Below are 72,089 nucleotides of genomic sequence, written 5' to 3' on the forward strand. Positions count from 1 at the left end.
GTACTCCTTTACTTTTTATCTTTATAGTTAGAAAGTTTTTCCTAAAAAACCACGGAGCTCCCAGCACAGGCCTCACTCACCTGTACGAGGCCCATCTGGTTTCCACTGCCATGCAGTCGATGGCAAAGTCCATGTTACGCATGAATGGGGACATGGGCAACACTCAGGTTTTCAGTAACCCCTCACTATATGTGAGGTTCGCCGATCATAAAGGACCAGATGCTTATCCCCAGGTCAATGTGAATCTCAGGTCTTTCCTATATATATCATGCTGTAAGCCAATCCTTAATAACTAAACCTAAGACTTATTGTTAAAACAGAATTACAAATGGTTGAAAGTCATTTGTATAGATATTGATCTTTTAATGTTCATCGTTCAGGATCACAGTAGTGATGGAATAAACTACTAGGTTCCTCCAGCCCTAGAACTAGATGAACATTCGTGTGCGCTGGCACGGTAGCAGTGCAAGTCTGAGCGGACCAGGTCAATCAGCACTCTCCAGCGGATCCCCCTCCTATGTCCCTGTACTCAAAGGGCTGGATTAAGGAGCAATTTCAAGCTAGTACTCTTATATGCCCCTGGTCTCAAGAGGCTGGGTTGAGCAGCACTTTTAGTTGCTCCCCTCTTATGTGCCCCAAGTTTAACACGTTCCTATAACACTTTCACGTTACATTTGTACTGGTAGTAACACACTTGATGAACAAACCCCACAGTATTTTTGCGCACTACAGGAATCTTTAGCTTAGATAAAAGAAGCCTTGCTGCAGAGAAATAAGGAAAGCTAAAAACAAAAAAGAATAAAATTCAGAGATAGAGAGGGACAACCAGCTAAACCATAAATGTTATTTATTGAGTAACAGTGATAACTATAGAAGGAGGAATAAACAAACAACAGTTATATTGTAAAGGTTAATACCTGGGGTAGAAAAGAAAATGGGGTTGGGGGAGCTCAACCACTCCATGAGGCTTGAACTGGTCAGGTTTCCCAGGTCATGGTGGCACAGCAGGGTCCTGAGTGCTAAGACAGATGGAGCCCACAGCACGATCAGTCATGAGATGTTTCAGAGTAGCAGCCGTGTTAGTCTGTATTCGCAAAAAGAAAAAGAGTACTTGTGGCACCATAGAGACTAACAAAATTTTAGTTAAATTTGTTAGTCTCTAAGGAGCCACAAGTACTCCTTTTCCTTTAGTCATGAGATGGTATCCCAGTGAAACTGATGCAGCGTTTGGGTCTATACATCACAACCCTTACTTCTGCATAGGTAGGGGGTTTTGTAGTGACAATACAATGGTTCAAGGGAGAACACTAGATTTGTTTATAGGTAAACTGATGATTCAGGGGTTTTCTTTAGGCTAGACAATAGGAGCTGATTGCACTTGGCTATGGGTGGTGTTTTCATAGTTACTAAGGTCAGAAGGGACCATTCTGATCATCTAGTCTGACCTCCTGCACAGCACAGGCCACAGATTCTCACCCACCCACTCCTACGAAAAACCTCACCTATGTCTGAGCTATTAACGTCCTCAAATCATGGTTTAAAGACTTCAAGCAGCAGAGAATCCTCCCTCAAGTCACCCTTGCCCCATGCTCCAGAGGAAGGCGAAAAATCTCCAGGGCCTCTCCAATCTGCCCTGGAGTAAAATTCGTTCCCGACACCAAATATGGCGATCAGCTAAACCCTGAGCATATGGGCAAGATTCACCAATCAGATACTACAGAAAATTCTTTCCTGGATAACTCAGATCCCATCCATCTAATATCCCATCTCAGGGGATTAGTCCTATTTACCCTGAATATTTAAAGATCAATTATTTCCCAAATCCCATTATCCCATCATACCATCTCCTCCATAAACTTATCGAGTAGAATCTTTTACCCCCACTGCTTCCCTTGGAAGGCTATTCCAAAACTTCACTCTTCTGATGGTTAGAATCCTTTGTCTAATTTCAAGTCTAAACTTTCTGTTTGGGAATCCCATCTCCAACTTGACTTAGACATGGAGACTCAGGTCCCGGTCCCCACGACACAGACACACCTGTGACCCTTTTGTTCTGGGGCAGCAGTTCAGCTTGTAGGAGAGAGGAAAGCTCAGGTTCTCTCACATGAGATCTGTAGAGCAGCATTCTATAGATGCACTTATAGGTCCAGGAGCCATTCCAAGGCCTCCTCTGTGATGTTGTGGAGATCCCCATTTCACCTTGGATTCCAATTCTGGTGCACTGTGTTATGGGGTGTTCAAGGGGTTTGATGGTCTCACCACAGTTGTGCGAAGGGGCGTCTTTGATTTTCTACTTGTGCATGAAGACGTCGCAACGTGGATCAGTGACAATGGGCTTCTATGAAGAGTGGCTGAGGTCCAGTGCTAGTGAATGATCTGCAGAGGAAAGGAGTCTATTATAATCCCAACTGCAGAGCTTTAGCACACTCTCTGAGCAGCTCATACTTGTAACTCTGGAAATCCTAGGTTCAATCCCCATGTGTCTGCCAAGATAGCAGCCATCACAGTTTAGGATCAGGGCCCTCTTTAATATGCAGAATAAAACACATCGTAAATTTTGCTCCTCTTCGTTTTACACAAGTGACAGAACTGTGCATATCTCAGACATTTTTGGCCCACTGAAGCAATTCTGTTGCATTTCGTTTGTCTGTCTCTCTACCAGAGCTTGTGGTACAGTAGAACCTCAGAATTGCAAACACCTCAGGAATGGAGGTTGTTTATAACTCTGAAATGTCTGTAACTCTGAAGAAAATGTTATGTTGTTCTTTCAAAAGTTTACAATTGAACATTGACTTAATGCAGCTTTGAAAGTTTACTATGCAAAAGAAAATGGTGCTTTTAACGGTCTTAATTTAAATAAACAAGCACAGAAACTGTTTACTTACTTGTCAAATCTTTTTTTAAACTTTCCCTTTTTTTAAAGCAGTTTATATTTAATACAGTACTGTACTCTGTGTGTGTGTGCTGTTGCATAATTCGGGTTCCAAATGTGGCGTGTGGTTGATTGCTTTGTCAGTTCAAAACTCTGGTGTTTGTAACTCTAAGATTCTACTGTATAAGGGAGAGGTGTTGGGGTTACAGGAAGTTTCTGAAATAGAGAGAGGGATGGCAGGTTGAGATACAGAGAGGTGGTGGTAGAGATGGAAGAATGCAAGAAGCCAGGTGTCTGCTGTGAGCTTAGCGTACAGAAGCAAGAAAGTGCACAACCCTCTAATTATACATAGGTTTAACACACGTGAAGGTTTCCACTTCCTTTATATAGGCTAGTACACTCAATTTCATCGATATGCTCATAGAACTAGCCCTTGGAAATGACTCTGAGATCCTTTTCACATAAAACTGGAACAACTGACTGATTCTGTGTGTGTATGAAAGTTTTTGTTTCTGGTCTATCCAAGTTAGCTTGTATCAGAGATTTGACACTGCAGCTGGTATAGACCACAAGTGTTTTCAGGAGACGGGAATAAATCATTGGGACAGACACCATCTGAGCTCCCCACAGACAATGTTCTTTCGTTCCAACTAGGCCAGCTTGATGCAGCTGATCCACCGCGGCAGAGCAGACCACAAACAGTCATGTTTCAAGATGTATCTACAGATGACACTAGCAAAGGGAAACAGCAGAGTGACTGATGAAATAGCTGGTAGATCAGATAATGAATTCACTTTTACATGGTTAAAAGTAGGTCATTGTGCCTAATGCAAAAACCCCATGATTGAACTCGCATATAAAATGTCATCACGAGAACTTATAAATTGCGGTTATTACATGAGCAGAGACACAAACTATTGCAGGAAATTAACTTTTAACAGAATTAAAATCCATTCTTTGGACTGCCAGGGAAACTGAAGCTTGATCCTTCTGGCCTCTCTCAGGCAAATGCCCCACCCTCTTACACACTGAGTAAGAACTGAAGGATCGGGTCCTTTCTAGGGAAAAAAAATTAACTCTGCTCCCATGCTGCTGTTAACACTAACCAGTCTGGGAAATTTCACTCTTATTGTAAACCAGTATTCTACACATTACATCAGTCCCATGGTAATATCAAAGTGTCTTGCTACACAGCACTCTGTAAGGGTACCTTAGGTTTAAAATACAGTGGGAACTAGTTCACCTCACTGATTTGCAAGCCTTATCATTCTGAGAGCTTTACTGGGAAGTAAGAATGGTGGCTTTATTATTACTAATCCTGTATGTATTTCTAAAGCAGATGATAGGACATTGACTTATATTTTATGGTGTATTGTCATATATAATCAGAACTAAACATCCTAGTCAGAGTAATAAACAGTATTTTTTGCCATGCAGGATCACTGATCTCTTCTATTGTGTTTGTTTTCTTGCTAAGTCACAAAAATCAGTAACCACCACAAGCCTCCTACTCACTTGTGCAAATTCAGCAGCTTCTATTGTGTGCATGTCTGATTTCGCTGACCTCTTTTCTCTTAACAGTTGTATGTAGCCCATGTGCTAGCCCTAGGCCGACCCTCCCGCAGAGAGGAGGCTCAGAAAACTTAAAACAAATCAAGGAAAGCTGCGACGTTAGATGAATTAAATCCGTGTGTGTGTATGTCTTCCAATTCAGAACTGGTTTTAGTTCACTGTAGCTTTATCCTCTTTAGGATTTAATTCATTCTCATTAGCTTCACACTCCTAGTTGATTTGTCTTACATTTCCGAGTACTTGGTTTCTTAACTTTGATTAAACTAGTCATTGAACAGAACTGATTAAATAAACTGAAATGAAGAAAATATTCTCTCTGTGCTTCTAGACAAGGCTATTGCTGAGAACTGGGGCCACTGAGCTGTGACACAGCCCTTGCATGGCTACCCCCTGTTTGGCAAATGTACCCCTCTGCTTATGGCATAGACTTTACCCAATTGGCTCAGTTATGCGCCTCTCTTTGTGATGTAGACGCTCTAGACCTAGGCATAGATTCTTGGGAGCAGACTGCCTCTGGCCCCTGGGAAAGGATAAGTGCTCTTAAAATACTACTGCCTCCATCTTTCCTTAAGACTCAGAGAATAATGGAAGAGCAGAAACCAGGAGAAGCCGCAGAAGTTTACCTAATTGAAAAGAAAATGCTGTCAGCTCTCTCTGATTAATTACCCCAGAAAGAAGAGAATGAGATTGTCACTTTCCAGTATCAGGGACATGAATTACAACAGAGCACTTATGCAGGATTAAATTTTTCAGACAAAATTGACCATGGGGACGGTGGATTTAGAACCTGGAGTGGTTCTAGTGGCAAAAATCAAAAACGCAGGAGATTTGCTGCGAGAAATTGATGTCTTAAAAACACAAGTAAGCAAAAAGTTTACCTTAGAACCCATGCAGGCTAATCACATTTACAAATAATGGTCCTCACTCTGCCAGGCACCCCCCCCCCCCATTGTAATGCCTCTACCTCCCACAACCCTGGGCAGCGCCGACCCAAGGAGACAATTAGGAACCCTTAGGATTTGGAAGGAGCTAGTGAATTTAGGGGAGGATATAGGGAAATATGATTGCCAGCCCAATTGCTAGTGGACAGGCTCTCCGAAAGGAGACCCACCACTAAACAGGTTCAGCTCAGTGAGTATGAGGGAGAAACTGTCTCTCATGTTTGTCTCTTGGGAGTGGTAATTTGCATATTAAAAAAGCCATCCCAATCTCCCAGTGTTTTCTCTGACTAGCCATGTGGTCTTTGACAAGGGGGAGAGAAGTTCAAAGTGTTGGTCTAGTCAGAAAAGCAGTTTAACTGCTGCGGGAGAGAGTGTACCCAGTGTTCTGTCTCTGGAGCAGGTAGAAAGTACCTCTCAGTTTATGCCGACTGAGAATTTGTCAGTTGTCTCAGAAGTTGTTCTGGACTCAACGGAAACCCAGAAATATGCTCAGGAAGATATTTCTGTAGAGCAACCCCTACCTGAAAAGTGAAAGGACAAAATTTCTGGAGAAAATGAATTGTTGCCTAGAAGTGCTCCTGAAGGAATAAATCCTCATGCTAGCTTTTGCAAGCAGTTTGCTGCAACTGAAGGATGTGGAAGTGATTTGATTGAGTTAGTTCTGAATAAAGAAAAGGAGTACTTGTGGCACCTTAGAGACTAACAAATTTCCGATGAAGTGAGCTGTAGCTCACGAAAGCTTATGCTCTAATAAATTTGTTAATCTCTAAGGTGCCACAAGTACTCCTTTTCTTTTTGCGAATACAGACTAACACGGCTGCTACTCTGAAACCTTAGTTCTGAATGAATCATTGCCTGTAGCAAGCAACAGTGTAGGTGCTGAGAAATTTGGTTCAGTTTCCAGCTGCCAAAATTTCTTAACTGTGTATAAATCCACTGACTTTGTTTTAGAGAGATCCAGGGTGGAAGCCATCCCTACTAAAACCAACACTGCCTCTGTCACTGCTAAGCAGCTCTATACACATATCTGGGAGGGCCGCTGCTCTATTGTGAATCAGGCCAGGCCCAGTGTTTGTCAGATAGAAATCCTGAATGGGGGGGGGGATGGGGGGAAGGAAAACCCAAGCGGAAATTATTTCTATTGACTTCTATTTTCTGTGCATAAACACTTACTTATTTATACACATTCACCTAAGGTGATTAGCCGTTCTTCCATTGTAACACAGATAGTTAAGATGAAGACGATGTAGCAATTATTAGTTTCCTGCAGTATCTTACTATTTTGATTTTTAAGGTTACTGAACACCTTGCATACACAATTAAGACATGAAAGGGAATTATCATCTACAAGCTAATTTGGTTACATTATGGCACTTCTAACCAGGTATAGTTGAACACAAATACACTTAGTAGCTATTGGTCATTTTTGAATGACTTGATTTCTAGTCTATTATATCTTTTTGAAATTCACATGCAAGTGAACTGTCTTAGTACAGTAGAAGTGCCTCTTAAGGTACATTTGTACTGGTAGTAACACACTTTATGAGCAAACCCCACAGTATTTTTGCGCACTACAGGAATCTTTAGCTTAGATAAAAGAAGCCTTGCTGCAGAGAAATAAGGAAAGCTAAAAACAAAAAAGAATAAAATTCAGAGATAGAGAGGGACAACCAGCTAAACCATAAATGTTATTTATTGAATAACAGTGATAACTACAGAAGGCGGCATAAACAAACAACAGTTATATTGTAAAGGTTAATACCTGGGGTAGAAAAGAAAATGGGGTTGGGGGAGCTCAACCACTCCATGAGGCTTGAACTGGTCGGGTTTCCCAGGTGATGGTGGGATGGGCCCTCTTTAATATGCAGAATAAAACGCATCGTAAATTTTGCTCCTCTTTGTTTTACGCAAGTGACAGAACTGTGCACATCTCAGACTTTTTTTACCCACTGAAGCAATTCTGTTGCATTTTGTCTGTCTGTCTCTCTACCAGAGCGTGTGGTACAGTAGAACCTCAGAGTTACAAACACCTCAGGAATGGAGATTGTTTATAATTCTGAAATATCTGTAACTCTGAAGAAAATGTTATGTTGTTCTTTCAGAAGTTTTCAATTGAACATTGACATAAGTAAGCCTTGAAAGTTTACTATGCAAAAGAAAATGGTGCTTTTAACGGTCTTAATTTAAATAAACAAGCACAGAAACTGTTTCCTTATCTGTCAAACCATTTTTTAAACTTTCCCTTTTTTAAAAGCAGTTTATATTTAATACAGTACTATACTTTGTGTATGTGTGTGTTGTTTCATACTTCGGGTTCCATATGTGGCGTGTGGTTGATTGCTTGTTCAGTTCAAAACGCTGGTGTTTGTAACTCTAAGATTCTACTGTATAAGGGAGAGGTGTTGGGGTTACAGAAAGTTTCTGAAATAGAGAGAGGTATGGCAGGTTGAGATACAGAGAGGTTGTGGTAGGGATGGAAGAATGCAAGAAGCCAGGTGTCTGCTGTGAGCTTAGCGTACAGAAGCAACAAAGTGCACAACTCTCTAATTATGCATAGGTTTAACACACGTGAAGGTTTCCACTTCCTTTATATAGGCTAGTACACTCAATTTCATCGATATGCTCATAGAACTAGCCCTTGGTAATGACTCTGAGAACCTTTTCACATAAAACTGGAATAACAGACTGATTCTGCTTTTTGTATGAAAGTTTTTGTTTCTCGTCTATCCAAGTTAGCTTGTATAAGAGATTTGACACTGCAGCTGGTATAGACCACAAGTGTTTTCAGGACACGGGAATAAATCATTGGGACAGACACCATTTTAGCTCCCCACAGACAATGTTCTTTCGTTCCGACTAGGCCAGCTTGATGCAGCTGATCCACCGCGGCAGAGCAGACCACAAACAATCATGTTTCAAGATGTATCTACAGATGACACTAGCAAAGGGAAACAGCAGAGTGACTGATGAAATAGCTGGTAGATCAGATAATGAATTCACTTTTACATGGTTAAAAGTAGGTCATTGTGCCTAATGCAAAAACCCCATGATTGAACTCGCATATAAAATGTCATCACTAGAACTTATAAATTGTGGTTATTACATGAGCAGAGACACAAACTATTGCAGGAAATTAACTTTTAACAGAATAAAAATCCATTCTTTGGACTGCCAGGGAAGCTGAAGCTTGATCCTTCTGTCATTTCTCAGGCTAAAGCCCCACCCTCTTATACACTGAGTAAGAACTGAAGGATTGGGCCCTTTGTCAGTTGTCTCAGAAGTTGTTCTGGACTCAACTGAAACCCAGAAAGATGCTCAGGAAGATGTTTCTGTAGAGCAACCCCTAGCTGAAAAGAGAAGGACAAAATTTCTGGAGAAAATGAATTGTTGCCTAGAGGTGCTCCTGAAGGAATAAATCCTCATGCTAGCTTTTGCAAGCAGTTTGCTGCAACTGAAGGGTGTAGAAGTGATTTGATTGAGTTAGTTCTGAAAGAATCATTGCCTGTAGCAAGCAACAGTGTAGGTGCTGAGAAATTTGGTTCAGTTTCCAGCTGCCAAAGTTTCTTAACTGTGTATAAATCCACTGACTTTGTTTTAGAGAGATCCAGGGTGGAAGCCATCCCTACTAAAATCAACACTGCCTCTGTCACTGCTAAGCAGCTCTTTACACATACCTGGGAGGGCCACTGCTCTATTGTGAATCAGGCCAGCCCCAGTGTTTGTCAGATAGAAATCCTGAATGGGGGGAAAAATAAAAAAAAGGAAAACCAAGCGGAAATGATTTCATTCTTCACAACTCAAAGAATGGAAGGATAAACCACCTGACCCTAAAAACTGTCTTTCCCATTCTGTCGGCCACCCTTCTTGGCCAGCAAAAACGAAAAGCTTTGAGCTGTTGGAAAATATGCATCGAATGGGCATACCCCAGTGCCTTCCCCGATGCTAGGGTAGGAAAAGGCTAGAAAAGTCCTTGACTTATTATGGCCACCCTCACGTAGGTCACCGCTTCATGTTCACCCTGTAATATTGATCCCAGATTCTCCCAATATATATGGGGGGAGTGTGGGAAGTTTTTCTCTCTTCTCTGCCCCCTCACAAGTCCCCTACACGAGCCATGACATCCCACTGGTGCACCAGCACCCTGCTCTTCATAAGTGTCCGGAGTCTGATGCTGTCCAGGCTCTAAGCTGTACCTGTGATCCCTCTGAGCCTCTGGAGGGGCTTGCCAGCTGGAGCCCAGGAAGTAGAATTGCTGTGCCACATGCATGGAGTCTATGGGAATGGGAAAAAAGAAAAGGAGTACTTGTGGCACAAGTACTCCTTTTCTTTTTGCGAATACAGACTAACACGGCTGCTACTCTGAAATATGGGAATGGGAGCAACCTCCTGGCCCTGCAGAATCACTACCAGTTCGAATGGGACAAACACACCCAGTGACAGCCTCCTGGCTGGTGAAAGGTGCAGGGTACCTCTGATTTCCTCTGCTGTTTGGGGAACACTATGCCCCTATGTGTCATCATTGTCATTGGAACTCAGACACCTCCATTAGCCAGAGAGGAACTGCAGCTGTCTCTGATCACGCCAGCAGGCAAGAATATCACACGATTCCTTGTAAACTGGGAACCGCTGAACTAGACTTTAGCTGGACATTACTTGATCCAGCAAGGTCCCCCAGACTGGGTAGTTTCTTTAAAGGACACACATGGTCACAAGCTCATGCCAGCAATTTGATTTAAATTCTACAGGCATATTGCCATTTCGGAGGGATTTCATGTGCCCGGTTTGTACAGAGGGGAATTAGGCCAACAACAAAAAACAGTTTTAAATTTCAACCCTCTGATCACACACCTTGCTCCCCTCTGACATTTGAGAGCCTCAATATCAGGTCTCCATGTGCTGAAATTAGATCAACAAGAACATTTGGGTCTTTAACCTCAGAATTCTGAGAAGGAGGTTCAAACCCACTTAGAGGACATGAATTTCTCTCACATTGCACTTGCATCTGCTCCCTTGCTTGGAAATAGCCATAAGGATTGGGATGACTGAGTAACCTGGGAATAAGTCTCACTGTTCCTTCGATGTAATGAAGGAAGAGGGGGGGTCTGTTATTGTCTATGATGGTATAGCTGTGTATGTGTGTGGACGGACAAGATTTTATTGATTAATGGACACTGAGTCCAAACCATGGTGCCTTCTGTTAATTGCTGTTTCGATAATGTCATCACAATTGTTACTTAAGATATTAAGTTTACTGTTCCTATATGGACTGTACAATATTTAAATGTCTCTCCTGAGCTCTACAAGGAGGTTTCTCCCATTTCAGTGGGAATGAGTCTCATTGCCATTAAGGTAAAAACACAAGCCATCACGCTCGGTGGGAGACTTTGGTTAGGCGGAGCCCCAGTGCAACAAGTCTTTTAAATATCATGCTTCACCCCATTGTGGTGATCATTTCTTTCCAAATTATACTAATAATTGGTCTGATTCTGCAGGTTTGTTGGAAACCATGACTAATGCGGCTGCTGTAATGGAATGGAATGAAGATCAGACCAAGTACCACAGAGCAAGGATGTGATCGGGATACTCACTCAGTAGAAGCACCCCATTACCAGGGGAACTTGACACCACTCATGTCTGGGTTTTTGGGAAACCAGGGTGCAGTATCTAGCCTGTCTGACTCATGAAGGACTCACCCCGTTCTGTCTGTTGGAGTCAAACCCGATCAAAGAAAAGGCTTGCAGTGAACAGTGAAGGGCATTGGGAGACACACCTAGACCCCCCCCCCCCTCCTGACAAGTGTGACAAGATATCTCCATGTGCATACAGAATGAAGAACAGAGACCACTCCCCTAGCCTCATCTGCATGAAAGATGGGATAGGATTGGCATAAAAAAATGAGGAACAGAGAACCGCACTAAACTCTGGGACCAGAAAAGTAGGGGCACACTGCATCATGGCAATCCCTGCCCAGATGCTAATGAACCTGCGCCTCCGCACACCCAGCTCAGCAATTATCAGACCAATTCTAGTAAGACATTGATATATTGATTGATATCCCCAAATACTGACGCAGCCTAGTTGCTGAGTGAGCTCCCTGGAAGAAAAGAAGTAGGAAAGGCTACAGCCGTGGGTTGGCGAATGTATATAAGGAGTGAGGGCGGTGTGGATACTAGTCTAATAGGTTATACTGGCTGTAGAATGACTGTGCCTAATAGGGTACAAAATGTGAGCGAGGCCAAACAGCAAAAATTAAGATGTTTGTACACCAATGCGAGGAGCCTACGTAATAAAATGGAGGAACTAGAGCTACTGGTGCAGGAAGTGAAACCAGATATTATAGGGATAACAGAAACATGGTGGAATAGTAGTCATGACTGGACTACAAGTATTGAAGGGTGTGTGCTGTTTAGGAAAGACAGAAACAAAGGTAAAGGTGGTGGAGTAGCACTGTATATCAATGATGAGGTAGAATGTAAAGAAATAAGAAGCGATGCAATTGATAATACAGAGTCCGTCGGGGCAAAAATTACATTGGGGAAGATAAGTAGTAAAGCCTCTCCGACGATACTTCTAGGGGTGTGCTATAGACCTCCGGGATCTAACTTGAATATGGATAGAGCTCTTTTTAATGTTGTTAATAAAGTAAATACTAACGGAAACTGCGTGATCATGGGAGACTTTAACTTCCCAGGTATAGACTGGAGGACCAGTGCTAGTAATGATAATAGGGCTCAGATTTTCGTAGATGCGATTCCTGCATCAAGTAGTTGCTCAAGCGACTAGAGGGCATGCATTTTAGGTTTAATTTTGGTGAGTAGCGAGGACCTCATAGAAGAAATGGTTGTAGGGGACAGTCTGGGCGCAAATGATCATGAGCTACTTCAGTTCAAACTAAATGAAAGGATTAAAAAAATAAATCTGCAACTAGAGTTTTTGATTTCTGATGTTTAAAAATTAAGGAAAGTAGATAGGGAAGTGTATCTAAAGGTAGAAGAGGACTGGGATTACTTTAAATCAAAGCTCCAGAAGCTATCGGAAATCTATATCCTAAGAAAGGGGAAAAAATTAATAGGAAGGAATTGTAGACCAAGCTGGATGAGCAAGCATCTTAGAGAGGCGATTAAGAAGAAGCAGAAAGCATACAGGGAGTGGAAGACGGGAGGGATCAGCAAGGAAAGTATTGAGGTCAGAACATGTAGGGATAAAGTGAGACAGGCTAAAAGTCGAGTAACGTAGGACCTTGCAAAGCGAATTAAAACCAATAGTAAAAGGTTCTATAGCCATATAAATAAGAAGAAAACTAAATCTAAACACTGAGGATGGAGTGAAGGTAAAAGATAATCTAGGCATGGCCTAATATCTAAACAAATACTTTGCCTCAGCCTTTAATAAGGCTAAAGAGGATCTTGGGGATAATGGTAGCATGACAAATGGGAATGAGGATATGGAGGCAGATATTACCATATCTGAGGTAGAAGCGAAACTGAAACAGCTTAATAGGACTAAATCGAGGGGCCCAGATAATCTTCATCCAAGAATATTAAAGGAATTGGCACCTGAAATTGCAAGCCCATTAGCAAGAATTTTTTAATGAATCTGTAAACTCAGGAGTTGTACCGTATGATTGGAGAATTGCTAATATAGTTCCTATTTTCAAGAAAGTAAAAAAACTGATCCGGGTAACTACAAGCCTCTCAGTTTGAGATCTGTGCTATGCAAGGTCCCGGAAAAAATTTTGAAGGAGAAATTAGTTAAGGACATTGAAGTCAATGGTAAATGGGACAAAATACAACATGGTTTTACAAAAGGTAGATCGTGCCAAACCAATCTGATCTTTTTTGAGAAAGTAACAGATCCTTTTAGACAAAGGAAACGCAGTGGATCTAATTTACCTAGATTTCAGAAAGGCGTTTGATACGGTGCCACAAGGGGAATTATTAGTTAAACTGGAAAAGATGGGGATCAATATGAACTTCAAAAGGTGGATAAGGAATTGGTTAAAGGGGAGACTACAATGGGTCCTACTGAAAGGCGAACTGTCAGGCTGGAGGGAGGTTACTAGTGGAGTTCCTCAAGGATCAGTTTTGGGACCAATCTTATTTAATCTTTTTATTACTGATCTTGGCACAAAAAGTGCGAGTGTGCTAATAAAGTTTGCAGGTGATACAAAGCTGGGAGGTATTGCCAATTCAGAGAAGGATCGGGATATTATACAGGAGGATCTGGATGACCTTGTAAACTGGAGTAATAGTAATAGGATGAAATTTAATAGTGAGAAGTGTAAGGTTTTGCATTTAGGGATTAATAACAAGAATTTTAGTTATAAGCTGGGGACGCATCAATTAGAAGTAACGGAAGAGGAGAAGGACTTTGGCGTATTGGTTGATCATAGGATGACTATGAGCTGCCAATGTGATATGGCTGTGAAAAAAGCTAATGCGGTTTTGGGATGCATCAGGAGAGGCATTTCCAGTAGGGATAAGGAAGTTTTAGTACCATTATACAAGGCACTGGTGAGACCTCACCTGGAATACTGTGTGCAGTTCTGGTCTCCCATGCTTAAAAAGGATGAATTCAAACTGGAACAGGTACAGAGAAGGGCTACTAGGATGATCCGAGGAATGGAAAACGTGTCTTATGAAAGGAGACTCAAGGAGCTTGGCTTGTTTAAACTAACTAAAAGAAGGTTGAGGGGAGATATGATTGCTCTCTATAAATATATCAGCGGGATAAATACCGGAGTGCGAGAGGAATTATTTAAGCTCAGCACCAATGTGGACACAAGAACAAATGGGTATAAACTGGCCACCAGGAAGTTTAGACTTGAAATCAGACGAAGGTTTTTAATCTTTAGAGGAGTGAAGTTTTGGAATAGCCTTCCAAGGGAAGAAGTGGGGGCAAAAGCTCTATCTGGTTTTAAGATTCTACTCGATAAGTTTAAGGACGAGATGGTATGATGGGATTTTGGTAAGTAATTGATCTTTAAATATTCAGGGTAAATAGGACTAATCCCCTGTGATGGGATATTAGATGGATGGGATCTGAATTACCCAGGAAAGAATTTTCTGTAGTGTTTGGCTGGGGAATCTTTCCCATATGCTCAGGGTTTAGCTGATCGCCATATTTGGTTTCGGGAAGGAATTTTCCTCCAGGGCAAATTGGAAAGGCCCTGGAGGTTTTTCGCCTTCCTCTGCCAAGAGCAATCAGCTCCTATTGTCTAGCCTAAAGAAACCCCTGTATCATCAGTTTATCTATAAACAAATCTAGTGTTCTCCCTGGAACCATTGTATTGTCACTACAAAACCCCTTTCCTATGCGCAAGTAAGGATTGTGATGTATAGCCCCAAACGCTGCATCAGTTCAACTGAGATTTCATCTCATGACTGATCGTGCTGTGAGCTCTATCTGTCTCAGCACTCAGGACCCTGATGTGCCACCATCACCTGGGAAACCCCAGCAGTTCAATCTTCATGGAGTGGTTGAGCTCCCCCAACCCCATTTTCTTTTCTACCCCAGATATTAACGTTTACAATGTAACTTTTGTTTGTTTTGCCCTTCTTCTGTAGTTATCACTGTTATTCAATAAATAACATTTATGGTTCAGCTGGTTGTCCATCTCTCCCTCTCTCTCTCTCTCTGAATTTTATTCTTTTGTGTTTTTAGCTTCCCTGCAGCAAGGCTTCTTTTACCTAAGCTAAAGATCCCTGTAGTGCGCAAAAATACTGTGAGGTTTGATCATCAAGTGTGTTACCACCAGTACAAATGTAACGTGAATGTGTTATAGGAATGTGTTAAACTTGGGGCACATAAGAGGGGAGCAGCTGAAAGTGATGCTCAACCCAGCCTCTTGAGACCAGGGGCATATAAGAGTACTAGCTTGAAAGTGCTCCTTAATCCAGCCCATTGAGTACAGGGACATAAGAGGGGGATCCGCTGGAGAGTGCTGATTGACCTGGTCCGCTCAGACTTGCTCTGTTAGCTTGCCAGCGAATACACATGTTCGTCTAGTTCTAAGGCTGGAGGAACCTAACCCTGAGGAATCTAGGTCCTGCAGGGAAGCTTCATGGGGAGGGCACTTGCAGAAGGATAAGTAGAGCGCCATGTAAACACACAAGTGACATAAGCAGCACATTAATAGAATTACAGAATGCGCCCGTCCCCCAAAAGAGTAACCCTAAACAATGAACCTACCCCAAAGTAATGGGCACATCAGATAACATTTTGCCTCCGATTCCTCTACTGTACTGGGTAATGAACATCAGAAAACAATCCCAATTGTAAATTCAAACTGATGGGGTCTAAATAAGCTGTTATCACTCAAGAAAAAGTCCTCAGAGTCATTGTGTAGAGTTCTCTGAAAGCATCTGCTCAACAAGCAGTCAAAAAAAACACCAACCCCTACATAAATCTACAGTACCCCCACCGTGAATACTGCGTGCAGTGTTCGTCATCTCATCTCAAAAAAGATGTGTTATAACTGGAAGAAATACAGAGAAGAGCTACAAATTATTAAGCATATGGAACAACTTCTCATAGAAGGAGAGATTAAAAAGAGGGACGTTTCAGCTCTGGAAAGAGACCACTAAGAGGGAATATAATAGAGGTCTTTAAAATCATGACTGGTGTAGAGAAAGTCAATAAGGAAGTGTTGTTCTTGTGTTAAGAAAAAGGGCTAAAGAAGGGGTCACCCAATGAAATTAATAGGCAGCAGGTTTAAAAAAAACAAAAGCAAGCATTTCTTCACACAGTGCAGTCAATCTGTGGAATTCATTGCCAGGGAGATGTTGTGAAGGCCAAAAGTATCACTGGGTTCAGAAAAGAATTAGATGAGTTCACAGAGACTACGTCTATCAATGGCTATTAGCTCACATGGTCTGGGATGCAACCTCATGATCTGGGCATCTCAAAACTTCTGTCTGCCAGAAGGTGAGACTGGGACTGTCCAGAAGGGAATGGTTCACTCCACAATTGCCTTGTTCTGTTCATTCCCTCTGAAGCATCTGGCACACACCATTCTCAGAAAACAGGATACTGGGCTAGATAAAGCATTCTTTTGGGGGATGCAGGTTAGCCATTCTTATTGTTTTATGTTCTTAGCCAAGTAAATAGAAATTCACATTTCGCACTCTAGGAGCATAAGAACCAAGAATGCATTTGTGACACTGGCAGACCAGGCAACTTGTGTATGACCCATAATAACTTAACAAGAGGCACTTCTATTCTACCAAGACAGTTCGCTTGCATGTGAATTTCAAAAAGAGGTAATAGACGAGAAATCAAGTCATTGAAAAAGGAGCAATAGTTACTAAGTGCATTTGTGTTCAACTATATCTGGTTAGAAGTGTCATAATGTAACCAAATTAGCTTGTAGATGCTAATTCCCTTTCATGTCTTAGTTGTGTATGCAAGGTGTTCAGTAACCTTAAAAATCAAAATAGTAAGATATTGCAGGAAACTAATATTTTCTACATCGTCTTCATCTTAACTGTGTTACAATGGAAGAACGGCTAATCACCTTATGTGAAAGAGTATAAGTAAGTTACTGTTTATGCACACGAAATAGAAGATTAGCTTCAAAGCAAGTACATGAGTGCATTGCCTAGTCTCTCTTGGCAGAAGGTCCTCCTGTAACCATTTCTGGGAAGTAGGCTTGTCAGTCTGCTAGAATAACTGTAAAAGAGAAGTCTTGGGCCTGATCCTGTCATCTCTTGTCTGCTTAAACCTCGGACAGGGAAAATGTAAGCCATAGGACAGAGACCTTCCAAATCATCATTTGGAAGAACGTGGAAAATGCATGGAAAAATCTAAGAGACTTTACATCTAAGCTGCCTTTGGATTCTGATCTGTCGGGATGATTCCAGATAGACTTGTACAAGCTAGTAGTTTATTCCATCACTACTGTGATCCTGAACGATGAACATTAAAAGATCAATATCCATACAAGTGACTTTCAACCATTTGTAATTCTGTTTTAAAAATAAGTCTTAGGTTTAGTTATTGAAGATTGGCGTACAGCATGATATTTAGGAAAGACCTGAGATTCACATTGACCTGGGGATAAGCATCTGGTCCTTTATGATCGTTGAACTTCACATATAGGGAGGGGTTACTGAAAACCTGAGTATTGCCCATGTCCCCATTCATGCGCAAGATGGACTTTGCCATCGACTGGATGGGAGTGGAGGCCAGATGGGCCTCGTACACATGAGTGAGGCCTGTGCTGGGAGCTCCGTGTTTTTTTAGGAAAAGCTTTCTAACTATAAAGAAGCCCAACCGCTCATGTCACACTCCGATGAGCATGGTGGCCTCTCGTCGTCCGCCACCCTGGAGGAGGAAGGCGATCATGGCTTGGGGGAGGCACTGGCAGAGAAGGTGAATGGAAAAGATGTCGCTCAGGTAAATGAATGATTAAGAAGCGACGGTCGATGATTGGGTGTAATGGGGTTAGGAACTACGGGTTGTGTAAATCTGAAAACAAGCAGTGGGAACTTACACTTGTTTTTTGTCTGAAAATCTCTTGACAGCTCGACGATGCCTTGCTAGAGGACCGGAGGCCCTGGACAGCGTTGCATCAAGCAGCGAAGCTGAACCGGGACCACCTTGTTTTTGCTCAACGCTGTTAGAAATTATTGATAATGACTACAAGGATGACAGCTATGAGTTTAGGAGGAGGTTTGGCATGGAACTCGCTGAGCCAGTGCCATGTCACGAGCGTAAAAACGTTATACGGACTATTGTATGCATTGCTGTTTATGCTGTTCTTAATCACTGTCTTAGGGAAAAGCTTTCTGAAAATTGTGAGGGCTGTGTCATAGATGCCCCAGCCCAATGGCACCATGACTGTGTGACTTGGACTTCAATGGATAGAAACTGCTAGCTCTGAAGCCTGTGTGCTGAGCTGTGTTTGGAAAGCTTATTGAACACTATTATTAGCATAGGTTATGCTATGCAACGTCTGTGCCTAACCCAAGAACATTTTGCGCAAGGGGTGACCTTCAGAAATGCTGTGCAATTCAGTGGAGACCCTGACCGTGTTTTAAAGAAAATGCCCAAACCGGAAGATGCCTGCTTACAGCGTTACATTGACCGTCTGGTCTGCACAAAAAGGAGACAGAACCCTGCTTAAGAAAAAGACTAATTGTAAGACATCTAAAAGGATTAAGTTAGAGAATGATGAGGGGACAACCATGCAATATAACACTTGGTCGCTGTAAATTTTAAGAAATCTATTGAAAAGGGCTTTGTGACTATCTGTGTTTCTGTTAGAAGGTCTCTGGCCCTTAAGTAAGCTAAAAGTTTTAATGGAGCATCTGGGTTTGTTTTCAAGGAGCGGTATGTCTTTTAAATTAAAAAAAAATGGGTTGAGAACCTAGCTCTTGTGTCTTTGTGAAAAAGAGACCCATTTACAGCAAAAAGCTGAAATGAATGTTGTGGAAGGGGAACAAATCCTAAAAATGTGTTTACAATGTAACCCTTCTGCCCCTCAGAGTTAGCAGCAATAAGGGCTGGGTTGAGTATCAAGGGGTTCCATTCTAATGACACAATGCAAACTGGGTCAAGTCCCCACCAGTGGGGCACTGGGGCTCCCCTACTACAAGCTGAAATCACTAAATACTGTGTTAAGTAGTGGGGGGGCCTCAGGGCTGGGGCACCATTAACCCAAAGTGAATTCAGCTCTGCAGTCTGTAACCAAACTCCTAATAGAATCAAAATTACCTCTGATATTACACAATGGAGGGAAAAAAGAAAGTGCACTGGGTATCTAAGGCCCTAGAGGGGAAGGGGTTCACACCACTAGGTGCAAATCTCTAACCTCAACCTCTCTCAATTCACTGAGTTTTGGAATCCTTGTCCCTTGCCTAGCAAGTGCTACTTTGTTGAGGGCGAGTCCCACCGTCATAAAAGGCCAAGTTCAGTTCCACTGTCCTTAGGAGTCATAGAATATCAGAATTGGAAGGGACCTCAGGAGATCATCTAGTCCAACTCCCTACTCAAAGCAGGCACAATCCTCAATTTTTTTTTTTTGCCCCAGTTCTCTAAATGGCCCCCTCAAGGATTGAACTCACAACCCTGGGTTTAGCAGGCCAATGCTCAAACCACTAAGCTATCCCTCCCCCCAGTTGATTCACATAATCAGGATAACAACACTTTTTATTTTTCCTGCCCCAATAACAGAGAAACTGGGGATCCCACAGCAGCCAAAGTGACCATTTGGGCTACTGGGGGCTCATGCTAGGTGGGGTGGGTGTGCCTGTGCAAACGAGATCACCTCCTGAAGTTCTTTTCCACAACTCTCCACCAGATGTCAGGGTAGAGCTCATCCTGACTGCTTACAACACTAATCTGTGATTAGTCATGGAAAGGGGCCTGGGTAAAAGGGGCACCCTCAAGGCTACCCATCAGCTCAGGTGTAAACAAAAAGGTCGGTGTATTGTGAGGAATTTTGTTTTGTCAATCAATTCAGCTCAGCAGGTTGTTGAAGCCATACGCAGGGTGATACAGTTAGTTCTCGATGATGTTAATGGTAGGGTAGGCCCTGATGATTATGTTCAGTTACATTTAGAGAGCCGTAATTTAACTAACCTGTTTTCTGTCTGAAGCAATAGGGATGAGGTGTCTGCTGAGGATTTCTTCAATCAGACCTCAAAGCTGCTACAGAGCAATAGAGAGTTGCATGTCGATGGGACATTGTGCCTCGTTGTGACAGTTGTAAAAAACAGGGGTGGGGGTGCTCGTAGAGTTTTAAATACTATCCTCGGTAGTCAAATCATCCATAAAATAAGAGACAATGTTTAGTAGCCCTGACTTACATGGGTACCAATCTGTGTTTTGCGGGTGGGCTCTTGGCCGTCATGTCTGACCATAAACCTACGGATGCGGAATCGTTAGTGGGGGCGAGAAAGTTGCATGAGAAACTGGGCTGGTCAGATCAAAAAAAGATTATGTTCAGTGACGTAGCAATGTTTGAACAGCATTTAGGAGTCAACATACTGGGGTGCTGCATGCGGCGAAAGGGGCTTTTTTAAAACGGGGAGGGCCCAGTGTACCCCACGACTTATTTCATCCTGTTGCACGATGAGCATTACTATGGGGTTCTGGTTTTGAAAAAGTTGTTCGGAGCAAAAAAATTATGGTGAGTTTTGCCACACGGTGCACAGTCACGACCACTCTTGCAGGTATAGTTGCCGCCTCTGCTTGAGCGTAACATGCTCAGACAGCGTGGATGTGCAGCTGAGGTGTCCTAGCTGTAGACTATATTGTCAGTCCAAAGAGTGTTTAGACAGACACATCGACGGTGCATCGACAAAACAAGTTGAATGCTGTCTAAAACATTGTGCGATAAGGGTCAGTCTGACGTGGACAAGCGGCAGAGGTGTAAAGGGAGGCGCTGTAAGCAGTCAGGGTTTGATCGCTGGTGATGTAGACTGTCACCTCTGTTTTATGGACAGCATTAGAAAGCCTGAATCCTCAGAAAGGTATATGTGTTATGATTCTGAATACACATAGAATCAGTTTCTCGACTGGTATCAGGCCCACAGGTAGGAGATGTTTGACTTGCGTATTACTGTCAGCAGGATGTCAAAATTTTGAGACAGGCTTGTATCCTATACAGAAAAGAGATTATGAAAATGATGGAGAGGGGAGATACAGTAGAAAGAGAACCTGGTTAATTCACTGTGTACAGATCCATTCTGGTACATAACACTGGCATCTGTCTGCATGGCTATGTACAGGTTTATGTTTTTGAAGCCTAACATGTTAGCTCTTCTCCCTCCAGACAATTATCACAGGAAGAAAAAGATATTTTAACCTATCTAGTCAGTGGCTGTTGTATACCTCTCACAAAGCAACTATACAAATATGTTTCAGAGTAGCAGCCGTGTTAGTCTGTATTCACAAAAAAGAAAAGAAGTACTTGTGGCACCTTAGAGACTAACAAATTTATTTGAGCATAAGCTTTCGTGAGCTACAGCTTGCATCCGATGAAGTGAGCTGTAGCTCACGAAAGCTTATGCTCAAATAAATTTGTTAGTCTCTAAGGTGCCACAAGTACTCCTATACAAATATGGCCTGCTTTACAGGGTGGGGAACTACAGGTAGGCCCCTACTTTTTAGACAGTTATGCCAATGATGACAGGGTACACACAGCCTTAGAGTTTAATGGGTGTTCTTTTCCACGGTTGTGCCACCTGTCATTGTGAAAAAGCACAAAACCCTATGACGGGGACAACTTTTGGGTTTCTTTATTACAAGACACAGCTCAAGACCGACTATCTGAAACAACCAAAGAATACCCTCTCTGACATCCCGATATAGTTTATCACAAATTTGGACCCCTTGCAATTTATTTTGGAATTGCAAAAGTTAAAGTGTACCCCCAACAAGACTTCTTTTTCCCATTGTTACCTGTCAAAGTGGGTGGCAAGCTTATGTTCCCGCTATGCCAAACCTCTGCGGAAACCGAGCAGCGGGAGACGTGCATCCATACTGACGAGGAAAGGGCCATCCTGGGGACTTGGTGCACGGTGGAATTGAATGCGGCCATAGTGAAGTGGCTAAAAATATATGAAATCTGGCATTTTAATAAAAAATCTGATGAACTTTTTTAGAGTACATCAAATGACACCTCTGCCAGAAACAAGAGACTTGAGGGTATCCCAGACGGTGCACAGACGAAGAAAAACAAAAAAAAAAGTACATGAAAGATTTCTACCGGAAAGAAGGCGTGCGTTTGTGCCAACACGAGATCAGGTTTAACCCCGCTAAATGCTAAACCGCTAAACTGTTTTTAAATTCCCTCACGAGCGAGATCCCGCCAGATCAACACATAGGTTCATAGATACTAAGGTCAGAAGGGACCATTCTGATCATCTAGTCCGACCTCCTGCACAGCGCAGGCCACAGAATCTCACCCACCCACTCCTATGAAAAACCTCACCCATGTCTGAGCTATTGAAGTCCTTAAATCATGGTTCAAAGACTTCAAGGAGCAGAGAAGCCTCCCTCAAGTCAACCATGCCCCATGCTACAGAGGAAGGCGAAAAACCTAGATCTTGAAAGATCTAGTCCTGGACTATTGCACGGACCTGCGAGAAAACATCTCAAAAAAGAAAGAGAGAGGTGCAGCAGCCCTCTATCATAAGGAACAAAAATCAGTGGTAAACAGAGACAAAAACCCTTAAGAAAACCACAGAAAGTCATTTACAACAAGAGGGTCCTTGGAGAAGGGTTTAAAACCTTGCCCTACGGCTTTTAAAATGGATACGAGATGAAAATGCCCCTTTTCTGCAGTTCTCATGAGGCCTAGCAACTGTGGGAAAAAGTTACTTTATAAAAAAATGTGTTGGATAATGCCAAACAAAGCATTGTCTGTTATGCCTGAGAATATTGGATAACATGGCTATAAAAAAGCATTGAAAGATACCACGTCTTGGCTTGTTGAAACACATTTTGAGCAAGGCTAGGCCTGCCCAAGAATTTAAAATTTCTTTTTTAGAAAATTCATCACCATCCCGTCGTTTTGCACTGTCGTTAGAATACAATTTTAAAATCCGGTCAAAAGATAAACCCTTGCTCCGATGATGTAAGAAAAACACTCACTCAGTGATAGCCACAGGTGACAGAGCGGGGATCTTGTAATTGTCTATTGTGAAACACAATGCCTATGGCATTTTTGTTTAAAAATTTCATAATGCTTTTAGGAAACAAAATGCTCTTTGGGGGGGTGCCCGTATGAGTCTAAAAACTGTCCACAGTTATGCTCCGCCAGACACAAGGCAAGCCAGTGTTCACCAGGTTAGTTGTGTGGATGCGTGTTGACCACCAAACCTAGGGGTCTCGGAGACAGCTTGTCGCCAGGGAGCCAATCGCAAGGGAACGCATCTAAGAAATTCTTTTTTTCGTGTAAGGCATATTGGTAAGACACACGAGAGCTGCCCGGTGTCCATGTTTACATATAGTCAAACAGAACGTCTCTCCTCTGATTTCTCTGTGATGTTGTCAAAAACCCCATGCATGATCAGGTTGACGGTGATGGTTAAAGCCTTCCCAAAACGTATTTCTGCTCTCAGGTTCCCGGTTTTAATCGGGGAATAGTCATTGGCGCATTTCTGGTCGGGAAACGAGTCAAAGGCAAACAACGTGTAACCCTGTGGAAACTCCTCACGGTCGATTAACAGAGAATGATCTTTCATGTGTTTACCAACGTCAGTACCAGATTCAAGTATTCTCTCATGCAGCATCCTGCCTCGAAGTCTGGTTGCAGAGGCTTGGTTGGTATCTGTTCACCATTCACATACAAAGCCACAAAAATAATATCATAATGCTTAAAATGAAAGGGATTTTTAGTGTAACTTCCACTAAAGGCATAGGATAAACCCTAGGACAAGCATTCTGGGTAACTGTCCCAAAAAACAGGTTGTCCTGGTTATTGATCCTGCTGCCCACGGGGATGCTAAACACTTGCATTCCCACATGGTCCATGGGATATTTAGCAGGATATTTAGCGGTAAGCAGGGCCTCTGCGTGCCCCAGACGAATGATCAGCGCAACCCGTACTTTCTTCACAAAAAGGGATGTGGATACAATGCACAATTTAAAGCCTTCGGCTGCACTGCCCATTAAACAGAAAGCGTCTTTACTGCATGTCAGTTTAATTTTCACATCCACTCCGTTCAACAAAAGTTTTTCCTGAAAAAAACAGGTCGCTGTGTAGACAACCGAGCAGCTCTGCCGTCCTGCTCTGGGCGCATCAGCTTTGCACATCAGCCCCGATCCTTCCTGTGAAGCTGTATTCCCTACCTTCTCCAGAACAGCGTGGGAGACATGGCCTACCATGTCTTTAGCTATGTTTTGAGCGGCAGCTTTTATGTGGGGTTTAATAATCTCTAGCCCCCTCCTCAAAAGTGGTACGACTTTTCAAAAGAGACTACGGAATATTCCACCCACACCAGCCCCGTACAGCATGGGGGCCCTGTGATATCCAGGTAGGGCATATCCCACCTGGGCTTTGTAATAATCCCTGTAGATGGTGGGGTCGTTGTAATTTTTTAGGATTGCCATAAGGTTTTGCTTTTTAGAAAGCTCGCTTTCTCTGGGGACACAGGTGCACCTTGATGATCACCTTGCTGAAGCGAAATGAGACGCATGTGTTCTGATCTGTCTTTATTTCAATGGTAATGGTATCGATGTGGTGTTTTCTGATAGGAACGTAATGAGGTTTATCATAGGTGATTTTGACAAACTCGTTGTTCCTTCCTCAGACAGGGACACAGCGTAACAGGGGAACAGAAAAGTCCCTCACAAACTGGTGTTCTACAGTATCTGTGTGCAGATGCAAGGAATTAAACCCCCCTGTGATGTCTGCCCAGAAGGGGAATTTTTGGACGCTGCGTTTGGGGCCCAAACCTAGAATGTTAGCTAGCTCCCTGCTGGTAGAAAACATAAAAGTAAAATCAGGGGATTTAAGGCTAACTTTTCTACCCACAGGGTCGTAGTTCATGACCACCTCAGGCGGTGCAGGATGACGAGCCACGGTACTGTTCATATGATCCAATCATTCGGGTATGGACGAGTAATAACCTCATCATTGGATAAAACTCCATGCCATATCTCCAAAGGTGATTTCAAAAGGGGTGTCTTCGTTGATAGTGTTCCAGCTGTGCGCGTATAGTATTTCCACTAACCCCACCTCCCAGGCACCTGGGAGATCCAAGGGCTTAATTAGCTGTATTGTAAAGTTCGAGCTGGTTTTTTGAGGAAAAACTGCAGAGCTGGCATTGCTGGGCAAAGTCATGTAAAACCCACCGTCGCTCATTTTTCTCTCTCTCAGTCTTTGCAGGAGGAATCTTTTTGTTTGTTTGTTTGTTTGTGTCTAAATGTCAGAATTGAGAAGCTTCCATCCAGCTGGTAAACTTATCACCTGCCCCCTCCAAACTATTTCACCAGCAGCTGCTTTTTTCTCCCTTTTCCTTTCTCCGCTCAAACTTTTTTGATCCTGTAAATCCTGTCTTGTTTGTAAATCTTCAGGGTAAAAAGATCCAGTAACTGTCTCACCCTCGTAATCTTTTAATCGGTAAACAGGTCTCTGGCTCCTGGTTAAGGCTTCATCCACTATAAATCTCTCATTGGAAAATGTCTGTTCACAACCTTTTTCAAAAGCTCCTTTGGTTTTAGATAGTCTCACGTGGTCGCCTTTTCTAAAAGGGGCAACAACCGGTTTTATTTTAAAACCGTCTTTATCAACTGTTTTCCATATCTTCAGAGAATTTGAAGGGTTCACATCAGCGGGTCTGGTTTGTAGAGTTCTGTAAAAGCTCTGGTTGTAACTCTTTACAAAGTCAGGTAACAGGTCAATGTGGTGAAAGATGTTATGGGCTGTAAAATATCTCCACATCCTCCACATCTTTTTAAAGTTCTGTTAAAATCACTCCACAACCCCTGCTTTGACTTCATTATTAGTAACAAAATGGTGAATGCTGTGCAGTTTTAACAATCTGCTAAAAGGTTTGTTTCAAAATTCTTTCCACCGATTAGTTTGTAATTTTTGAGGCACGCGACCTTCGCTAAAAATAGCTTTAAAGGCCTTGGATACCTCACCATTCATCTTGTCTTTTAGGCCTAAGGCCCAGGCATATTTGGATAGAATGTCTATCGCTGTTAAGATGTACTTAAAACCGCTGTTGTGTTTGGAGAACCGGTGCATATCTATCAAATCTGCCTGCCATTGTGCGTCCACATCTGAAACAACCGTCTTGTTTCTTTTAAAACGTATTCGAGCTGGTTTGTGTAAAGCATAAGCATCCTGGTGTGAAAGCCAAGCTGTTACCTGTCTTCTATTTAAAGTTTTATGATGCTTTTTGATCCACTTGAAAAAGAGGATTGATCCTGCCAAAGCCTCCAACTTCCCTGGGAATGTAATAGATTTTCTTTAACAGAGCCGTCTGTGGAGACATGACTGTTCCTGGGACCGTCTTTTATGAACACAAGTATGGAGGGGGACACATTTATTCTGACACATTTAAATAAGCTTTATTAATTGCCTGGTTTAACACAACCTTTTACAGCCACCTGTAAAAAAGGACGCCATGACCCCTACCATGAGGAAATCTGAGCTGGTTCATTCTTCCATTTTTGTCCTTTTCTGGATTTTCCTCTTGAAATCTGCGTCTCAGACAGGAGCAAAAACAGCTGATGGGCAATAGATTTACTCCCACACGGCTACCGATGTGTAACTTCTCAAAGGCCTCTAGAAAGGCATCGTCGAGCTGTTGAGAGATTTTCAGACAAAAAACAGTGTAAGCACCCCACTGCCCCTGTTTTTAGATTTATGCAATGCCAGGTCGATTCCTAACCCCATTACACCCCCATGATCGACCATCGCTTCTTAATCACTCATTTACCTGAGCGATGTCTTTCCCATTCACCTTGTGACTCCCCCAAGCCACGATCACATTCCAACTTTAGGGGGTGGACAATGAGAGGCTGTCACACTCATCGGGGTACCTCACAAAGCTTTGGATTTTGGGGTCGGGTTTCGTCATATCCATCAACGGTTGAGTCAAAGGGCCCTCCTCGGAACTGTCACTGCCGTAGCTCTTTCTCCACACAACTCCAAAGGTCCTCGGGGCTAAAACAAAATCTGAAGTTCTCACGGGGGTGGTAAAGGAGTCCATGTTTCTTTTCAGCTTTTCCACAATTTCTAAAACATGTCTTCTTGGTAAGAGATGGCTTCCTCTGCCCAGTGCTGGGACTTATGGGGTGATGGTGCTGCACTCTGATTGGAAGAGGGTGTTGGGAGGAGTTCTTAGAGGGGCCACATGACCCTCTTCTGGGCAGTTCACCCAGTCCGAGAACCTGCCCCATTTTGGTCAAATCTCCTCTTGGGGTGGTCCCCAGTGGCTGAAAACCCTAGTGATTGGTAGAGGGTGGTGGGAGGAATTCTTAGAGGGGTCACACGAACCACTTCCAGACAGGTCACCCTGCCCCGGAACTCCCCCGATTGGTCAAATCTTCTCTTGGGGCGTTCCTATCAGAGCAAAACCCATCCTGATTGGTAGAGAACAGTGGGAGGAGTTCTTAGAGGGGTCACATGACACACCTTGCTTCCAGTCATGTGTCCGCCTTGACCGTGGAAGTAATACCCCATGGCTTGGAACTTCCAGTGACCGGTGGGCAGGGTTACGGGGCCAAGGGTGGGGTTAACGTTTGATTGGCACTAAGGCCCTTATACTAATGGAGCGCCTTCTTCTGTTTGTCTCCGTTCCACTTCATTCCCCAAGCATTCGGCCAGGACAGATGTCACTTATGATCTCAGTTGCCACCAGCTGGACAGAGGGACTTGGGTCTTTCTCGAGGACCTGGAGAACTGAAATTACAGAGGACAACATGTTAGTGAACAGACAAATCACAGCTAAGTGGGATCACAGAATCTTGAAGTACTGGAGCAGAATGATCACATGGTAAAATGTGAAACTGGGCTCAATCCTTCTATTGGGATAGAAAATAGATGAGAGATGAATATGCCTCACATTTCAGATCGTCACCTGTGCCTGAAATAGCTGGAGACTTATTACCTCTGAATACCATGCTACAGAAGCTCTCCAATACAAAAAGCTTTAGGTTCCTCCATTGGCCCCCTTCCATGCTCCCAACAAGCGGGGAGATCCTGATTCGACCAGAAAGTCATCCACTCTGCTGTAAATGGAAGAAGGTCCATTGTTTCAATAGCTTCCACTTTTAAGTTTATTTTCCATCTCTATTCAGGAGCCACTGTCTGAGCTCCAATAACCCTGGAATTTAACAGAGGCCAAGCTGGTTCATGCAGGATGCAGGGCACCTACTGGAAGAAAAATTGCTGGTGGGAAATTTGGGGTAGCAGAAAGTGGCTACAACTTCTCCTCACCTGGGGAGTCCACAGAGAGCCAATTAAGCCCAAAGAGTGGATAGCACTGGCTGCAGAGGGGGCCTTGCCAGGACAACCAGAAGATGCACGGACTCGCATCACACCTTCTGCAGCTTCCTCCTTCAGGGGAAATTAAAGCTGACTTTCCACTGGGCAAGAGTGAATTTGTCCTTTGATATGTGGCTGATGCACTTTGCACCAATGGTATAGGTTACTGCTGCTTGTCAACTAAATTCCTTTATAACTCACGGATGAGCAGAACTTCAGCTGTATTTATTACTTACACATCAGCAGATGTTCCAGGTTCAGCCATTTCATACACTGCGTGTCTGTGTGTTCCAAGATGATTCCTAAATACATAATGGAAAAAAACAACCACCACCACCACCACCACCACCACCACCACAATAAAACCTTCCCTTGTTGAGTGCAAAGTGATATTAGCAGTCCCTAGACAGGTCTTTGGCGTCTCCTACTGTGGGCCTAAGGGCGAGGTGTGGGCAAGAGGATGCTAGAGCAGTTTAGAGTCCACACTGAAGAGAATGAGAGAGACTTTAAAAAAAAAAAAAAAAGTGTTTACACAAAACCCATTTGCTTTAAAGAGTCTGTGTTCCTCTTGCCACTGCTGTCAGTTATTGGAGATATACTAAGCTAGTGTCTTGGTCTAGTGGTCTGAGTAAAGGACTGGGGCCAGGAATAAGTGAGTTCTAAGCAGGGATCCCACAAGGTGAGTGATCGGTGAGACTTAGGCCACAATGCCTGCCTGTCTCACATGGGTATGCTCGGGAGAAGAGAGCACAGGGCCAAAGAGGAGGAATCTTTTGCCTCCTTGACAAGGTGGTATGGCCAGGAACCTGAAACAGCAGGTGCTGAGGGCAGGTGGGCTGCATGCCTCCCAATCATGAAGTAGTAGTGAAGAGCACTGAGGAACACTGTGGGTGGGCCTGCACTTTGAGCTAGAGAGATCACTCCCAATTCAATGGGACAGGCCCACACTAGCTCGGGCAGCGCTCGCATGCTAAAATTAGAATGTAGCTAAAGCAGCACGAGCAGTGGGAGGAGCTAGCCACCTTGAGAATAGACTTTGGGGTTTGGATGGGTCATACTTGGGGTGGTTAAACCTCCTGTTGCTCCTGCCGCCGCAGTTACTCTCTATTTTTAGCACTCAGGGCTAGTGCAGGTATGTCTCATCAAACTGGGAGTTACACCCCCGGCTCCAAGTGTAAACATGCCCTACATGACAGTGTCCCAGCCTCTACTACTAAATGACTGCACCATGCTTTCCCTGCAACAATCCCGAAGCACTTTATAGCAAGTCATGATTTCCTCCGACAACCACGCTGGAGAGGTAGGGATATTAACATCCCCATTTATGTATGGGAAGCTGAGGCACAGAGAGATTAATAGCAGCTCAGTGCTGCACAGTGGGATTTTTTTCCTGTCTCCCTCAATGGGAATACCAAAAGGCACACTGGGTATCATCTCTCACCAGCTAACTTGGCTGCAACTGCCCGGATCTCTTCCCAGCTGCTACAGAAGTATGTGATGGTGATTTTGTACAAGTTCTCCAGGAGCTCTGCATTCTCTTTGGCCTAGAGGAAATCAGGGACACATGAGCTCTCTCTGGCTAGAAGTGCCCTTTGACTGCCAGCACATGCTTTTACGCACCACAGGTAAATCAGAGAAAGAACAGGTGGCTGGGTAGAAGTGGGAAAAATGGGGATCTGTGGCAGATTTACATTTCCCGTCACCCTCAGTCATATATCCCACTCCGACCGTTATTTCCATTACCCATCACACATCCCCCCCACACCTCTACACCACCACATGCCACTCCAGTCAAGAATCTCAGATACTTCAACAGCTCACTCACAAGGTGTCTGCAAATGTCCACCTGGAGCTCTTCAGGCTTCAGCTCGGCTGTGCCATCAAGGTGTTCATTAATTGCTGTTTGGAGCCTCTTCAGTCCCAAAAACGGGGCACCGAAGTGAAACGTAGCTCTGCATTCCTGAAAAAAAGAAAGCGTGTCACACCATTTAATTGTTCCCTACTGAGTGCTATGGTCATTCAAAGGGAACTCATCTGCTCGACTGCTCATCTATTCCAGGATAAAAAGGGATTCATCTAGATGTAATTGGCAGAAAACATGCAGGAATGACTAATAGAGGGGAGAGCTTTCATTGAAACCTGGAGGTAGCATCAATGTCTTTTTGGAACAGATCTATCGATGAAAGCTGCTTCACCAGGCCTCTCCAGCGTGGTTGTCGGAGGAAATCATGACTTGCTATAAAGTGCTTCGGGATTGTTGCAGGGAAAGCATGGTGCAGTCATTTAGTAGTAGAGGCTGGGACACTGTCATGTAGGAGGGCAATGAACTGAGGGGAGAATTTTGGCCTCCACAGCAGGCAGGAATAGCCGAGCTCCCCTGGAATTGGGAGGAAGATTCCTTTGGCTTAGTAAATAAGTCACTCTCAGTCTTACCATTGAAACCTTGGGGTTCGGGTCTTGCAGGTGCAGCAGAAGTGTGACCCAGCTCTGTCTAACCTGCTCGGCGAAATAGGCCTTCCATTTTCTTTTTGTCAGGTGGGCCAGGATGCCAAAATAGGACAAAGGCCAATAAATGAAGAGCATCATCCTCCTACAGCCAAGAAAGCCCCACAAGTTAGTAACTAAGGGACAATTACATCACGTACCTTGCACAACCATCTCTTCTACGCTAAAGTCGAGGGATTCCAACTACAGCTAGTCGGAAACACTTTCATGAACCAATTTTTGATTTGAATTTGCTGATTCATCCAACTATTTTAGCGAGAGTTCCATTTTGATGAAATTCCTCCAGAAGCCAGGCAGGGGTCCTTAGAAACCCGCCTGCTGTCTTGCCAGTGCACCCATCCAGCTCCTTGGCAGCCGATCTAGCAGGCTGACTGGGATCGTGGGCTTCCAGGCCCCCACCTTCTGGGACCCTGGCTCTCAAATTTGCAACTCCCTGGCCCCTCTAGCTCCCACAGTTTCCCGGGTTCCCAGCCCCGGGATAGTCCGAGAGCAGACTGCCCTGGCCCAAGGCTTTCAATAGAGCTAGGTTGAGAATAGTAATTCTGGTTCATAAAGAGTTTTGAAGTTTGGGGAGAGGGATTCCCACAAATAGGAACAAAACCAAAATTTGAAATCTCAAAATTCTCTGCAAAACAGAATCCTCATTCCAACCCTCTCACATGGTATAGAGAAGGCCCAACACTCTCTGTTGTACCTTAGAACCCTCTTTTCATGCTTATCTAGCTACCTAATCTAGTATTCAGACTTTCTTTGAGGTTCTCAGTGGCAAGAAAAAAAGAACAGAAGGGGGAGACTGTGGAGCAGGGATGTCATCCCCATCCTCCTAATGTTCTCCTCCTCTGTAAAACACCTCTCTTCCCTGGGGCCTAAACATCTCTTCACTCTGACATGAGCAATGCCCAGGGAGTAAATGGAGTCTAATCAAGATCGATTGAACTGGGGCTGGAGAGTTCTGGTCATATACATTGTCAAAGTAGGTCCGGATCTGTTGGGTGAGATCTCTGAAGGAAGAACCTATGTTAACCTCTTTCAGCTCCTTCAGGACTTTGGCCACTGCTTTCATGCTCTCGCCAATGACTTCAGAACTGAAAGGGTCATTTAAGGCCCTGATCAGTATGACCATAAGAAACTTTTTGTGCTTTTTCACCTGTATACAAACATATGACATTAAAGAACACTTATCACTGATCACACTTCTAATAAATTTTCTTTAGCAGTTATGAAGCTGTGGGAATTTAATCTCTCCCTCCCACCCCCCGGAGACCTATAGCTATATTTCAGACCAGGTTTGAGCTACAATGAGCCAAACTTGGTGCCATAATACACCTGTGTCATCCTATTATTAGATTCCTAGTTACTTAGATTCCAAGGCCAAAAGGAACCATTATGATTATCCAGTCTGACCTCCTGCATAACATAGAACTTCCCTGAAATAGTCTCTGATGGAACTAGAGTGTATCTTGATTTTAAAATTGCTAGTGACAGAGAATCCACTACAACCCTTGGTAAATTGTTCCAATGGTTAATTAAAATTACCATTAAAAACCAATGCCTTATTACCAGTCTGAATTAGTCTAGCTTCATTTTCCCCCATTGAATCTTCTTATACCTTTGTTTGCTAATGTGAAGAACCCATTCTCAAATGTGTTCCACATGTGAGTAGTTATAGACTGTCCTCAAGTCACTCCTTAACCTTCTTTGTAAAGCTAAATAGATTGAGCTCCTTGAGTCTATCACTAGAGGTATCTTTTCCAATCCTTTGAGAATTCTTGTGACTCTTCTCTGAATCCTCTCTAATTTATCAGCATCCTTCTTGAATTGTGGACACCTGATCTGGACACAGCATTCCAGCAGTGCTCACATGAGTGTCATATTCAGAGGGAAAAGAACTTCTTTACTCTTATTCAAGATTCCTCTCTTTATGCCTCCAAGGATCATTTCAGCCCTTTTGACCATAACTTCGCATTGGGAGCTTATGTTCAACTGATTATCTGCCATGACTCAAGTTGTTTTCAGCATCATTGCTTCTTGGGATAGAGTCTCTCACCTGTAAGTATGGCCTGCATTTTTTGTTCCTAGATGTATACATTTACACATGGTCATATTAAAGTGCACAGATTGTTTTCTTATGCCCAGCTTAGCAAAGGATTCGACTTGCTCGTGTTGACTGCAAAGAGGTTACTTGGGTAAGTGAGAGAGCAGAATTTGGCCTAGTGCATTGTGTGCAGCCTCTGTAAACTCCCAACAACTATTTCCCTTGGTTTCTCTAGTTATGCTGCATTCTAGTCAGTATTCTCTCTTACCTTCTCAGGCGCCCCATAGACTAAATTTCCCAGGCCTCTTACAGCCATCTGATGGACAATGCTGTTCCTATCATGTGACCTTTCTTCCAAGATGTGTAACACAGACTTAAGGAACTTCTTCTCCCTGAACATGGGATCACTCATTAGTTAAAATAAAAATCAACCTGTCCATTAGCCCCAATACAATCATTAAGATTGGGAATAGAATTTGAGCAGACATGTAATACACTAAAAACAACAAGGAGTCCTCCTACAGCCCCAGTCTTGTGGATACAGACAAATATGGCTACCCCTCTGATACTTGGCACATAATACACTAACTTTAGTATTCCACACAAATGAGAGAGGTCTACAAAACATGGAGCTTTCCTTTTGGGCACTATAATAGGGATGCACTCACCTCTTGAGAGCCTCTTAGTGGCTGGGTATGGTATCACAGTCCTTTTCTCACCCCTGGTGCACCCTGCCAGCTGTCCTCAGTGAGTCTTCTGTGGCTCAGGCCTCTGGCTGAGTCCCAAAGTCCAAGTGAACCCCTTCTGGGGTAGTCAAGAACAGTCCCATTGCCCTCACTAGGGTCTCCAGCCCCAACTCTGGGTCCTTTACATTCTGCCCTTTGTTCGAGCTCTCCATTAGCATTGTCCCCTCGTGGGGCTTATGCCACTGTCGGTGGTAGGGGAACCTGGGCCTGCCCCTAACTCTGGGTTCCAAACCATGGACCCTATACACAGGAGCTAGGCACTGCTTGATTTCAGTTCATTGTTGCTTCTTCCTACCGGCCACTTTTAGCTTCACCCTCACCTCAAGGTTAAAGTTTTTTGGGACTCTCTCCCTGCAAACCCAGCTTAAGTAAAGGCTGCCAGAATCAAACTCTGGCTGTCCCCTGAATTTCTCTGGCCAGAGAGCAGCACCCTTTCTTGCCCCTCCAGTTCCTGCCAGGAACTGATCTGCTAAGGCCCTTCAGCTCCTTTTAGCTGAGCCTGATGGGCTCAGATTGGCTGCTTTCATGAGGCCTCTCTAGACACACCCAGATTTGGGTCTCTTTTTCCTGGGGCGGGCTGTAGTAGGACCATGGGGCCTCTTGTAAGGCGCCTCAAAGCTCAGGTACAGCCCATCACAGGCACAGATTGTTTTTCTTAGAACCAGATGAGCCCCGAAGATAGTTGCTTAGCATAAGTGGGAAATATGATGCAGATGTTAGAGGAAGGCTGTGGAAAGGGAGGATGCTCCAGCAGTTATCACACTAGCCTAGGACTTAGGAGACCCACGTTCAATTTCCTGCTCCCTCAAAGACTTCCTGGGTGACCTGGAGCAAGTCACTTAGCCCTTCTGTGCATCAGTTCCCTACCTGTAAAATAGGAAGAATAGCGCTTCCCTACCTCACAGGAGTGTTGTGGGGATACATACATTAAAGAGTTTTGAGGTATTCAGATACTATAGTAATGAGAACCTAAGATAGAAGTTAATGTATTTGTAGGTTGCTTGGTTGGTAGTATTAGGACACTAGGTTCATTCAAAAGATCTGCTGAGCTAAACCAAATCAGAAGCTGTTGGTTAGGATCAGCACTAGGACTTGACAGAAGAGGTCCAGTCATCCAAACTCTGTCTGTATCTCTCTCTGCCAGCACCTGTGATTGTGTAGCTAGTATAGGCAATGACGGCAATAAAAACAACAGAGAGAGAAGGACTCAGAAAGGTTTCATGAAGTTCTTGGTGAGGTTTCCATATAAAGGAGGACTTATTCTACTGTCTAAAATGACAAATTGATCTAAAATGATATTATACAGGAGGATCTGGATGACCTTGTAAACTGGAGTAATAGTAATAGGATGAAATTTAATAGTGAGAAGTGTAAGGTTATGCATTTAGGGATTAATAACAAGAATTTTAGTTATAAGCTGGGGACGCATCAATTAGAAGTAACGGAAGAGGAGAAGGACCTTGGAGTATTGGTTGATCATAGGATGACTATGAGCTGCCAATGTGATATGGCTGTGAAAAAAGCTAATGCGGTTTTGGGATGCCTCAGGAGAGGCATTTCCAGTAGGGATAAGGAGGTTTTAGTACCGTTATACAAGGCACTGGTGAGACCTCACCTGGAATACTGTGTGCAGTTCTGGTCTCCCATGTTTAAAAAGGATGAATTCAAACTGGAGCAGGTACAGAGAAGGGCTACTAGGATGATCCAAGGAATGGAAAACTTGTCTTATGAAAGGAGACTTAAGGAGCTTGGCTTGTTTAGCCTAACTAAAAGAAGGTTGAGGGGAGATATGATTGCTCTCTATAAATATATCAGAGGGATAAATATAGGAGAGGGAGAGGAATTATTTAAGCTCAGCACCAATGTGGACACAAGAACAAATGGGTATAAACTGGCCACCAGGAAGTTTAGACTTGAAATCAGACGAAGGTTTTTAACCATCAGAGGAGTGAAGTTTTGGAATAACCTTCCAAGGGAAGCAGTGGGGGCAAAAGATCTATCTGGTTTTAAGATTCTACTCGATAAGTTTATGGAGGAGATGGTATGATGGGATAATGGGATTTTGGTAAGTAACTGATCTTTAAATATTCAGGGTAAATAGGCCAAATCCCCTGAGATGGGATATTAGATGGATGGGATCTGAGTTACTATAGAAAATTCTTTCCTGGGTATCTGGCTGGTGAATCTTGCCCATATGCTCAGGGTTTAGCTGATTGCCATATTTGGGGTCGGGAAGGAATTTTCCTCCAGGGCAGATTGGAGAGGCCCTGGAGGTTTTTCGCCTTCCTCTGTAGCATGGGGCATGGTTGACTGGAGGGAGGCTTCTCTGCTCCTTGAAGTTTTGAACCATGATTTGAGGACTTCAATAGCTCAGACATGGGTGAGGTTTTTCATAGGAGTGGTGGGTGACATTCTGTGGCCTGCGCTGTGCAGGAGGTCGGACTAGATGATCAGAGTGGTCCCTTCTGACCTTAGTATCTATGAATCTATGACAATTACTCCTATGAACTGAACTGTACAACTCCCGAAAGAAAGGCACACTACAGTCTAATGACAGGTTTCAGAGTAGCAGCCGTGTTACTCTGTATTCGCAAAAAGAAAAGGAGTACTTGTGGCTCTAAGGTGCAGCTTGAACAGAGTGTCAGGAAGCCCCGGTTACTTCTCAAGTCTGCTGTTCAGTTGACAGTTCATCCATTGGCAATATCCTGGACACCAGTGTCCCTGGAAGGACTTGATGCCGGGAGGTAAGTTTCAGTCTCATACATCTCATAGGACTAGTTTTGCTAGGGACAAAATTTTGCAGTCATTTTTCCTCTTTCTGCAAGGAGTATGGGCACTAGCAGAATACAGTGATATGGAAAAGATACATGATCAGGACCCAAAAACAGGGGGCATAGAGTGTGGTGATCACTAATGGACATTTTGGGGTCATATCTCCAGATATGATGTGACAGAGTGCTGAGGGTTTGCTCTTGAGTCAGCACTCTGGTCACTAGTTATACTAATTTGGTTCCTCAACCAAAAAGCCTAATTTGATAGAGGTGTAGCTGATTACGAGGTCAGATTGGGGCTAGTGAGTCAAGGAACCAATCATTCCATTAACAGGGAAACTGTATAAAAGGACATGGGCAGGAGCCCTTTGAGGGGAACAGAGAGAAAGAAACTTGGGTGACCAGATGTCCCAATATTTGGGGCTTTATCTTATACAGGTGCCTATTCCCCGCCCCCACCCTGATTTTTCACACTTGCTGTCTGGTCACCCTAAGAGAAACAGAAAAACAAAAAGCTAGGAGAGCCTGACAAAGTGAGGTCTCTGAGTGGAAACATCTTACCCCCCCCCACCTGACTTTTGGAGAAGAATTTAGAAAGTTGAGATACAATATAAAGGTGCTATGAATTGGTAGGGGGATTAAAGAAACTATATGTTGGTGCTTAGAAGGAAAAAAGTCTCAACGCAGTCTGTGTTTGTGGAAGATGTAGGGGTGCAACACTCCTCTCTGTCACAGCTGGGGGCTCAGAGATTTCCCTGTTATCTATGCAAATGGAGAGCCTGTTGGAGAAGCCAGTGTAGAGGTTTGGCAGTCCGGGTGATGGAGGGTACACTGAAATGGGTGATGAAGCAGCAAAGAGAAGTGTAGAACAGGGGTTCTCAACCTTTCTGTTTCTGAGCCTCCCCCCACCCTCAACATGCTAGAAATACTCCATGGCTCAGTTCCAGGCCTCTGCCCTGCCAGGCATCAGAGTTTGCGGCTCCTGGCTCTGGATTTTAACCCCACAGGGTGCAGTGGCTCGGGGCTTTAGTGCAGGTGCTGGGCCTCAGGGCTCCAGCCCGGCTGGGCTCAGAGCTTCAGCTTTCTGCCCTGAGCCCCAGCTAGTCTAATGCCAATCCTGCTTGGCAGAGCCCCTAAAACCGGCCCGGTTGAGAACTGCTGGTGTAGAACAGTGGTCTCCAAACTTTTTGCCTCATGCACTCCCAGAGTGACCTGCCACAAATGTGCCACCAATGGAAGACCTGCCGCAGGCAGGCCGATGAAGGGGAACACCAGCTGTGGATGTGCAGAGCTGCCAAGAAAAAAAAAAAAAAAAAAAAGGCGGAGTGCCCTCCGGCAGCGCTACTGCTGCCATGCACCCCCTGGGATCATCTCGCACACCCCAGTTTGGAGACCACTGGTGTAGAAGACCCTACAGACCTTCCAACAATCCCACCATGCAGAAAAATAGCCTTTCCTTGCCTGGTAGGTTTAACAGCAAAAGAGCCGTCAGGAATTTATACGGGAGCAAGCCCAGGTCTGGCAACAATTCCTCCAAAATTTGGCATGTCCTATGACAGGAAATGAAAACCAGGCACAGGAGATCAGACTGTAAAATGGGACCTGCGAACAACCCTGATGTGTTTTTGGTTACTCCTTAAAGGAGCAGCAGTGAGACCTCCTAGGGACAGAACAATGTGCGCCCTTCGACTGACACCTTATTTAACCGGGGTAGCATATATATGGCTCTTGGTGATTAGCGGGCAAGAGATTATGCCATGATTAAGGCAGCCATGCTGGACTAGGTGGGGCCTGTCCAGCAAAAAGTACTGCCAGAAATGTAGAGTTGAAAGATGCATTGAGGGATCATGCCTCTGCGCATTTGGACAGAAATTAAAAGATTGGGCCATTCATTGGTAAAGCCAGATACTCAAACTAGGGGGAGATCATGGACCGCATGATTCTGGAAGTTTCTTCAGAGTCTCCCTGAGCATACCCGAGTATGGGTTCTGTGGCGCCAGCCAATTCATCTGGATCACACAGTTACAGTTAGAGGAATTTGCAGAGGCGGACATTCCCAGAGTGAATCAGTGGTTTAAGGGACTAGATTTGAGAAGGACCACAGTGCCTACAGCTGGGAAGGGCAGCAAGAAGAGGGAGGAGCCTCAAGGAACTGTAGTGGGAGCTTGACCTACAGTGTGCGTCCAACATGGACGTGAAGGACATCTAAAAAGAGACTGTCCTAAAATGGACTGTGGGTTTGCCCAGTTTTGTGGTTGGGACAAGACTCCCAGGCAGGGAAGAAAAAAGAAAGTACCTACCATATCGGTATGGGTAGGGAGGAGCCACCAAAGGGACTAATGGACATCCTGTTTGCTAATCAGGCAGGAGTTAGTGAAACCTCACTGGATACTTCCCAGAGGTAGGATCAAAACTGACTAGGCTCATGGGGACAATAAATTCTGCCCAATGGCAAAGGTGACTCTGAAAATTAAGGGGAAGTTTAGGCAGAAACAGGTAGGGGTAGTGGATGGATTGCCCCACTGCCTTCTACTGGGCATGGACTGGAATCCCTTTCTAACAGGGACACCAAGGCAGGTATGGAGGCCCAGGAGGGTGGAAATAAAACCTGCAGGTCCAGGTAAAGAGGAAATATATGTAAAGAGGCTGGAGGAACCTAGACATGAAAGTACAAGCCACAGAGAAGTCCCCTGTGAGACAAGAGGGAGGAGAAAGAAAACAAAGGTCAAGCGTAAAGGTGACTTAAGATCATCCATTGGGGTCAAACAGTCATCAGAGGCCTTACCACCAGGATCTCAGGAGCAGGCATCCCTAGAACACTTTGGAGGGACTCAGAGCAGTCTGTGTTCATGGAAGAGGCTGGGGCACAGCCTACCACCCCGTCACATACAGGTGCCTAAAATGGGCCTGCACATGGGCCAACAGCATGAGCAGAATATACACTTGTGTCTGCAGCGCCAGCAATCACATAGCTAGGTACCCATCCATGTGAACAAATTCAAGTTTTGTGGACAAAACTGAGGCACCCATCTTGAAAACCTGACCCATTGTGGCCACTATACAAGATCAGCCTTACTGGGTCAGTCCAATGGTCCATCTAGTCCAGTACACTGTCTTCCAACAGTGGTCAATGCCAGCTTCTTCAGAAGGAAAAACAGAACAGGGCAATCATGAAGTGATCCTATCCCTGTTGTCCAGTCTCAGTTTCTGGCGGTCAGAGGCCTAGGGACACCCAGAGCTTGGGGTTGCATCCCTGACCATCTTGCCTAATAGCCATTGATGGACCTGTCCTCCATGAACTTATCCAATTCTTTTTTTAAAAAAAACCCAGTTATACTTTTGGCCTTCACAACATCCCTTGGCAATGAGTTCCACAGGTGGACCGTGTGTTGGGTGAAGTAGTACTTTCTTATGTTTATTTGATACCTGCTGCCCATCCATGAACACAGAGCTGAGATCCTGGTTTCCTAGAAAAATTCAGAGACATTATAAAACCATTAAGTCTGTAATTTGAGCACCTTGTTGGCATGGAATAAAGAAACACAACAAGAAGAGAAACTAATAATGTTGTGAGATTGATGGGAAATGTACATTAATGGGCTACCAGAGCTGAGGACTCAGGAATCTCTTAGTGTTAACTGGCAAGGGGCACAGAGTGGGTGCTGAGGGGTCTGGTATGTACATTCTAGTTCACTAAAAGATTGTCCCATGAGTCTCAAATAAAAGCCCATGTCACCAATATCATTGTGAAACGCATGTACAGATGCTGTGTAAAGAGTCATGTATATGCATTGAAAATTACATTCTTAGGATCTGTGTCTCGGGACTAGTCACCAGGAAAGTTGTCAGAATGGTTTTCTTTCAGGCAAGAAATGTTTATACATCTCTTTGTTTACATGTACATTAAGTATGTAGGGTTCACATTCAGTTGAGAAGGACTGAGAACTTCAAAGAAAGAAAAGTAGCAGGAAGTAGATAGGGGGTGGGGATACCCAATTCTGGGGTACACATCAAAGGTTTGCTCTAGTATATTTGGGGGACATCTTTCACTTAGGAAGTAGATGGACAGCGAGTTTGCTTGATGAAAGAGGGGTCGCTATCAGGCTTGGTTGAGAACTTTGGGTGAGAAACATCTTTAGACAGGAGGTTAACCTGTTGGTTAAGTTTAGTTTCTAGGAGCAGGTTATGATTTCATTTTACATGCAACCATTTTTTGCTTGCATTCTTACTCACCATCACTGGAATCTCTGTTCTTTGATAATCTCTGTTCTTGTTTTCACTAGAAAGATATCTAAGTGCTGTGTGTTTTGCAGTAGAGAGTATAAGTAATAAAGTATCAAGTATAGAGTCTAAAGTAGAAGTAATAAACTGGTGTGTTCTGTTCCATTGGGAACAGCAGGCCTGATAATTCTGTGGGAGTTCAGTGGATAAAGGTCTGGACACTATACGGAATGGTCAGAAGACTCGGGGGTTTGTGTGTGCCTATCATTAACCTGTACAAAGAGACTGAGGTCTGAGGAGGCCTGGATAGCAGTGTTTGTTTTGCCAGAGCCTGGTAGTTTCAGGGAACTGACCCACAGCAGGCATAGACAAGACTTCCTCACTCGAAGGGCATGTGATGGTAAGGTGCCGCGTAACCCTGGGAACTCCTGGGGAGCGTCACACAACTCTATTGGAATTCTCTTTGTTTCTCTCCCTTCTTTCTAATTATCGGCAAGGGTTGCCCTCAGTAAGTTGTAGTCCTTTTCGGAATCGCCTGGGGCTGCTTATCGTTGGCAAAGGCAGCTTTTGTCCTAGGGTTTGGCTGACCTGCTGCAGGAGAACAGGAAACAACTCTGGGAGCAGCTCCTGCACAGCTTTGTTCAACTGCAGTGCTGAGACCACCTCAAAGATGGCACATGTTGCCTGAAAGGAGAGCATGGTAAAAAAGGAGTTCTCTTCCCAACACCTTCACGCCCTCTCTTCCCTTCTGATATCTGCTGTACTAAATTCTCCCTTCTGACAGTAACAGGAATGACAGCAAGCAACTCGCTGAACTCGTGGCTCAGTTTCCCACATCTGTAAAAATGTATATGACCTACCAAGGCATGTTGTGAGTCCTAAGGAAGATTTGCAAAGCACCGTGAGAAACCTGGTCCAAAGACTTTCTAATGGCCAGATAGTATTAAGTAAAATCAGTCACGTACTCTAAAACTGCCATATTTATTCCACAGACAGCAGAGCCGGACTCAGGGAAACAGTACATCAGAGGAGAAGTGCCCACACAGCAATATTATACCACACTTCCAGCTTTCCACAGGGCACAGGAAAGCCTGAAAGCTGCATCTTTCATCTAACTTACTGAGAGAGGTTCAGCAGCTGCCAAATGCCTGCCAATTTCAGTCTGAGCTGATGCTGCCTTCTTTTCTTGTTGGAGTCTTTATCTTATCGATTAGGACTTGTAGGACTTGAGTGGCAAGCAAGGGGTCTCCCCCCAGAGATCTCCACAGCTCAGTGGTGTCACTGCAGTTTAACAGAAGTTACAGGTGAGCCCTGGACACTTTTGAGCCTCAGACTGAATGTGTCATATTTTAGTAAAGACCAAATGTTCTCCTTGCCTATGATGATAGAGTTAGGAGTCCTGTCCTCCTTTAACGTTCCTTGTGTTTAAATATTGAGTTTCCAGTTACAGAACTAAGTTAAGAGACCTAGTCTTTCTGCAGCCTAACCATTAATACTAGACGTCAGAAGGACAGGACACAGAGCGCCAACCTCAGTTCCTGTTTTTTCCCCCATTTCCCAGTCAATATGGAATCATGAGCATGTAACTCCCAAAGACCTAGGGTTTGGAAGGCAAGTGGATGAAAGAAAAGCCAGATTCCTACTAACTGGACATTCAACTATGAGAACCAATATTCATGGCCCTCCTATGTCCCCTTCACAAATGGTGTCCCTACCCTCTGTTTGCCAGAAGCTGGGACTGGGCAACAGGAGATGGATCACTTGACAATGACCTGTTGTGTTCATTTCCTCTGGGGCATGTGGCACTGGTCACGGTCGCAAGACAGACTACTGGGCTAGATGGCCTTTTGTCTGACCCAGCATGGCCGTTCTTATGGTCTTAGATTCCAGCACTGATAACTCAGTTAGGGATCTTTAAATGAAATGATGGATCTGCTTCCAGTCCACTTTTAAGTACCAAGGATGGCAACTCTACTCTAGCAGCCACACTCTCACTGATACCAAGCAGAGGTCTGATGATAATATTGGCCCTAGTCTTTGTAATCAGCCAGGGATTTGCATTTGAAGCTGTCATGCTACCAGGAAACCAACAGCCACTGCTCATTTCCAGAGTGAGGTCAATTCAGGTGTCTAGAGAGGTAAATGTTTCCAACACTACACTCCAGTTATACCCCTAAAGATAGGTCTTTAGGATATATCAAAGCAGCTATTAATGAATGGAAACAGAATGACACTTAATTTCTCTCCGCACCCCACCTTAACATGTTCTTGGACCTTCCTGCAGAAAGACCCCGGTTATTAACCGTTAGGAATTATCCCAAACGGTCTGCTGCTTAAAGAAGCCCTACATCTCCTAGTAAAGCTGTGGGATCCGTGTTTTACCAAGATGAATGCAATAGGTAGCGGTATATACCTGTCCATCGGCAGACGCTTGCTGAGGAGGCTGGAGATCACTGCCTCTCAGTGATGGTGAGCTAGAATGGACACTGCCTCTACCGGGAACTGCCTCAAGCTGCCTCCTGGATAATAAGCATGTGGCGATAGAGTATAGCCAGGATATCTGGCACCTGGAAGGAACAAAACCAGAAAGAAATATCCCTTTTTTCCTTTCTCTCCATTCAGTCTACAGAATCAAAACCTTTATTTAGCCATTTGCTGCTTTTTTAGAAATGCCTCACTTCAAGAAACAAATGTTCAAATACGTCTGCGTAACTTGAACCGACACAAATTGCCCACACACGGCTGTAAAAATTAACACTGCCACACACATAGACATACCAGTTAATTTAATGTGCCCAGCTATGCATTACGTAAACCAGTTCACATGCACAAAAGGCGGCTTTGCTGGCCCAGATTTGGCAGGTGTGATTTAAGCAGCCAAATCTGACCATTTGCCTCGAAGAATGCAGAGCTCAAACAACCACAAGCACAAAATATGCAAGTGCTTTAAAGACAGTGTACAAATGTCTGGGACTATGAACAGGTGACTACCTCTCATATTCATCCCTAACCCTTCACAGCTTCAAAACACTGTGCACACATGGCAGTTCTGCTGCAAGGGTTCCCTGCCCGGAGGCCTTTCACCAGCCTTGTTAGAAGATTTGTGGAGTGCTCCTTTCATCTAGCCCTAATGCACTGGGCTTCAGAATAAGGCATAGTGGATCCCAAAGTCACTAGAGTTTTCTCCCTCCCTCCTTCTCTTCTTAAAGGATACGTCTACACAGCAAAAAAATCCCACAGCAGTGAATTTTAGAGCTCAGGTCAATCTGGGCCCTTGGGCTTGCACGATGGGGCTAAAAGTGGAGCTGTTCCTGCTCGGGCTGAAGCCCAGACTCAGAAACCTGGCAAGAGGGTGGCAATAGACCAGTGCTCTTTTTAATCCATGTAGCCCTTAGCCATAGGCCTCCTAATAACTGGAGGCCTCCAAGTGCCGATCATTCTGTCTTCTTGTATTTTCCCCAGAGTCTGTTTTCTCAAGCCTTTCTTGGCTGAATACTGTGGCAACAAGCTAGACCAATAAATAACCAACCAGCCATCTTCCTTTTCCCTTGGATTATCTAGGTCTACTGCTATTGATTTTGACATTGCCTATCTTAGGATAGGCACAGAGATGGAATCGACTCTATGTCCGAGGGGGAGAAACAGCAAGATTTTTGTTCCTTACACATGAGGGGCAAAGATCGAAAAGCCTACAGTTTAGGCAGAAAACTCTCCAGTTCCCAGTTTTACCTTATCCAGCATGGCATCTCCACACTCCTTCAGGATGGTCTTCATCCATAGTCCAGCTGCCGTGGGGCTATCAGACAGCAGGTGGGGCTATCAGACAGCAGACCATCCAATGTAGGCTCAATAAAGTCTGTGGCCTGTTCCGTGGGAAAGTACTTACTAACAACGTGGGAACAAATCAAAAACAGGGGAGACCGCAATGATGTTTGGCTCCAGCACTTTTAAAAATGGAAACAAAGATACATGCATCAGCTATTGTGAATTAGCCTCCTGTCTAGCTAGCCATTTGTGATTCAAATTCTCTCTCTAGTCTATAGACTAGATTTTTATATTCGACACTAATGATATCAGGTTAGAGGCAAAGACTCTGTTGCACAGTTAGCACAACATTGTACTGGATATGCAGGAGGTAAGTTTCCAGTCTGTATTCTCTTATATACACTGCATATTTTTACAACATATAAAAGTAAGTAAAGAGAGGCGTGCACACAAATATAGGCTAAGGCAAACCCACAAGGTGACAGAATGGATCCTGGGTGGTTTCTCAGCTTGATGTTCCACTAACAGTTTTTTTCTCCTGGATGGCTGGATGGCAGGGCCAGCTCCAGGCACCAGCTGAGGAAGCTCATGCTTGGGGTGGCAGATTGCAAGGGGCGGTGTTCCAGCCAATCTTAGGGCGGCATGGCGGCTCTTTTATTTCATTTTTTTTTTTTTTTGCTTCGCCGCTCCAGATCAGTGAAAAAGCAAGAGCCGGCCCTGCTGGATAGGTACAGGTGTGCACATTTTCATGGGCGTGAAACATTCTATGGAATCTGGTTTTTACATGGCATTCAGAGCACACATCTATGAAAAGCATCTTGCTGGTTACTAGCAACGAGTGCCCCGCTCTCACAGCTCGCTCCGAGTATGGAAAGGCATCATGAAAGATTAAATGTCAGATGAATGGTGCCCTGTCACTAGCACATCCGCACAAGCTTTTTGAGTCAGTTACCTTGGCCATTTTGGAAGATGCCTGAAACAGAGCCTTGGGGTCTGGAGCTGTTAGTGCTTCACGGAGACATCTCAGTTCCTCCTCTGCTGAGCTCAGGTTTATGGACTGGCCTGGAGTGGAGAAAAGGAGAAAAAGTACTGTAACGATTATGGAAACTGAACCCCTACTGCATGGATCTTCATACAGGAGGGTCCATGCGCTACGTTGTCATCAGCATAGTGTAAAATCTTGGCCCCATTGAAGTCAATGGCAAAACTCCTGTTCACTGGAATGGAGTCGGGATTACACCCTAAAATGTCTGAAAGTTAACAGTAGTGATATGTTATTGTGAATGATCCCAGGATTGAACAAGCACTGTATTCGGCTTGGAGCAGTTTTCTGTGTGTGTCTGGTTTCACTAGCCTCTCTGCTCTCACTATTTAAATCTAATCTCCTATTCAAGTATAACTCATGCAGGTAGATCAGAGGTTCCAATTTAGAGGTGAATCCCTCCACCAAACTCTCATTGTAAAAGAGACGGGGATGGACAAAAACCTTCGGCAGGAAACCCAGGCTCATTAGTCACTTCTAAACAATGCTGGGATTACTATGTTGTACATTCAAAGATTGGAGTCCCTTATTCTGTTTCTGACTCACCACTCTCACTCACTGTTTTTTAGGACTGATTAAGAATAATTGGAAATAGGGTGACCAGGTATCCCCATTTTATAGGGACAGTCCCCATTTTGGGGTCTTTTTCTTATATAGACTCCTATTACCCCCCAACCCCTGTCCCGAGGTTTCTCATTTGCTGTCTGGTCACCCTAATTGGAAATGGCCTTAAACGATAACCAAGCTCGATCCCTTAACATCATCTAACCATTAGGTGAAAAGAATATCTTACTCTTTCACAAGGGGGAAAAATGGCCTCTACTTACTCCAATAGCTTTGAATGCTCATGACCGAGGGCTGCTGGAAGAACTTTTTGTTTACAGAATGATTCCAGGAAACCCCTCCAATACAGCCAGTGGCAGGGTAAAGAGAATGAAAATGTTTAGTACCAAGGGCTTGTCTCCATGGAGATATTCAAGAAAGCTAATCCACATTCATTTTCAAAATGTATTAGTTAAACTTCATTAAACACCTATGGGGACACACTTATTTTAGAATTAAAGTGGCCTTTCATAGATTCATAGATGCTAAGGTCAGAAGGGACCATTCTGATCATCTAGTCCGACCTCCTGCACAATACAGGCCACAGAATCTCACCCACCCACTCCTACGAAAAACCTCACCCATGTCTGAGCTATTGAAGTCCTCAAATCATGGTTTAAAGACTTCAAGGAGCAGAGAATCCTCCCTCAAGTGAGCCATGCCCCATGCTATAGAGGAAGGTGAAAAAGCTCCAGGGCCTCTTCCAATCTGCCCTGGAGGAAAATTCCTTCCCGAACTCAAATATGGCAATCAGCTAAACCCTGAGCATATGGGCAAGATTCACCAGCCAGATACCCAGGAAAGAATTTTCTGTAGTAACTCAGACCCCATCCATCTAATATCCCATCTCAGGGGATTAGTCCTATTTACCCTGAATATTTAAAGATCAATTACTTACCAAAATCCCATTATCCCATCATACCATCTCCTCCATAAACTTATTGATTAGAATCTTAAAACCAGATAGATCTTTTGCCCCCACTGCTTCCCTTGGAAGGCTATTCCAAAACTTCACTCTTCTGATGGTTAGAAACCTTTCTCTAATTTCAAGTCTAAACTTCCTGGTGGCCAGTTTATACCCATTTGTTCTTGTGTCCACATTGGTGCTGAGCTTAAATAATTCCTCTCCCTCTCTGGTATTTATCCCTCCGATATATTTATAGAGAACAATCATATCTCCCCTCAACCTTCTTTTAGTTAGGCTAAAAAAGCCAAGCTCCTTGAGTCTCCTTTCATAAGACACGTTTTCCATTCCTCGGATCATCCTAGTAGCCCTTCTCTGTACCTGTTCCAGTTTGAATTCATCCTTTTTAAACATGGGGGACCAGAACTGCACACAGTATTCCAGGTGAGGTCTCACCAGTGCCTTGTATAATGGTACTAAAACCTCCTTATCCCTACTGGAAATACCTCTCCTGAGGCATCCCAAAACCGCATTAGCTTTTTTCACAGCCATATCACATTGGCAGCTCATAGTCATCCTATGGTCAACCAATACGCCAAGGTCCTTCTCCTCTTCTGTTACTTCTAATTGATGCGTCCCCAGCTTATAACTAAAATTCTTGTTATTAATCCCTAAATGCATAACCTTACATTCCTCACTATTAATTTTCATCCTATTACTATTACTCCAGTTTACAAGGTCATCCAGATCCTCCTGTATAATATCCCGATCCTTCTCTGAATTGGCAATACCTCCCAGCTTTGTATCATCTGCAAACTTTATTAGCACACTCGCACTTTTTGTGCCAAGATCAGTAATAAAAAGATTAAATAAGATTGGTCCCAAAACTGATCCTTGAGGAACTCCACTAGTAACCTCCCTCCAGCCTGACAGTTCGCCTTTCAGTAGGACCCATTGTAGTCTCCCCTTTAACCAATTCCTTATCCACCTTTTGAAGTTCATATTGATCCCCATCTTTTCCAGTTTAACTAATAATTCCCCTTGTGGCACCGTATCAAACGCCTTTCTGAAATCTAGGTAAATTAGATCCACTGCGTTTCCTTTGTCTAAAAGGATCTGTTACTTTCTCAAAAAAGGAGATCAGATTGGTTTGGCACGATCTACCTTTTGTAAAACCATGTTGTATTTTGTCCCATTTACCATTGACTTCAATGTCCTTAACTAATTTCTCCTTCAAAATTTTTTCCGGGACCTTGCATACTACAGATGTCAAACTAATAGGCCTGTAGTTACCCGGATCACATTTTTCCCCCCCTTTCTTAAAAATAGGAACTATATTAGCAATTCTCCAATCATACGGTACAACTCCTGAGTTTACAGATTCATTAAAAAATTCTTGCTAATGGGCTTGCAATTTCAGGTGCCAATTCCTTTAATATTCTTGGATGAAGATTATCTGGGCCCCCTGATTTAGTCCTATTAAGCTGTTTCAGTTTCGCTTCTACCTCAGATATGGTAATATCTGCCTCCATATCCTCATTCCCATTTGTCATGCTACCATTATCCCCAAGATCCTCTTTAGCCTTATTAAAGGCTGAGGCAAAGTATTTGTTTAGATATTGGGCCACGCCTAGATTATCCTTAACCTCCACTCCATCCTCAGTGTTTAGCGGCCCCACTTCTTTCTTAGTTTTCTTCTTATTTATATGGCTATATAACCTTTTACTATTGGTTTTAATTCCCTTTGCAAGGTCCAACTCTACTTGACTTTTAGCCTGTCTCACTTTATCCCTACATGTTCTGACCTCAATAAGGTAGCTTTCCTTGCTGATCCCCCCCCATCTTCCGCTCCCTGTATGCTTTCTGCTTCTTCTTAATCACCTCTCTAAGATGCTTGCTCATCCAGCTTGGTCTACAACTCCTGCCTATGAATTTTTTCCCCTTTCTTTGGATACAGACTTCCGATAGCTTCTGCAGCTTTGATTTAAAGTAATCCCAGGCCTCTTCTACCTTTAGATCCACAAGTTCTTCAATCCAATCCACTTCCCTAACTAATTTCCTTAATTTTAGAAAGTTCAGCCCTTTTGAAATCAAAAACCCTAGTTGCAGATTTATTTTTGTTAATCCTTCCGTTCAGTTTGAACTGAATTAGCTCATGATCACTTGAACCAAGATTATCTCCTACAACCATATCTTCTATGAGGTCCTCGCTACTCACCAAAACTAAATCTAAAATGACATCCCCTCTAGTCGGTTGAGCAACTACTTGATGAAGGAATCCATCAGCTATCGCATCTAGGAAAATCTGAGCCCTATTATTATTACTACTAGCACTGGTCCTCCAGTCTATATCTGGGAAGTTAAAGTCTCCCGTGATCACAGTTTCCATTAGTATTTACTTATCCTTCATTCAGGTTAGTTTAATTCATGGAATTCACTACAATTAATAAGGCCCATTTTAATTCAGAATCCGAGCACCAACACACGTGTTTAATGCCATTTAACTCATACCCTTTAAATGTACACCTTTAGTTAATTTGGATTAACTTTTCTTAGTGTCCCTATGGACACAAGCCCTAAGGAGTGTGCTAGGCTCTTTACACATCAGAATCTTCTCTTCTAATGAGGTATTTACAAGATGCCCACCAATCTGTTATCTAAACACTAACAGACAGGACAGAAAGAACTAGATAGGCAGAAAAATGGACATTACAACAGTGAAAGAAGGTGAAGAATTCCTTATAGCTGCTAATGGTCTCCTCACCTTGTATACAGAGAAGGCAGCTGATACAGTCAACCATCCACTGACAGGATGTGGCCAGCGAATCACAGCTGTATGGTGCTATTAGTCCAATCAGAGATCCAAACTGATCAAAAGTCTCCTGAGTCTAAAGAAAAAAGAATGAAGAATGAATGTTCTCCAGTTGGAGTAGACTTCACTTGCCATCCTTATTGTTGAGATCAGTCAGCTCTGTGTTTTTGGGGAACCAGGGTGCAGTAGCTAGCCTGTCTGACTCATGAAGGACACCCCCCGCCCCCACCAGTCTCTGTTTGAACCAAAACCCATCAGAGAAAAGGCTTGCAGAGAACAATGAAGGGTGTAGGGAGACACACCTAGACCCCTCCTGACAAGAGTGACAAGATTAAGACATCTCCATTTGCATACAGAATGAAGAACAGAGACAACTCCCCTAGCCTCATCTGCATGAAAGATGGGATAGGATTGGCATAAAAAATGAGGAACAGAGAACCGCACTAAACTCTGGGACCAGAAAAGCAGGGACACACTGCATCATGGGAATCCCTGCTCCAGATGATAATGAACCTACCCCTGCACACACTCAGCTCAGCAATCATCAGACCAATTCTAGTAATAAATCTTTAATTAATATCCCCAAATACTGAAGCAGCCTAGTTGCCTTGAGAGCTCCCTGGAAGAAACCACCACCCATAGCCAAGAGTGATCAGCTCCTATTTTCTAGCCTAAAGAAAACCCTTGAGTCAGTTTACCTATAAGTAAATCTAGTGTTCTCCCTGGAACCATTGTATTTTCTCTACAAAACCCCCTACCTATGCCCAAGTAAGGGTTCTGATGTATAGACCCAAACTCTGCATCAATTCCCCTGGGATTCCATCTCCTGACTGATCGTGCTGGGGGCTCTGCCTGTCTCCAGCACTCAGGATCCTGAGCTACCACCATCACCCGGGAACCCTGACCCGTTCAAGCCTCATGGAATGGATCAGATTTCCCCCCCCCCCCCGCCCACGATCTCTGTTTTCTTTTCTACCTCAGGTATTAACCTTTAAAATGTAACTTATGTTTGTTTAGCCCTCCTCTCTCTCTCTCTCTCTCTCTCTCTCTCTCTCTCTCTGAATTTTACTCTTGTGTTTTTAGCTTCCCCCATGTACTCTGCAGCAAGGCTGCTTTTACCTAAACTAAAGATCCCTGTCGTGCACAAAAATACTGTGGGGTTTGCTCATCATGTGGCTTACTACCAGTACAATTGAAATGTGAAAGTGTGACAGGGATGTGTTAAACTTGGGGCACATAAGAGGGGAGCAGCTGAAAGTGCTGCTTAACCCAGCCCATTGAGTACAGGGACATGAGGGGATCAGCTGGAGAGTGCTGATTGACCTGGTCCGCTCAGACTTACTCTGCTAGCGTGTGCGTGTGTGTGCGCGCGTGTGCTCATCTAGTTCTACGGCTAGAGGATCCCAGCCCTGGGGAACCTAGGTCCTGCAGGGTAGCTCCATTGGGAGGGGACTGGCAGAAGGAAGGAGTAGAGCTCCACATGAACACACAAGTGACATAAGCAGCACATTAATAGAATTACAGAACACCCCTCCACCCCCAAGAAGAGTAACCCTAATCAATGAGCCTACCCCAAAATAACAGGCACATCTGGTGACATTGTGCCTCCGATTCCTGTACTATACTGGTAATGCACATTGGAAAACATAATCCCAATTGTACATACAAATGGATGGGGTCTAAATTAGCTGTTATCACTCAAGAAAGAGACCTCAGAGTCATTGTGTACAGTTCTCCGAAAGCATCTGCTCAACATGCAGTCAAAAAAGCTAACATGTTAGGAACCCTTAGGAAAGGGATCGATAAGAAGACAGTAAATATCATTCTGCCACGATATGAATCTATAGGACCCCAACACCTTGAATACTGCATGCAGTTTTGGTCATCTCATCTGAAAAAAGATGAGTTAGAATTGGAAGAAATACAGAGGAAAGCTACAAAAATTAGGCCTATGGGACAACTTCTCATCCAAGGGGAGATGAAAAAAGAGCGACTTTTCAGCTTGGAAAAGAGATGACTAAGGGGGAATACGCTAGAGGTCTATAAATTCATGACAGGTGTAGAGAAAGTCAATAAGGAAGTGTTATTTAGCCCTTCACCTAACACAAGAACAAGGGGTCCCCCAATGCAATTAATAGGCAGCAGGTTTAAAACAAACCAAAGGAAACGTTTCTTTACACAATGCAGTCAGAAGACAGGAGACTGGGCCAGATGACCCATTCTTTTGCGGGAGGCAGGTTAGCCATTCTTATGTTTTATGTTCTTAGCTTGATTAAATAGAAATTTTTCTTTAGCACCCTGGGAGCATAAGAACCAAGAATGCATTTGTGACACTGGCAGACCAGGCAACCTGTGTATGACCCATAATAACTTAACAAGAGGCACTTCTACTGTACCAAGACAGTTCACTTGCATGTGATTCAAAAAGATGTAATAGACTAGAAATCAAGTCATTCAAAAATGACCAATAGCTACTAAGTGTATTTGTGTTCAACTATATCTGGTTAGAAGTGTCATAATGTAACCAAATTAGCTTGTAGATGCAAATTCCCTTCCAGGTCTTCATTATATATGCAAGGTGTTCAGTTAACCTTAGAATCAAAGACGTAAGATACTGCAGGAAACTACAGGTTTCAGAGTAGCAGCCGTGTTAGTCTGTATTCGCAAAAAGAAAAGGAGTACTTGTGGCACCTTAGAGACTAACAAATTTATTAGAGCATAAGCTTTCGTGAGCTACAGCTCACTTCATCGGATGAAGTGAGCTGTAGCTCACGAAAGCTTATGCTCTAATAAATTTGTTAGTCTCTAAGGTGCCACAAGTACTCCTTTTGTTTTTGCAGGAAACTAGTAATTTCTACATTGTCTTCAGCTTAACTATCTGTTATAATGGAAGAACGGTTAATCACCTTATGCGAATCAGTAACTAGTTTACTGTTTCAGAGTAGCAGCCACGTTAGTCTGTATCCCCAAAAAGAAAAGGAATACTTGTGGCACCTTAGAGACGAAGAAATTTATTTCAGCATAAGCTTTCGTGAGCTACAGCTCACTTCATTGGATGCATTCAGTTTACTGTGTATGCACAAGAAATAGAAGAATAGCTTCAAAGCAAAGTACAAGAGGCCATCTGCATTGCCTAGTCTTTCTCAGGGGAAGGTCCTGTTGTAACCATTTCTGTGAGGTAGGCTTGTCAGCCTGCTCGGATAGCTAGAAAAGAGATGGCTCGGGCCTCATCCTGTCATCTCTAGTCTGCTGAAACTTTGAACAAGGAAAGCAAGCCATAGGACAGAGAGCTTCCAAATCATCATTTGGAAAAACCTGGAAAATGCATGGAAAAACTAACAGACTTTACATCTAAGCTGCCTTTAGATTCTGATCTGTTGGGATGATTCCAGAGAGACTTTTACAAGCCAGCAGTTTATTCCATCACTGTTGTGATCCTCAACTAGGAACACTGAAAGTCACTTGTATGGATATTGATCTGTTAACCATTTGTAACTTTTCTTTTAAGAAGCAATCTTCAATTTAATTATTAAGGATTGGCTGACAGCAGGCTATTTGGGAAAGACCCGAGATTCACATTGATCTGGGGATAAGCATCTGGTCCTTTATGATGGGTGAACCTCACATATGGTGAATCAGGTTTTCAGTAACCCCTCACTATATTAGACTGGGCTGTTTAGATTGGAGCCAAGGTCTGGAATATCAAAAGGGGACCATGTTTGGCATTTTGTTAACTAGGGTGGAAGCTCTTTTGCTCTTGACTTGGTGAATCTAATTCTAGAATAAGCCATCAGTTTGGGGGATTGCCTGCCCTCTACTTCTTGCAGTCTGCCTGCAGTGTGGTCACAGCATTGTTGTGTAAACCTCTGTTATCGAAGCAGAGGGATCTTGGTCACTTTGAGATCCCAGCTGCTGCCCTGGAAGCGTGTTTCATGCATTTGCCTTGAGTGCCAGATCGGATATAAGCAGGAAGTCAGCTGAAGGAAGAGTAAGGCTATACTCACTGTGCTATGAACTGTCTCTTGATAGGCAGTCAGCAGCTGGATGCTGGCCTGCAAGGCCCTTTCTCTCTCCCACTCCTTCCCTGAATGGAGCCATGTCTCTAGTAGCTGTTGGTAGAGCAGGGGAATGGACAGAGTTAGTACCAGAAAATCCCTCCCAAAAGTTCCTCTTAAACAGGTTTAATTGTCACTAAAATCCCTCTCCAAAGCATCTGACCTCCATGGAGCAAAGGAATTACATGTCTAATGGAAGTCCCAGGGACCAGATTCACCTCTGGGTGATTGAAGCCAAAAGAGTTACATGAGAGATGAATCTGGGCCCATGTATGTGATGTCTGCTGTAGACTGTCTGATGGGAGCGGTCTACCACATTGCATGCTGTTTGATGTCTGCTGCTGTGTTCTGTTTCCTGGGCAACTTCTCCCACGTTGAGTGGCAAAATGACAGAGAGAAGCATTTCTTTTTCTTAATTTGAAGAAGAGCAGAGAAGTCCGCCCCAGCCCAGCTCCTTTTAGAACTTCATTTTTATACTGAAGGTGCCTCAAACTCCCCACCCCTCAGCTCTTCAAGATATTTTGTTCATGTCTGAGGAACAGGAAGTCTCCTCTGAATGAGTTTCCATACACAGGGTGTAACTCAGTATGAATGAATTCCTCTTTGAAGAAGTGATCAGTTTCAACTGGTTCTCTTGGATTTGGCTACTGCAGTGGTGATTTTCTTGCCGGTCCAACTAGTGTCAACTACATTGTACGAACTTGGTCCCAATCCAGCCCTGGCGTAAAATGGCATAGCTTCTGTGGATTTCAAAGGGCACATGCCTGCTTATCCCAGGAAGAATTTGGTGCTTTTTCCCCTACAATTCACTCCATTGTGGAAAATTCCTCCACAACTGAAGCTTGACCCCCTAAATCTGACTCTTCCCTGCTGTAACACAACAAACAAACAAAATCTCACCATGGTTCAACCGTCTACTCACTTGAAACATTTTTCAGAACCAGTTTGCAGTTGGTTCTTCCTCCAGCAAAGTCTTCATTGGCTTGCCAAGGGCTTCCAGGGACTCTATGTACAGTGACTGAAACCAGAAGAGAAGGAGTGAGGCTCAGCACAGATAATTTGGTGGGGGGAGGGGGAGCTGGGGAAAGCTAACCATAACCTTGCAAGGGAGGCCATGTGTGACTGCCATCACCCAGTGCCTGCTGGGCAGAAATACACTGGATGGTGCCTAAGGAGAATTGTTGTCACGTACCTGTATAGGCAGAGCATTCTTTGCTGTCTCGCCTTCTTCTTTCATCATCTTCTCCAAGGAAAGGGAGGGGAAACAAACTTTTGAAACACTGATCAAGGAGCTCACGGTTTTCCTCCAAGGTCAAAGATGGTTTGAGTTTGCTGGCAGAAGAAAGAGAGAAAAGTCATGCATTCGACTCAGTAAAAGAAATGGGTCCAGTGACTGGAGATTGTCCCAATCTAAAACCCCAAATGCAAACAACCCTTCACTTTGCAGCTGAGCACCTCTTTGCAACTCTATTAAATACTGGCTCATCTAGAAGTAAAGCTAAAGCTTCAAGTCGCCTTTTTAGAGAAACCCACAAGCTTCCTTCCCCATGCCAGCTAGCCAGACACCTCCCTTCCCATCTGAACTCTCCTCCATTGTACTGCATGCACCTCAACCTCGAAGCTTGTGTCTTTCAAGCACAAACCTCCAAATGGACACATTCAAACCCTCAAGAACTAAAGTTCTGCTGGTGAGCAGCATGTGAGCCAAACTCTGCAGGCATCAGACTGCTCCCAACCTGACACTCATGAATTAACAAAGACGACGTCGTCACAGTGCCAGGAAATATGGCAGAAAATAGCCTACCTCAGATGTCCAATGGCAAGAATTGCCTTGTAGCGAACTGGAGATGCCAGGGTATCCCGTGGTTCCTTTTCAATGAAGTCCTGAAATGCATGAATAGGGACATAAAAATGGGAAATGGATTTGAAAGGCAGCGAGGCCTTCCTCTCACACCCTGAAACAGGGCCATATGCCAGACCTGTAATAAACAGACACCGTACTCAGCAGGCTCTCTGCCTCAGAAATGGACCATAGGACCATCTGCAGGCTATACAGAGGACAGAAAGATAACTCCCCAGACACAAGCCATTCCTTCCACTTACAGCCCCTATTGTGATAGGTCAGCATCCCTGCCAAGCTCAGAGTGGACCCAGCAGCATTCTGGGTGCCGTGCAGGTAGCTCATGAGACTGCAGTGGTACAGTCACAGCCAATGGATAAAACAACATCTACCTGGAAAACCAGTCTTATTACATTACAACAAACTCCTTTGTACTTCAGCCCTCAAAGCTCCTAATCACTCACCAGCATGGAGCCAAGGAGCTCCAGTTTGTAAGAGAATTCGAACTTCTGGGAGTCTCTGGTCTCCAAAATGGCACAGCTAATCTCCGTGACATTCTGGATGAGGGTTAATTTTAGGTACATGTCCTACATAATCCAGAAGGAGAAACAAGAGGATGTGATGAGAAATGGAGAGAAGAACCAGAGTCCAGGAGATAAAGATCAGGAATTAAATCTAGCCTCAGGAGAAGAGAGAGATGTCCACAGACCCCAGAAGGCAGAGGACCCTGGCTCTGCACCCACCTCAGAAGAAGAGAAAACCCAAGTTCATGAAAGAAATCCAGGTCCACTTACACCAGAGCAGCCAGGACTCCTGCTTGATGTAGCAAGGAAATTGAGCTCTGTGCAATTTAAACAAGCAACTTGTATATAGAAAAGGCAATAGCTGAAGGAAGATTATTTAGAATTTTCCTTGTTCGTAACAGTGATGCCCAGCACCTGAAAAACAAAATGCAAAACAGCTATTAGCAATGTCTATAGTCCCACATAACACACATCCTCTAAATGGCCTGGCTGGTGAATATGGAGCAGAGAGAACTCATTATTGTTAAATCTTCCAAAAGGCAGGAAATGTATCCAGAGGGGGTGTTTTGCAGAGGTCAAGATCAGGGGCCATCCTTGGAATATTTGCATTTGTGAACTCCTGGAAGGTATCCGTTTGGTTCAACTGTGATCAACTTTTTTGACAATGGCTAAATGAGAGTCTCAGTTAGACAGGGCAGAATTGAATGGCAAAGTGACGTGGCGAGGTTGCACTGAGAGGAGAGTCAGTACCAGCAGTCAGACACCTAGGGAACAGAAATAATGAGCACACAGACAAACAAGATGACAGAGAAGAGGTAAGGGAAGTAGTGAGTCCAAGAAACAGAGTGACAGCAAATAAACTAAATACAAGTTAGCACCATGCTCTCTTGGGTAGCAAAAGATAGAGCTAGATACACATACATGTTAGGGAGTTAGAGGGTTATTCTGAATAGCCTGAGTGTGACTGCATCTGAATTACTGTGTAGCTGTGCTCGACAGAATTTCAGAAGAATATAGAAAAACTAGAGAAAACACAAAGAAGAGCAACAAAAATGATACAACTCAAATTTAAAACTGTAATGAATGGAGCGTGAGCTGTCACATGTTGTGTGACAAATTATTGCTCAAAGGAGAGTTTTAGAAAATACAAGCCCTCTCTCTATAAACTCAGAGGCAATGCTATAACTTCAGGGTAATGCCCCTCACAGTTGTCACGCAAAAGCTCTTACCTGACAACTGGTTCTGTAATGGTGAAGGACGTTCCCTGTGATGTCTGCCTCTACTCGGGAGAGAAGCTGCTCTTTTGGAGCATGGACAGCCACGTTGCTGTATGTCAGAATCAGGGTGCTGCGAGTCTTGCCTCTTGTCCCATGGCGGTAGTCCTAGACAACTGGAAACATCACTAGAGACAGGTTCTTCCGATTCATTTGGCCTTGCAATTCTTATCTGCTGCTGACCGAGGAATTGCTCACAGCAGCAAGAGCAGCTTGCACTTGCAAAGCTCTTTTCAGCCAAAGATCTCAAACCACTTGCAAAAAGTATTAAAGCAATATAATAACGATGTGAGGTAGGGAGATATTAGTATCTCCATGCCAGGGGTGACAAGTTTGTAGAAATTTTGGTGGTGCCCAGAACCCGCCCCCCCCAACTCCGCCCCCCACCTGCCTAAGGCTCTGGGAGGGAGTTTGGGTGTGGGGAGGAGGTCTGGGGTACAAGCCCTGGACTGGGGATTAGGGTGCAGGAGGGGTGCATGGTGCAGGCTCTGGGAGGGAGTTTGGGTGGGGCAGAGGATCTGGGGTGCAGGCTCCAGGCTGGGGCAGGGGGTGGGGGTACAAGAGGGAGCTTGGGTGCAGGCTCTGGGAGGGAGGGCAGGGGATGGGTGTGCAGGAGGGGGTGAGGGTGCAGGCTCTGGGACAGGGTTTGGGAATTGGAGGGGGTGCAGGGGTGAGAGCTGTGGGGCTGGGGATAAGGGGTTTGGGATGTGGGAGGGGCTCAGGGCTGGGGCAGCCTGCCCTGGCGCCAGTGGAGGGACTTGGGGGGGCACTAGGACCCTGCGGCAGCAGTTGATACCCGAAGCCGGCAGAGCAGAGTCATTGTGAGCAGCAGGCTCTGGGCAGTGAGCAGGGGCAGCAAGTGGGGGCCGGGGGACACTCGGGCGAGGCAGGCGGGGCTGGGGGAGGCGCATGGCGGCGGCAGGCGGGACCGGGGGAGAGACCCAGCCCCAAACATTGGTGGAACTGGGCTCCCCGAGCCCTGAATATTGGTGGAGCCTGGGCACCATGAGCCCCTAGAACTCGCCGCCCCTTCTCCATTGTTCCCACTGGGTAACTCTGACACAGAGAGCCAAAAAGGCTGAACTGACAGCAGTGAAGTACACAGGAGCTTAGTCATTGACACTGGTGGGTACAAGATCAGGCGCTAAATGTTTTGCCTAAGGCTGCACAGTGAGTAAATGGCAGAGCCAGCAATGGAAGCCCAGAGGCCTAGTCTCCTGCTCTATCCTCTAGATCAGTGGTGTTCAACCAGGGGTACTTGTGTACCCCTGAGGGTCTGCAGAGGTCTTCCAGGGGGTAGATCAACTCATCTAGATATTTGCCTACTTTTACAGCAGGCTACAAGAAAGCACTTGCAAAGTTACTAACTCAAATTTCATACAATGGCTTCTTTAGACTACTCGATATACTGCACACTGAAATGCAAGTAGAAGATTTATATTCCAGTTGATTTATTTTCTAATTCTAGGGTAAAAATGAGAAAATAAGCAGTCTTTTTTCAGGAATAATGTGCTATGACACTTTTATAATTTTATGCCTGATTTTGTAAGCAAGTAGTTTTTAAGTGAGGTGAAATTTGGGGTACAGAAGACAAATCAGACTGCTGAAAGGGGGACACTAATCTGGAAAGTGTGAGAACCACTGCTCTAAATCAGAGGTTCCCTAATTGTCATCCATAGACCACTGGTGGTTTACCTATAGCGGGTTGGTTAGCCACATGTTGCTTGCAACGCCTCCTTATTTCCAGCTACTAATCTGGAATAAAAAACAGCTAAAAATACCTTCAATGCTTTTCCATGCAAGCAACTGATGTAGTTCTAACACATTGTGCATGGGAGGGGCGCTCAAGCCTTGAGACATCAGATGATAAAAATCATTTGAGAGAACCCCAGCTCCACATTGTGCTCCTCTCTGCTTAACTGCAGGCATCACGTAGAACGCATACATTGGGGGACAATGCTAGCTGACCAAAGCAGACACTCCAGCAGGGCTTCTGCCCCTGCTTTAGAGGGAGAGGACGTTTGAGAGAACCCCCTGGCTCCTTTACCTTCAGGTGGCTGATGAACCCAAAAATCTTAACCTTGCTCATTGCAGCCCCAAACTCCTGAAGTGCATTCAAGGCGAGATCCAAGTGGCTCTCAGCACAGACTGTGAGGATGGAAATGACTCCCTGTCACGCAAGAAAAATATGGGTTAGGATCGAACCAGGTGTCTGATAGATCCCACAAGTCCATTCCTTTCACCTGAAGTGGTGTAAAGTGCGAGTCAGGCCTGAGACACATGGGGAGCGGTGGCTGAGTGAAACAGCAATGAAGAGCATAGGAAGCAAAATGGCATCTGTCCCAGGCCAACTCAGAGCTGAGCCCCACAGGGAGCATTCAGGGATTACTTGGTAAAATGGGGAGAAGGACAGAGTCCTCACCAGTCTCTCAGGGGCTTCCATATAATCTGTTGTTGTCAGAAGTGTATGAATCTGTGATTTCACATGGACCAGGTCCTCACAAGCTGCTAAGGACATTCCTAGCGCCTTATACAGGAAGCTCTGAAAGAAAGAGACCAGCCCTGAGATATCAGTAACACAACGTGCCTATCAGTACAGACCCAGCTCAGCAATACTCAGGAAGGAACAAGATAACCACCTTCTCTGAAGTGCTATGGACCCTTTATCACACCTCCCGAGGGTACCCAGGGTTGTGAGGGACCTCACCACCACCTGCCCTTAGCATGAGGAAGCCTTCTCTGTGCCTGCCAAGTGTCAGCTCCTGACTCTGCCAGTCACAGGAAACGCAAGCACGCCCTTCTCACCCCATCCAGGCTCCACTATCCTTCTACAGATAAGCAATCGGTACACTCCAACCGCCCAGACCCCTGTGCATCCCCAGAATGTCCAGCCCGTTCCACTGGACACTCACAGAATTCAGAGGTTTGCTACACACCACCTTACCAGTTTCACCTCAGCATCACCAATCCATTTCACACACTTAGATACGTTGATAGTGAAAACAAGTAGAGTTTAATTCACAAAAGATGAGAGACTTGAGAAGCAGCAAGAAAAATTAATGTAAACAAATGGTTACATAAAAATAAAATCCTAACAGACTTCTAGAGCTTCAACTTAAATAACCAAACAGTCCCCTGTCTCACAAGGGATAGCTCCCCCAAATCTCTCTCCCAGCATGAAACACGCAGACCAAATGTGATCCTCCATTCATAAGACAAGCCAGCTGGCAATTCGTCCAATAGGTGAAGGATACCTGGTGCAGGATACCTCTGGACCTCCAGATATAGTTCCAAGCATCCATTGTCCACTTGTAAACAGGGTACCCCCTATTGTTTGTTTGTTTTTCTTGTATAAATCTCCTCTGGAGACTTTGCAATCACTTGATTAGAATTTTGCTCTATTGATTAGCATCCACTGTGAATAATTACTCAGTCTACATACAGCATTCAGGCAGCTAAGCATCTCCTGCCTGAAAGAAACTTCATCCCCACCTTCTGGTGACCAGCCCCAACTCACAGACCTTCAAAGCATCAATTTCAGTAGACAACCATAACGCCTTCTACATTATCCATCCAGTCCCTGCGCAATGATTATGAGGAGCAGTGTGGCACAGGCATCCAGTAAAGGTTTTACATGACACCCTTTGATGATATAGAGATCAGATCCAGGGAATCCTGGGAACCTTATGCACTCCTGTGGCCTCTGCCAGTGGGCACCCAAAGGACCCGGGGTCACACCCTCAACTCGCAATGAAGTCAGCTAGAGGTTAGTAACTCTCAGTACTTTGCTGTTTCAGGCCTGGATTTTGAACAGCAGCCAGGAAATATCAGAAACCTCACAAGAGAGCCTAATCTTATTTGATTTTTTAGCCCAAAGAATTTCAAATGAGGCTGGATCTGGAATGGGAAATTCTAGAGTGTAATCCAACCCCAAATAGAACTCCAAACCTTCTGGGGCTTCTTTGTCACTAGGTCCGTTCCTTTCATTTTCAGCACTCGCCGTAAAAATGTTCCTTGTCTGGATTTACATGAGGCTGTAAAGAGCTCTTTCTGACCAGAAAGGCTTCTCCATGAGATACAGTCACCAAACCTTGTCTTGTCTCTTTTCCTTTTTGAGTTTCTCAGAGCAAATTTTCTTTTGAGTGGCAAATAGAAAAAAAAAATCCTTTAGATGTCTCCCAGTGATGCATTAGCACCATTAGCATGCTGGTTTTCTGTTGTGTTGTTGTTCCCAGTGGTAATACAGAGAGATTTATAACTAGAGCTGGTTGAACAATAGTAAGTCCATTTCACAAAACAAGTGGGATTTTTTTGTTTTCTTGATTTTTCAACACACAAATGAAAAGTGAAAAAACAAAAAATATTTTGCTTTTCAAAATCAAAAATGACCATTATTCAATTCTTTCTTTTCTCCCTTTCCTTCCCTTTATCCCTCATCCCCATGCTTTTTTTCCCTTCTTCCACTTTGTGATTGAAAAAGGGAAGGGGTGGGGAAAGAGGAGACAAACAGCAAAGCAACTGAAAAAAAAAAATCAACTTCAGTTTCAAAAAAACTAAACATTTTCTATTTGGGTTGGGGTTGTTTTGTTTTTGTGTTTAAAAAAACAAACCCTGAAAAATTTTAAAATGTCCCATGAAAATAAAAAGGCCATTTTTCATTGAACAAAAGTTGCAAATGAAATGGTTTGATCAGCTTTGCTTATAATGAATAATTTATTGTTAATTTTTCCCCAGCTGATACATTTGGAGGGGGGATGGGAGGACTGTGACAATACATCTTAAAGCCATCCTGTACCTGAAGCAGCATGTGCTCCCACTGTGCATGGCTCAGGGAATTCTCTGTGTTTCCTATAAGTCAGGAGGCAAAACAATAATATCACCTAGATTAGCAAGAAGAGTCATCCCAGGTATCTCCTTTGCAATCAGTCCTTCTAAAAGAGGTAAGAGGTTTTTCACAGGAGTGGGTGGGTGAGATTCTATAGCCTGCATTGGGCAAGTCAAACTAGATGAGCATAATGGTCCCTTTTGACCTTGATATCTATGAATCTATGAAAGGGATAAACAACAGCTGGGCTGATGGGGAAAGCAGCCACAGCTGTAGCCTGGGTAATCAGGCCCAGCTGGCCCTTATAAGAGGGCAGTGGGCCAGTAGGATAAGGTCTTTTTCTCTAATCTTGAAGGGAGTAGGGCCTCGTTGTTTGTAGAAAGGGCACTGAGAATGAGGTAGGGCTGGGGAAAGGCAAGAGGAGCAGGGAAGCCCTAGGCTGGCAACTCCCCAGGTTGTCAGGCCTGGTCCAAGGCTCATAGGGGTACTGGGTTGCAGGGAAAGGCAGCAGACCCAAACCCCCTCACCTGTGATGACTGGCTCTTACACTGCAGTCTACCCCAGGGTGCAGGTCTTGATGATGATGATGGGCACTAGCCCAGACTGAGGCAAGGTGGGGACTAGTGGGTTGGGTGTTCCCCTCTCTGGCACTGGGGTCTGGGAGGGACACGGGCCTGCAGAGGGTGCTCTGTGCTGGAAAGAGCTAATTCCCAGATGGCCAGCAGGAGGTGCTGCAGGGGTGAGTCATTGCACCGTCACAGGGACCTAAGCCAACGTTCTCTGTTGGACCAACAGAAAGTATCCTGTTTGAGTAGCAGCCGTGTCAGTCTGTATCTGCAAAAAGAAAAGGAGGACTTGTGGTACCTTAGAGACTAATGAATTTATTTGAGCATAAGCTTTCGTGAGCTACAGCTCCCTTCATCAGATGTTACATACCCTGCTACATTTTCATTCAGGGTCAGTCAACCCAGCAGGAGTGAGATGCTGAGCACTCCCAATTCCTCTTGACTTTAATGGGAGCTGAGGGTGCTGAGCACCTCACAAAACTGTTCAGCACATCAGAAGACTGGGTTTAATATGAATACAAACTTTTCCTGCAGAATAAGAGATTCTGGACTTGATCCGAACTGGATGTAAATCGGTGTAGCTTCATTGAAGTCAATGGAATTATACTGATTTACATCAGCTGAGAATCTGGCCCTGTTTCTGAGTGTCCAGCACTAACCTAGCCTTCTTTAATGTGAGCACAGTGTAGTACTGGGGACTCTGTACAGCCACAGCAAGGAGGGAAGATACAGCTCATTTTTTAAAATCTTTTTTGAATATCAAACCCACTTGAACATTGTGGGGTTCAACATTCATGAGAAACATAGCGGGTTTGTGCTGCACTTAGGGTCTGTCCTACTCCACAGAGACTAGACTGGCACAGCTACATCATTGGAGCTCTGCTGGCATAACCCCATCATGTAGATGCAGCCTACACTGTCTGAAGGGTTTTTTCCATGGAGGTCAATAGAGTCATACCACTGTAAAATTGGTGAAAGACATTATTAGGCCCACAATATCTAGATTCTCCCTAGGGCACCCACTTGGCCAACCTAGCTTTTATGACTCAGGTTTCCTTACAGAAAGAAAAACTCTGGGTTTTTTAATTGAATCCCCCTTGAAAGTAAACATGGGGTTTAATTTTCAGAAAAAGTCAGTTTGCAAAATCATATTCTATATGTAACCCCAAAATCTTTCACTAACCTCCAGCTTCATGGGTGACTTTAATTTTCCTGATATCTGCTGGGAGAGCAATACAGCGGTGCATAGACAATCCAGGAAGTTTTTGGAAAGCGTAGGGGACAATTTCCTGGTGCAAGTGCTAGGGGAGCCAACTAGGGGGAGCGCTTTTCTTGACCTGCTGCTCACAAACCGGGTAGAATTAGTGGGGGAAGCAAAAGTGGATGGGAATCTGGGAGGCAGTGACCATGAGTTGGTTGAGTTCAGGATCCTGACGCAGGGAAGAAAGGTAAGCAGCAGGATACGGACCCTGGACTTCAGGAAAGCAGACTTTGACTCCCTCAGGGAACAGATGGCCAGGATCCCCTGGGGGACTAACATGAAAGGGAAGGGAGTCCAGGAGAGCTGGCTGTATTTCAAGGAATCCCTGTTGAGGTTACAGGGACAAACCATCCCGATGAGTCGAAAGAATAGTAAATATGGCAGGCGACCAGCTTGGCTTAATGGTGAAATCCTAGCGGATCTTAAACATAAAAAAGAAGCTTACAAGAAGTGGAAGGTTGGACATATGACCAGGGAAGAGTATAAAAATATTGCTCGGGCATGTAGGAAAGATATCAGGAGGGCCAAATCGCACCTGGAGCTGCAGCTAGCAAGAGATGTCAAGAGTAACAAGAAGGGTTTCTTCAGGTATGTTGGCAACAAGAAGAAAGCCAAGGAAAGTGTGGGCCCCTTACTGAATGAGGGAGGCAAGCTAGTGACAGAGGATGTGGAAAAAGCTAATGTACTCAATGCTTTTTTTGCCTCTGTTTTCACTAACAAGGTCAGCTCCCAGACTGCTGTGCTGGGCATCACAAAATGGGGAAGAGATGGCCAGCCCTCTGTAGAGATAGAGGTGGTTAGGGACTATTTAGAAAAGCTGGACGTGCACAAGTCCATGGGGCCGGACGAATTGCATCCGAGAGTGCTGAGGGAATTGGCGGCTGTGATTGCAGAGCCCTTGGCCATTATCTTTGAAAACTCGTGGCGAACGGGGGAAGTCCCGGATGACTGGAAAAAGGCTAATGTAGTGCCCATCTTTAAAAAAGGGAAGAAGGAGGATCCTGGGAACTACAGGCCGGTCAGCCTCACCTCAGTCCCTGGAAAAATCATGGAGCAGGTCCTCAAAGAATCAATCCTGAAGCACTTAGAGGAGAGGAAAGTGATCAGGAACAGTCAGCATGGATTCACCAAGGGAAGGTCATGCCTGACTAATCTAATCGCCTTTTATGATGAGATTACTGGTTCTGTGGATGAAGGGAAAGCAGTGGATGTATTGTTTCTTGACTTTAGCAAAGCTTTTGACACGGTCTCCCACAGCATTCTTGTCAGCAAGTTAAGGAAGTATGGGCTGGATGAATGCACTATAAGGTGGGTAGAAAGCTGGCTAGATTGTCGGGCTCAACGGGTAGTGATCAATGGCTCCATGTCTAGTTGGCAGCCGGTGTCAAGTGGAGTGCCCCAGGGGTCGGTCCTGGGGCCCGTTTTGTTCAATATCTTCATAAATGATCTGGAGGATGGTGTGGATTGCACTCTCAGCAAATTTGCGGATGATACTAAACTGGGAGGAGTGGTAGATACGCTGGAGGGGAGGGATAGGATACAGAAGGACCTAGACAAATTGGAAGATTGGGCCAAAAGAAATCTAATGAGGTTCAATAAGGATAAGTGCAGGGTCCTGCACTTAGGATGGAAGAATCCAATGCACCGCTACAGACTAGGGACCGAATGGCTCGGCAGCAGTTCTGAGGAAAAGGACCTAGGGGTGACAGTGGACGAGAAGCTGGATATGAGTCAGCAGTGTGCCCTTGTTGCCAAGAAGGCCAATGGCATTTTGGGATGTATAAGTAGGGGCATAGCGAGCAGATCGAGGGACGTGATCGTTCCCCTCTATTCGACACTGGTGAGGCCTCATCTGGAGTACTGTGTCCAGTTTTGGGCCCCACACTACAAGAAGGATGTGGATAAATTGGAAAGAGTACAGCGAAGGGCAACAAAAATGATTAGGGGTCTAGAGCACATGACTTATGAGGAGAGGCTGAGGGAGCTGGGATTGTTTAGTCTGCAGAAGAGAAGAATGAGGGGGGATTTGATAGCTGCTTTCAACTACCTGAAAGGGGGTTTCAAAGAGGATGGCTCTAGACTGTTCTCAATGGTAGCAGATGACAGAACGAGGAGTAATGGTCTCAAGTTGCAATGGGGGAGGTTTAGATTGGATATTAGGAAAAACTTTTTCACTAAGAGGGTGGTGAAACACTGGAATGCGTTACCTAGGGAGGTGGTAGAATCTCCTTCCTTAGAGGTTTTTAAGGTCAGGCTTGACAAAGCCCTGGCTAGGATGATTTAACTGGGACTTGGTCCTGCTTTGAGCAGGGGGTTGGACTAGATGACCTTCTGGGGTCCCTTCCAACCCTGATATTCTATGATTCTATGATTCATGCGTATTGACCTTCCCAAATAATAACTTAGCAAAGGTGTGGGGGAAACTGCTGTAAAATTTCCATTCAGCTGAAACTTTCCTGACCTGATTCTGCCCTGATTGAATTGGCCTCAGTGGTTCACAGTTATCCAGATAAAGGAAAAGTATGGGCCTAGAAGCCCAATTTCAATTCCCCACTGTTCCCATGTACTGCAACAGGAATGGCACAACACACGTCAATACGAAGCTGCATTTTTTGGCTTCCTTTCTAGGCTCTGTGGACCACACTCCTTGTAACTAGCACTTTACCTTCAATGAACTGCAGCAGAGATGGGATCTTTACTACCCACATCTCACCCACTGCTGCATGGATATTTTGGTGCAGGGCCTTTAGTAACTGCAAGGCAGCACACCCGTGTCCTTCTCTTTCATAAGGGGATGAGGCTACTACCTGTTAATGAGAGAGAGAGAACAGGCTAAGTTTTGTCAGCACAATACCAGTTTATTCCTGAAGGAGGGAATATTTCAGAGACTCTCATTGTGGAGACCATCCAATAGAGTTGTTGCTTCTACTGCAGTGCCTTCCTGAAGAAGAAAGCATTCTAGCTAGTAGGAGGATGCAGAACAGTGTGTCTCAGGAGAGGGCAGAGAGAGACAGACCCAATCATACACATTCCTAAGCCTAAGTCAAGCATCTAGTTATAAAACCAATTTGTATAATTAACTGTCCCATTCCACAGAAAAACCTATTCTCATGGTCTACTCACCAGGAGTCGCACCAGCAGCCCCTGGGGTGTAGGGAGTTGCACTAGGGAAAGAAACAGAATAGCGTTAATTATGCCAGGCTTTGCAGAGAGTCCTGCTGATGTTCTTCACCTATCCATTTCCAACATGCCCACCAATGTTGAATACAGCTGATAATAATTTGCATTTCCATAGTGCTTTCAGTCTGAGCATCTCAAAATGCTTCACAAACATGAATGAATTCTGCCTCACAGCACCTCTGTGAGGTTGGCATTAATTACTCCTTCATTTCACAAGTGGGGAAGCTGAGAGAGAAAGATCAAGTGATTTCCCCAAGGTCACATCAGAATTTTGGTGGCAAGCTGGGAACAGAACCCACATTTCCTAGCTCCCTCCCATGGCCGTGTTGTAATCAGAAGACTATCCCTCATTCATTTTAGCCTCCTGATTGCAGATGAGAGAACTGGAGCAGACTGAACCTGTTCATTTCATAGTGCCTGGAGAGAAGAAATGAAAGACTTTCTGTTATAAACCTCATCCACTGTAGTCGAGGCAAGCAGCTGCTTCTTCTTCCTGCTGCTTTTTCTCAGCCAGTTTCCTAAGGCATCTGCAGAGAGGCTTCAAAGTACCAGTGTACTGAGCTGGCACCACATACTCCAGAAGCCTTGGCAGAGAAGAGCGAGACTGTTCAGTACAGAGCTATTTCCATTCCCCCACCTCTAGTATCCTGCTGTCTGAATCCCTCCCTATCATGTAGCTTCTCCTTTTATTCATCACTGACCCTTCACTAACCTATCACCTCATCTCTCTCTCCCCATTATCTCACTCTACCTGTCCGGTGCCCCCTCACTCTGTCTTTTAAAGACACTACCTTGTTTGGTGATCAATGCCTTGGGAGGGGAGATCAGCCATTCTGCCTTCTTCTGGAGGTCTACGAAGACTTGTGAGGCTCTGCTAATCAGTTACATAAACTGGGGGCAGCCCCAGACAGTGATAGAGGAATCTTCTCTCCACCACCAGCCTCTAATTCACTTGGCCCAACACCAATAATTCGTTCCCTTTTTCTCAGAGTCTCGTTCTTTCCCTTCAAGGCCCTGGGCCTGGGCCTGGGCCAGGGACCCCTCGAGCAGAAAGCTCTGGGATGGAGATTGTGGCTGACAGCCCCACTCCTCCAGTCCCATGGCACTTTCTACCACCCAGGTGAAGTTCGTCTGTGAGAGAGACAGAGCTTCTTTGGGAGCCCATCCAAGAGGGTGGAACTGACTGCCACGGATCTAAGGATCATCTCAAACTTCCCCACCTCTTCCTGCTATGTGCTCTCCTCTGATCAGCCTTCTCCACTATAAAAACAGCACAGCATAGGCATATATAAAAAGACCCTACCAAAACTAACACCTCCACTGCACACATAGCTCTCTCCCTGGTGAAAGAATGAACCGCAGGGGACAGATGGGAGTCACCTTGCTAATGGCATGGACTGAAAAATGACCAAACACTGTGGTAGTGAGGGCAGGATAGGAATGTACACAGTGCCTCTGCACTGGTCAGTTTCATTCCTTCGCCAGCAGGGCTAAGATTCTGCAGGTTCTCGGCACTGTGGCAAGATGAAGGGTTAACTGAGGCTCCAATCCCGCAGTTGAGTGTATGGACAGACCCCGACACTAAGCCCCATTGATTTCCAGGGGGATCCCCCCTGTATAATCAATTGCAAGCTTTGGGAGTTCCATTGTAAGCTCTTTGGGGCAGACACTGGTTCATTTCAGGTCTGTACAGAACCCAGGCACAAGGAGTCCTCGGTTGCAATCAATATCTCTGGGGGCTACTGTAATTAAAAAACATTTAACGAGCAGCCAATTCAAATTTGGCCTCCAAAAATGTAAGTTTTGGTTAAACCCGCCAATACTGTCTAAAAACAAATCCTGAAATATTCCAATTATTTTTGAAATAAGTCCCACTTGAAACAGACAAAGGGTCCCCCACCCCTCTTGCAGCTAGGAGAGCCCTAGAGTGAAACTGACTATAAGCAGGAGTGAAATTGATACTAGTGAGATTTCCTTGGCTTAGCAGATAGACTTACCTATCTCAGGGTTTTATACGAATGCCCAGCTCCCTAGTATCTGAGCAACTTCTATGCAAAAGCAATAGCGGGAACAGGGTAACATTTTCCAAAGGGCTTATAGGCTTTAGGAGCCTGCATGCCATTGACGGTAACTCGTAAATAGTAAATGGCAACCTGGATTTTTAGAAGCCTCTTGTTCTAATAACCCCGAGGTTTTGTAGCCATTCTTTTCCAGCTCAGTGGCCTTTCAGCTGAGAGAGCCCCTTTAAAGACCCATTAACGCATTTCTATTCATGTCAGTTTTGTCAGATGGCACAAATCTGGCATATGAAACTAATTGACTGTGTCTAATTACACAATAGACTAACACACTGACCTGCTCCAAGATAAACACCAGAGGATAGCTGGCTAATGGAGATGTTGTCATACCGCTAAACTTTTGTAACACCTTTCAACAAACTGAGCAAAACCTTAATCTCCTTAATCCTTCCAGGAGGTAGATACTATTCCCTTTTTTATGGGAAGGGACACTGAGGCAGGGAGACATGACCTTGCCCACTGTTGCACAGGAAGTGGAAGAATGGAAAAGAGCACCAAGAAGCCTGACTCTCAGCTCCCCACCCCCAACCACTAGACTCCACTCCTCTCCCAGAGCTGGGAATAGAACCCAGGAGTTCTGATTCTCAGTCCCCTGCTCTAACCACTGGATCCCATTCTCCATCCCAGAGCCAGGAATACCAACTCCCATTCCTTACTCTGACCACTAGACTGCGCTCTTGCTTATCAAAATGAATCCAGTTCTCTTGCATCCAATGCAGCAGCATGAGGTATTATTCAAATACCTGGGACAGGGATCAACCCTGATATACAGAAAGGAAAAGTTTCAGAGTAGCAGCCGTGTTAGTCTGTATTCGCAAAAAGAAAAGGAGTACTTGTGGCACCTTAGAGACTAACAAATTTATTAGAGCATAAGCTTTCGTGAGCTACAGCTCACTTCATCGGATGCATTTGGTGGAAAAAACAGAGGAGAGATTTATATACACACACACAGAGAACATGAAACAATGGGTTTATCATACACAGTGTAAATACTCACCAGCAACCACACAACAGAACCACTAACCCAGGAACCTATCCTTGCAACAAAGCCTGTTGCCAACTCTGTCCACATATCTATTCCGGGGATACCATCATAGGGCCTAATCACATCAGCCACACTATCAGAGGCTCGTTCACCTGCGCATTTACCAATGTGATATATGCCATCATGTGCCAGCAATGCCCCTCTGCCATGTACATTGGCCAAACTGGACAGTCTCTACGTAAAAGAATGAATGGACACAAATCAGACGTCAAGAATTATAACATTCAAAAACTTATGCTCTAATAAATTTGTTAGTCTCTAAGGTGCCACAAGTACTCCTTTTCTTTTTGCGAATACAGACTAACACGGCTGCTACTCTGAAAACTGTAAGGAGAGTGATCACTTAAGATAAGCCATAACCAGCAGCAGGGGGGGGAAAGGAGGAAAACCTTTCATGGTGACAAGAAAGGTAGGCTAATTCCAGCAGTTAACAAGAATATCAGAGGAACAGTGGGGGGTGGGGTGGGGGGAAGGAATACCATGGGGAAATAGAAAAGGAGTATCCGTGGCACCTTAGAGACTAACAAATTTATTAGAGCATAAGCTTTCGTGAGCTACAGCTCACTTCATCGGATGCATTTGTGCTCTAATAAATTTGTTAGTCTCTAAGGTGCCACGGGTACTCCTTTTCTTTTTGCGAATACAGACTAACACGGCTGCTACTCTGAAACCTGTCATGGGGAAATAGTTTTACTTTGTGTAATGACTCATCCATTCCCAGTCTCTATTCAAGCCCAAGTTAATTGTATCCAGTTTGCAAATTAATTCCAATTCAGCAGTCTCTTGTTGGAGTCTGTTTTTGAAGCTTTTTTGTTGAAGGATAGCCACTCTTAGATCTGTGATCGAGTGACCAGAGAGATTGAAGTGTTCTCCAACTGGTTTTTGAATGTTATAATTCTTAAAGCATAGCACTTAGGACCACAGATCTGGTTAACAAAGCCATACTCTGTTGAAGGGAAATCAGCGCCTGATTCAAAGCCCAGCAGGGCCCAGCACCAGGGCTCTAGGGACCTGTAATTAGGAGAGATCAGAGTTATCTGGAAGAGAGCTGAGTCTCTTAATCAGAGGGCCAGACTGCTCTTAAAGAGACATGACAAGTTTTAGGCCCAACATTTGTGATTACAGAAACCTAACACACGCCAGCTTGTGGGTAGCAGCTTCCAACCTCATGCTTCACCTTAGAGCCTCTGCCTTTCAAACCAAGTTCAAGTTCTTGTTCCCATCTTCAAGGCCTCCATGGCCTGCGCCAAGGGGGATCTAAATGAGCGTACGACTTTGGCAGAAAGATAATGGCTGACAACTCTACTTCATTGGTGCAATGGCACCTAGCACCACGGTGAAGTTCACCTGTGCAGGAGACAGAGTTTCCTCAGGGTCTGGTTGTAGACTGTGGAACTACCTGCCACATGAACCAGAGACCATCCCAAATCCAGATGCGTTTCTTTGACCTACTGGAACCTCTAAAATGACAAGACACTCCACTACCCTCACTTCTCCATCAAGGGAGAAGATGAGAGAACAAGCCACATGACAGATGTGAAGTCACATCATTTAATGCACGACTGGAAGGCATTCAGATACTGGGGTGATAAGAGCAAAATAAGAACCTAGAGAGGACAGATTAGGCTTGTTTCTGAAATCCCGTTGCAGGATCAGGGCCAGGCCCGTAAGAAAAAAAATTGAGTTGCACAAGGCCGGGGT

At 44.4% G+C, this 72,089-nt stretch overlaps 1 protein-coding gene and 1 long non-coding RNA gene across 2 annotated transcripts; both read right to left on the bottom strand.

Moving 5' to 3' along the window:
- Window positions 1-29,645: 29,645 nt before the first annotated feature.
- Window positions 29,646-30,922, bottom strand: LOC122458330 (maestro heat-like repeat-containing protein family member 2B). The gene is made up of 3 exons (XM_043506396.1): window positions 30,770-30,922; window positions 30,162-30,296; window positions 29,646-29,880 (listed from the first exon to the last, which is right to left on the bottom strand). Exons 1-3 carry the CDS (start codon window positions 30,920-30,922, stop codon window positions 29,767-29,769), a joined length of 402 nt encoding a protein of 133 aa, XP_043362331.1. The 3' UTR covers window positions 29,646-29,766.
- A 35,833-nt stretch (window positions 30,923-66,755) lies between these two features.
- Window positions 66,756-68,026, bottom strand: LOC122458369. Its single transcript, XR_006278388.1, has 3 exons — window positions 67,719-68,026; window positions 67,209-67,249; window positions 66,756-66,892 (listed from the first exon to the last, which is right to left on the bottom strand). It is a non-coding gene; the product is annotated as an uncharacterized LOC122458369 (long non-coding RNA).
- Between the last annotated feature and the right edge of the window lie 4,063 nt (window positions 68,027-72,089).

The sequence above is a fragment of the Dermochelys coriacea genome, chromosome 20 (assembly GCF_009764565.3).
Source record: "Dermochelys coriacea isolate rDerCor1 chromosome 20, rDerCor1.pri.v4, whole genome shotgun sequence".
NCBI lineage: Eukaryota > Metazoa > Chordata > Testudines > Dermochelyidae > Dermochelys > Dermochelys coriacea.

Excerpts from the sequence above, each read along its gene's own strand:
- LOC122458330 (XM_043506396.1), bottom strand. The coding sequence starts at position 30,922 with ATGATGCTCTTCATTTATTGGCCTTTGTCCTATTTTGGCATCCTGGCC. Across the intron at positions 30,297-30,769 it reads CGAACCCCAAGGTTTCAATG|GAATGCAGAGCTACGTTTCA; the intron begins GTAAGACTGAGA and ends TCTTTTTTTCAG. Across the intron at positions 29,881-30,161 it reads TGGACATTTGCAGACACCTT|GCCAAAGAGAATGCAGAGCT; the intron begins GTGAGTGAGCTG and ends GATTTCCTCTAG.